General features: G+C 43.3%; 1 protein-coding gene and 1 long non-coding RNA gene across 3 annotated transcripts; one reads left to right on the top strand and one right to left on the bottom strand.

Annotated features, from left to right (window-relative positions):
• The first annotated feature begins 20,528 nt into the window (after positions 1-20,528).
• On the top strand, positions 20,529-65,671 carry RGMB (repulsive guidance molecule BMP co-receptor b). Of its 2 annotated transcripts, none has more exons than XM_072992491.2 (5): positions 20,529-20,638; positions 22,594-22,680; positions 27,921-28,222; positions 39,398-39,906; positions 60,835-65,671. In XM_072992491.2, the coding sequence occupies exons 2-5, from the start codon at positions 22,676-22,678 to the stop codon at positions 61,495-61,497; spliced, it is 1,479 nt and encodes a 492-aa protein (XP_072848592.2). In that variant the 5' UTR covers positions 20,529-20,638; positions 22,594-22,675; the 3' UTR covers positions 61,498-65,671. The 2 variants fall into 2 exon arrangements, with proteins under 2 accessions (XP_072848592.2, XP_072848593.2); XM_072992492.2 differs by lacking the exon at positions 20,529-20,638 and adding an exon at positions 20,814-20,832.
• Positions 65,672-66,916: 1,245 nt separating this feature from the next.
• LOC140704922 (uncharacterized) lies at positions 66,917-69,353 on the bottom strand. The gene is made up of 2 exons (XR_013542176.1): positions 68,920-69,353; positions 66,917-68,394 (listed from the first exon to the last, which is right to left on the bottom strand). It is a non-coding gene; the product is annotated as an uncharacterized LOC140704922 (long non-coding RNA).
• Positions 69,354-71,874: the final 2,521 nt, after the last annotated feature.

The following is a 71,874-nucleotide window of genomic DNA, read 5'->3' as shown; positions in this document are numbered from 1 at the left end:
CAATCATGGTGCTGTCTTGGCCTGTAATGGTGTTCGACAGAACAACTAGGATCCCCAACAAATGCTCCAGAGCATCTAGGAATCCATCAAATTCCATATAACTTCAGGGTAGAACAACTTAATGAGTTCCCTACCCTCTTTAAAAGAATGCTACTGAAGCTCTTCCCCCCAACACACAACACACAACACAACACACACACACACACACACACACACACACACACACACACACACACTGTGATTCCCATCCCCATGCTTGCATACACAGAGAGCAATCAGCCTTTTAAAAAGGTTCCATTTGTTCCAGTAGGAAGCTCTCACCAAGTATAACCCCCAGAAAACTCCCCCTGCAAATCACAATACCTGCATTATGGCAAGGTGGCTACTGCCATGTATATAATGTCCACTGCCTCCTCCTTGCACAGACAGGACTTGGAACAGCCATCTCCTGGTCACTAGCAATTCAGAAATGGTCCAATTTGGTTAGCAGAGATATTTCAAGAAGTTATGACTTCTGACTTAGTAGAATCTTCTTTTTTGACATCTGGTTTTAATTCCACTGATTTACACAACAAGATTCTCTGATTTCATTTGGAAAAATGCCTTAGACTGCAAGACTGCATGGAAAGAATGTTGTATTCTTGGAAATATACTGTATGATCTTATTACTCAGGGGAATTTGACACACTGCCAATGGCTCAACTCAGACAATCCTCTAAACCAGGATCTGGTGGTTCAGGGACATGCTTTGTATGCACCTATTTCCTTTTCCTTATCGCTGACCTCTTTTGTGCAGGTCCTCCTTACTTCCCTGTTTTCTTCTAATCATCATTTCCCGTGAAGTCCATTTCAAACTGTGGCTGATTTCACGTCACACACTTGTATCACAGTGTGAAGTTTGACACAAGGAATCAGTGTTGTGCTGATGATTTCTCCGATAGGAATTCTGACCGTTCTTCAATAGGAGAGAAATGATCTTCAAAATGAATATCAAAGGTAAGAAAGATGGCAACGTTTCAGCTAAAGCCCAGGGAATCATAGGGTAACTTTTCTAATTGGACTTTTTCCGATCATGAAGTCTGGCCAGCAATGTTCCCTCTAATTTTCTGGACCACTGGGCAGGGACTCCACCCCGTGTGGGGGGGGTGGGTTTCCAGCCACGACCAGAAGCAAATTGGCGGCAACACTAGCTCAGTTGCATGCTCCCCTCAAGTACAGCACTGCGTGGGCATGCAGCTTAGAGGGAACATTGGTGGCCAGCCAAAGAACCCAAAGGGTGATGAAAAAAGATCTAATAGAAAGAAAACAAAAGCAATGACACAGTCTGTTACCTTATAATGTTACAGTGAACTCAACGATGCTACCAGAAAGAATGCTAAAGGACCCTGAAGTGCAAAGGAAAAAGAAGCATATTTCATTGGGGAAACTGAGGATTTTAACATTAATAAATAGGCATGTTACTTATCTACTTGATCCTATCCATACCAAAAAAGAGCACACAGACTGGGGTCCAGCCCACCCTTATCCCCTTCACATCCAGGGAACATGAAAGGCTATGAGAGACAGAGAAAAGCAAGATAAAAGTTTTATTAACTTTGGCAGTGACACCATCACAACAACAGGGAAAGAGAAACCAAGGCTAGAGGGAAACAGGCTTTAATATCCTAAAGTGAAGCTCTGGCCTAACCACAAGAATGCAGGTATTATTCTTCATATGTGCATATGCACACTCAGTCTTACTAGTGTAACTCTTTCTTTTTAAAAAAAAAGGGAAAGAGGAAACAAATGAAGCCCAGGAAATATGCTACATGAACAGAAGTCCCTCAGGTTGCACTGCAATTAAAATAAAAAATAAAAAAAAATAAGCAGTGAATGGTTACAACCGTCTCTTGGCCTCATTTAGAGATCTTCCCTGGCACCTCAGCAATTGGACTACAGAGGAAAAATCTTCATTGAGGGCTGACGTTGTCAGTCTCTTTCTCCCTTGGCCCTGGCTCAGCATCTTCTTTACTATTGAAACTTTTGTCCCCTTTTCCTGCTCTTCATTGCAACACATCCTTTTAAATTATATATTTTAACCCTATGAAAGCCAAATTTAATATGATGGATCTGTAGGGAGTGCCGCTCCACCTCCCTGGGCCCTTTGCTTTGCCTCGTGTCACCGTGGAGGCACCCGATTTTAGCCCTGAATCCACTTATTGTTTTGACATTCAACCAACCACACTATACATCCCTAATAAAAAAATTTCTTTTAATTGTGTTATGAGCCACCTTCAGTCCTAGAATTTGGAGAAAGGTAGCATGTACGTTAGATAAATAGATAGACACTCCTTTGCACAGTCACTAACTTAACTTGTTTCTTGAGACGCTCACAAATTCTGGGACTAGAAGATGGCCCTGGCAAATCAAATAGGAAGTAAGCTTGAAGGAGGAGGGAGGAAACTCATAGGAGAAGAAGGAAGTGTGTAACAATTTATATGTACAGTAGATTGTTGTGGGGAGAGGGAAATAAATACACTTGGCGCTATCTGATTACCGTATCCTCATCACCTCTATTCAGATGATTTGTTACATGGGTTGGTGCTCTGTTTTGACAATAAAATTATTCTTTCCCAAACACTTCCAATCACTAACAAGACTTTCTTCACAAGCCATTAGTTTTTCTCCTTTAGCCACTGAAGTCTTTTAATCACATTTCCTTGTCCCCATCCCCAGATGCACATAGTTTTAAGTATTCCATTTAAATGTCCAGCCAAAACAATTTCTCATAGATCCCCTCAATAATACTGAATAATGCAACATCTTCCATTTGGTATGAAGTAGCTGAATGTTGTTCTCCAAAGACTTCACATTGGGAAATGGATTACAGGATGAGTTTGCCTTTGACTTTACAGCCAGTCTTCCAACTTGAAAGACTTGCAGGAACTCTTCCCAATTTTCCTCCTCAAGGGATAACTTAACATGCTTTCTGTTCCAAAAAGGTTCAGACACTTTTCAGATCATAAAATGTCCCTCTGCTTTAAAATCCCCATTAAGTCAAATTATTCAAAATGGAAAATCTTCAAAGAGCCTCTTCTAAGTAGTTGCCAAGGGGAATTTCAGGAAGAAAGGGGAACGTTCCCCTCCCCAACTCAGCAGAATGTTCAACAAAGGATAGCAACAGTATGTGTGACAAATTCAAAGGGAAACGTTTTAATTTTCTAGATAACCTTCACTACCTCATTGTTCCAAGCCACAATGTTAGCTGATAAGATTAAGGCTATTGCAAAATGAAAAGTGTGTTTATTGACAGTGTTATCATACATAGAAGAATCAGTCCTAATTTGCTTTGTCACCTAGATGGGAGGAAATTGACAAATAAAAATGTGCCTTGCATTGTTACAAGGTTAGTCTATAGCAGCAAAAAATAATGGGGATCCTTCTAGCAGCTGAAAAAGAATACATTTAAGCCTAAATTCAGAGTAGAAAATCTAAGCAGATTTCTCAAAGAGGTTCAAAAAGATATCTCCAAACTATATGAATACCTAGCAAAATGGCATATGCAGTACAGTGTAAATAATTGCAAAGAAATGCACCATGGGGGAAAATATATATATATATATTTATAATGTATGTATAGATACACACACACTGATGGCAGCCGAACTAGAGGTGGAATGCTAGAAACAAGGGTTGTGGTGGATAGTTTAGTGGAAATGTTGCCATAATGTGGATTAAGGGTGGAAATGGTGAATCTTATGGTAGAGATTATTAAGAAAGAGATGGGCAAAGTGGGGGGAGGGTCTGCCAAGACCACTCCCTGAGTCCTACGCCTGATGTGGCCACCTCACCCTACCTAATGATAGGACTGGTCCTGAAGAGAAGGGAGAAGATTGCATATAGCCCATAAGCTTAATGTTGCTTATTCCTACCTTAAACAAATTAATGATTTGGCTATATTTAAAACACTATATGCAGTTCTGGTTACCACATCTCCAAAGGAATATTGTACAACTTGGGAAAGTACAGAAAAACACAATCAAGGTAAGCAGCTGCTTTAAGCATTTGCTTTGTTAAGAAACACTACCATGTGTGGGGCTTTTTTTACCTTGAAGATCTATGATTTCATCAGAAAAGATACTCCCTCCACTGATGAAGATGACAGCCATTCCATGCACAGTTCCAATGCTAATTTGTCCTGGCTATCCTTCTGGTGATGAGCTTCTCCATATTTAGCTAGGCCTGTTGTCAGATGCCAAATGAACAATTTGCCATTGGGACCCTACTCAAAGTCTCACCAGTCTGATAGAACCTGCTGAGTTTACACTCTGCTGCCACAGCCTTTCAGAAACCAGGATCACCTCCATACCATGATGGGATGGAGTAGGAATTTGTAGGAATTTGTTGGGCCTTTTTTATTTTTGAAAAAATCCTTTCTTAAGATTGAGCAGTCTGTAATAACAAGATTCTAACAATCGAGTAAAGCATCATTACTAGAATAACAAATACAACAACATACCATCTTAATGGGGTTCATTCTACAGCAGGGTCCATGGTCAAGCCAAGGTCAAATAGCCACATCTTACCAGAGAGGATGTTAGTACAAATGACCATAGATACAGAGGCAAGGTCAGGCAGTATGAAGTCATAGCAGAAGCAGAACAAAGTAGATAACATGCAAGGGAAGTTCTAAAACTGCATGAAAATGCAGTCCAAGGTCAAGCATCAACAAGACCCATGACAAGAAGCATAGATTGTAAAGAATGCCTGACAAGATCCCAGCATAAATGTTTTTCAGCAGCTCACCCAGTCTGGAACTACTTTCATAGCAAAGCTGCCCTAGATCCTACCCTGAGTTAATCTATAGAGCCTTCAGCATCATTTCTCCTCTCAAAGGCAGTCCTGTCTTCAAGTGCCCTCTCCAGAAGACACTTTGCTTGATTACCTGGACTCTGGAACTGGGTCTTCTGCCTCTTTGGGAAGGATTCTGCTACCCTCTGCCCCAAGAGTCCAGAATATTGTGGAATTTGGCCCTTCATCTAAAAGAGAATGCCTCACCGTGGCAGCATAGGAAAAAGGTTCATGATTTGGATAAAGAGATTTAGACATAAAGAACGTCCCAGCTCTTGTGAAATAATAGAATTCAAGGTCATCCAGTGTTCTCAAGGATATATCCACAAGTATTCAGGACAATTCATTCAGTACATTATAAATCTATGGAATTCACTGTGATAAGCTCTGGTGATTGTGGCCACTAACTTTTATGGCTGTTAAAGAGCATTAGACAAACTCATAGAGTACAAGGCTATCAGTGGCTACTAATTATGGTGAGTGTACATGGTCTTCAGGTTTAGAGGTAATATACAGTACTGCCACAGATCTGATGTGGAAAAACTTCAGAGAAGGCTGAAGTCCTTATTTCCTGCTTCAGAGCTTATTGTCTATACTAAAAAAATGGATGCTACATTCTCAGTCCCCTTATGTTTTACCAAATCTAAGTGACTTACAAAATAAATAGACAGGTAGCTAGATAACGATTTCCTACTGTAAAATAAGTACATAAAAGGAGAAGATCTAGCATCCAAGGCCAACAGAATTTCTAGTTGGCTGAAATCATGTTGCATAACATAGTAAATCACACTAGAGTAGGCCCATTGAATCAGTGGGGTTGTGGTCACTCAACCCTTCCATAAGTTGATTCAAATTAGGTAAAGGTAAAGGTTCTCCTTTGACATTTTAGTCAGTCGTGTTTGACTCTAGGGGGTGGTGCTCATCCCTGTTTCCAAGTCGTAGAGCCAGTGTTTGCCCAAAGACAGTTTCCATTTTCACATGGCCAGCGCGACTTAGATCCGGAGTCCTGTTTACCTTCCCACCAAGATGGTACCTACAGCATTTATCTTCTCGCATTTTACATGCTTTCAAACTGCTAGGTTGGTGAGCAGCTGGGACAAAGAGATGGGAGCTTACTCCGTTGCATGGATTCGATCTTATGACTGCTGGTCTCCTGACCCTGCAGCACACAAAGGCTTCTGCGGTTTAGCCCGCAGTGCCACCACGTCCCCTTGATTCAAATTAGCTTACTTTAATTGTGACTTACTATGCTGAAGTAAGTTGCAGCAAGAGTAGGCCAACTTGAATCACTGGAACTTACAGAGGAGTTGACTCACTAAATCCTTAATGATTCAATGGGTCTATTTAGTGCAACTTATTGTGCTAAGCAATAAGATTTTAGCCATTAAGAGCTAGTTGAGTGTCTACAAAACATGGACAGAAATGTTTCTGCTGTAATAATGTAGGCATCTGGCAAAAGTAAATGAGGAAGGCTATTCTAAATTCTGAGAGCCAACATGGAAAATACCCTGTTCTTCACAGCTGTGTATCCCATCTCTGGTCATGCATGCTCCTGAACCAGGGCATCAGCAACAGAGCTTAATATTGGGGCAAGTTATTACCCAAATGTTTGTCATTTAAAGGCAAGCCAGTTTTTCCCTGCCAAAGCCCCACCTCGGTAGCAGTACTTCCTAGCTCATCTGACAAAAATCTTGTAAGAATTGTTAGACTAATTTATACACAGCATTTTGAAATAAATAATGCCTCTACTTATGTCATTACATGTCATCTTCACCAACGTCCTTGTTTAGGTAAACAAACATCTAAATGAGTCTGAAACACCTTGTTAACATGTGTAAAGTAACCTTGTTAGCAGTTCCCTTCTCAATATATTATACCACAGACTTTGATCTGAAATGACACAATAAAAAAGAGCCATGGCTTTTCCCACTATCTAAGGTTATATATACAGTACTAGGAGAGTTTATTCTTCACAATAATAAAAATAATAATCCCAAACTGATCTGACGCATCAGGATTCAGAAGAGACAAGTCTGCTCTGTTGCGCTTCTGGCCCCTTCATTATAATGTACTTTGTTCCAAGAATAGCAGGAGGTTGATAATAAAGTGCTTAGAATTTTCCAATAATCTTTGTGTTCTGAACCTGAAAAGTGCTCCATTTTCTTCCTTATCCGGTAATTTAGTGCCACAAAATTTCCGTTCTGTCTCAGCACTTAACTTGCCATTACTCTCTTTGTCTATGTACGTGTCTGTATGAGGGAGGGAGACAGCCTCTCCACGTCTCTCTCCTCTTCTCGCTTACACACACACACACACACACACACACACACACACACACACACACACACACACACACACACACACACACACACACACACACACACACACACACACGGGCACATGCAGCAAGCTTTTGATGATGTTGCAGATTATGAATTATTAATTGATTCAATACACCACGCTTGGTATTAGTGTGCATACCTGAGCCACAATATAGACACTCTGTCTTTGATTGTTTAGCTGTACCGGGGTGACAAGAAATGCTCATTAAAAAGAGAGAGAAAGGTTGGAGGGGGAGCTCCGTTGTGTTACTATGCTCGAATACCAGAACAAACATTTTTATTAATAACTCTGCTTTTATGAACCTCCCTTTATAAACACAGAAGGAAAGGTGACTGCAAATATCAGCAGACGAAAGAGTAAAAAGAAGACTTGTAAAGCCAATCCACATTGCAGAAGAAATATGGTTCAGTGATAGGATTACTGTTTGTGGAGATGTGCTTTAGATGGAACAGAAAGCACACCGTTCAAAGGAGGATAGCTCAAATGATGCCACCTTCTTCCCATCAATGATACCAGGTAGCAAAGCCCTCCCCCAAGAAATTATGTAGCTCAGTCTTGGCAAGCCAGGTAGGACTGAGAAAAGCCTGTGTTAGAAACCCTATAGAACTGCTGCTGGGAAGAATAGAAAGCAGGTGTGGAACCATTATGGAGTGGTGGCCCTTCCACGGCCCTCCGTCGGCTAGCTGACATAACAGACACGGCCTCCAATTGTATCATGATATGGTACATGATATGGAGCTTTGGTCAGAATTAGACTTACACTTTGACCCCTTTCTCTGAGTAGGGCAGTGGGTGGAGAAGTGTAATACTTCAGCTGACACTTCAAGAAGTGGCTAAGTCCAGGAAGCACTGGCTGACGCAGGAAAAGGAATTCTCAACTATCTCCACTTGACAACTGCCACTAGGCATTTCTCTTCCTGTTTTCACTGGAGACAGGGAGATTCAGGAGGAGTACAAGGATCTAGATCCTGCAAACAGACATGCAGGCAAGACGTTCCACTCAGCTGTAGGATCTTGCTTGTCATAAGCAACCTCCTGTGCTGATGGCTTATACCTGAAGTGATTTCACATATTTAGAAATCTTTGCTGCTCCAGAAAAGAGTCGATTTTCAAATCTCGGACATGAGCAACTTGTCCTAACATTATCTAAGCAGATTAAGAATATGTCACTGTTTCATTATTGATTCTTCCTGTATCAGTGCAGCAAAAGTATGGTGCAAGGTAATTGGCCCAATTATGAGTATCACAATTTTTTTTTTTTTTTTAAAAGAGCATATTCTGAACTGGGGCAAGAAATTCAATTTCAGAGTCCTGCCCACTCCTGGCCTTTCCAATTACAAAAAGCTTTTGCATTTTAAATCGTGAGGTCTTTTGCTCAACTTTAGATCTTTCTGCCAAAGGCAAACCCCAAACACCCATATCACTTGCTAACCCAAGCTGTAATAAGAAGTTACAGCTACGCTTCTGCATTTAAATCGGCCTACTGAAGATTCCCTGAACCCCAAATGCATTTAAATCCAGACACTTGAAGAAAAGAGGAAAAAGAAACTAGCAATCACTAACCAGGGTAGGGGGGATTCAAAACTGCCAATTGCCACTCTTTTTGTTAACATATTTCCAGCAGCGTGGACATAAATTGAATAGTAATCCATACTGGTAGTCTGAGGGAACACAAAATGAACCCCTCAAATATGGCAACAAACTGCTTTGCAAAAAAGAAATTGCTGTTTAAAATACATTATTCTGTGCAAAAAGACCAAGTCAAGGCTTGCATTCAGAATAAACAACAAAAGCCATCACATTTTTACGAGGTGAGAAAATCAGAATATTGGACAATTGACTTCTACTACTGCTGTTGTAATACACAAGGCAAATTTACCCTTTACCCTTCATGTAACTTTGCTGATGTCATTAAAGTTTAACCCCAGATAACCCTGCTGTTATTTGCTAAGTGCTGTCCCAAGGTCAGCCCCAGTTTCATCTGTGTAATATGAATGTTCTCTGAACTGCTGTCTCTACAAAAATCAACCACAAGAAAGATTTCAAAGGTTGTTAAAAAAAAAAAAACACCACAGAACCATGACTTGGATTTTATTGACTTCATGAGTAAATTACCAACCATTGTCTTTAGTTGTTATCCCATATTGTTCTGTATTTTTCCAAATGACTGAGTTTATGAAGAATTTCACGTTTTATGACTGAAAAGAGTTTAGGGCAGAAAGGCCCTGGAGCACTTACTCTTCAGCTGTCTCCTTATTGAAAACTATAGCAATCCGATCTTCTACGAGTCTGCAGCAGGCTGTTCCTATATCACCCTTTTATTAGTGGCACCTTCTGCTCTTTTGCTCCCCTAACTTGCTTTTATACTGCTATGAACTGAAAGCAGTATAGGTGGTTTTCCCTTATCCTATTTTATCTCCATGACAACCCAGTAAGATAAACCTGGCTAACCGAATGTCCCAAGCTCACCAGTGGAAGCCAGAACCTCAACCTCCAGAGTCTTAGGCTCAATTTTCTCACCTCTGCACCATAGTGGCCCTCCTGGCTTAGATGCTTGATGCACAAATAACACTGTTTGCTCCTTTAGCATATTTGGTTTGCTTATTTATGGTATTCATATTGTACATTTCCAATGGCCAATTTCCAGTTTCCAATGGTTCAAGTCAATTGCTTCATATTTATAAGGTGTGTTCAGATTAGGCTCCCCCCCAACACCTTCAAGCACCCTGCCTCCTTCTTCAATCAGTTGTGCCTGTTTACAGAGGGGTTCAAACAATATCATCTTTTACTTGTAACCTTCCTGTGTTTTTCCACCACTGGTTCCACTTTTTGTCTTCTTATTCTCCACCAAATGGAGGGAAGGAAAAAATATGTGCTTGTTTGCTTGCTTGCTTGTTTGTTATAAATATTTATATGCTGCCTTTCTCCTAAAAGGATCCAAGGCAGCTTACGGTATTAAAAGAAACAAAATTAAAAGCTAAAATAATAAATTAGTACAATATTTTAAAAGAATTAAACAAATATATTAATACTTCTAAATAAGAACAATATTAAATGCACGGTATTAAAAAAACAGGGCGGAATCTGTTAACAAATAAAGGATATAACAGCTATGCAGTGCAGTTTGAGGGACCATAGATCCATCTAGCTGGAAGCATCCCAACACCAATAAATATATTATGCATGCACACTGAGGCTGAGATAAAAGGTGGTCCAAGCTTCCAATACCAGTAAGCTGCTAAGGGATAAGGGAGAAAAGGGAGAGAAATTTGTTTGGTTTGCATTGCAATGCACACTTATCTCATTTCAAATTATTATCTAAGCCAAAACACAAACTGAAACTCAGTAATAATTTGAAATTTGCACTTTTCCAAAATTGCAACGGAATGCCCCAGTTCAAAGATGCGTACAAATATGTGTGTTTTGGGAGATAGTGGACACAAAAATGGGTGTGTTCACAAGAAGAATGTTTTCAAAAAGACATAATATAAGGCACGTTGCTTGAAAAAAAGGTGCATGTGAGGAAAAATTGCATGCCACTTTGCATGTATTAGGAGAAACGCTTACAGGAAGGTAGGGAAATTTCAGTGGCCAAGGCTAGGAATCTAAGTACAGTAGTGAATTGCTGCAGGTTAAGAAACTCACTGGTGAGCAGTGGAAGTGGTAAAACCACTCCTTAAATATCTCATTTACCTTGAAAGCCTAAGCTGGGTCACAGAAGTCATTTCTCACTTGACAGCATGTAACACACAAGAAATGGATGCTTGCGTTTCTTGTCACACATCATCTAACCAATGTGTAATGAGTAATATAAACTTTGACTTCATGGTATGAATTGGATTTAAGGCTAAAACAATTACTGTATCAAAGTTCAGGCGAAGCCAAACCTAAGATTAGGAAAATGAAAAGAACTGGAACTGACCAATTCAACCTTTCCAAGAATGAGATGAGATTTGAACTCAGGGCTCATATTCTAGTCCATCACAATAATTCTCTAATCTTAATTGGCTACAAAATTATCATTAACATTACTGATTACATTAAGAAGAAAATATGAGCTCAGTTAGAGGTCCACTTGCATAATGAGGCATCAATTCTAGGCTTACAAAGAAACTTTGGGGAATGGAGGAGAGACGCGATTAGGAATCGTTTGTCAACAGAGAAACCAGTTGCCCAGTGTAGCCATGGTATTGCTATCAGTGTATATGTTTCAAGGTTACTCCTGACACCCATCAATTTAAAAAGTTCTGTAAGGATCAAATTACTGTGCCAGTGCGAGAAACACAATGATGACCCAGGAGAAACATCTCCCCTATCAAATGATATAATGGACTGTTTGAGTTGAAATTAATGAAATGCTAACATTGTTGCATGAAAGAAGTATTAATATTCATTGCTTATCTGACATTCACAAACTGGATAGGAGGGAGAAACTGTCTTTTTGCACACCTTTATCAATCATCCCAGGTGTCTCTGCCAGAATAACAAATGTATGCAGCATAATTTGGAGAAGAGTTTTAAAAAAGAGAAAGTAAACATGGATGATGCTGAATAAAAGTTGCACAACATGTACTTCTTATTTCCAGGTGAATTGTCATCAAGCGGCATATGATTTGAGACTGATGCCTTAACCAAGAGAAAACTGCATTATTCCACACCTTAGTAGACAAAGTCATGATTGTTGCCTCTGCTGAGCAGCTTATATGTCAGTTCTCTTCAGGAGCCAAAGAACTGGGGAACTATAAGATGAAAGGAATGTTAGCCTTGTCTCCATTAGGCAAAATAAGACAACAGTCTCCTGCCACTGTTGAACTAAAATGTGTCCGTGACTCCAGTTTGTTTCTGTATATGGAGTGAGTCATTTTACCTTAGATAAATAAATGTCTTAAGCTGAGCTAGGTCTGTGCTCTACATTGGGGGCATCTGAACAACCCTTGTACATTTAATGCAAACTAGAGGTTAGCAAGATCTCAAGTTATCTGATTCAAAGTTATTTATTTATTTATTTATTTATTGGACTTATATACCGCCCCATAGCGCTACAAGCACTCTCCGGGCAGTTTACAATTTTAATTATACAGGCTACACATTGCCCCCCCAGCAAGCTGGGTACTCATTTTACCGACCTCGGAAGGATGGAAGGCTGAGTCAACCTTGAGCCGGCTATCTGGGATTTGAACCCCAGGTCGTGAGCACAGTTTTAGCTGCAGTACAGCATTTTAACCACTGCGCCACGAGTTGGTCCCATCTGAATACAGAGTGTTCATCCAGTTGACCAAGTAATGATCACCTCCCAGCCCCCATCCATCCATTCATGCTGCAGAAAAAAATGGATCTAGATCATAACCCTTGGATACATTTGAATGTTGAATGAGGACTTCTAATGCATTTTTCAAGCCAGCAGAGCTCTTCTTCCCATGAGGACCAGATCCACTCAGGGTGGATAGATGTACTCTAGAACACTGGTTCTTAACCTTGGGTTACTCAGGAGTTTTGGACTCCAACTCCCAGAAGCCTTCACCACCAACCGTGCTGGCTGGGGTTTCTGGGAGTTGCAGTTCAAAAACATCCGAGTAACAAAGGTTAAGAACCACTGCTCTAGAATATAGACCTCTCTTCTTTAACAACAACAACTGCTTGCATTCATGCTTAAATTCTGTACATCACCATGTGGTCTATCCAGCAATAGGTCAACTACTTCACTAATCTCATTGTCACTTTTTGTTCGCAGTTTTGATTTTGGCTTAAGATTCTAAGAGTGGCCAAGAGATGGACAGGTTGGGTTGCATCTTGCTTGACAATGTTTCTAGTTGCTTAAAACTCAAAGGAAACCCCAGCATCAGAAGAGCTGGAAATCAGACAAAAATCAGCCAAGGAACAGCTGCCAAAGCCAAGGTCCCTTGTGTTGATGATGAAGTGAAAGGGCCAATTCTGGACTGAATTACAATGTGTTTATTTCATTACCATGTTTATTTTAGTCCTAACAAGCTAAGTACTTAGACATGCTGCCTAATCTTCCTTGAGAGCAAGAAAGAACAATTGTCTCTATAACAGAGTTCTCTCTCTCTCTCTCTCTCTCTCTCTCTCTCTCTCTCTCTCTCTCTCTCTCTCTCTCTCTGCCAAACCTCAAGCAGGAGAAAGGAAGGGGAGAAAAGAGGCTAGAACTGCATTAGAAAACAGCCTCTAAGGCGGGTTTTCTGGGATTGCTTTGAACTCTTCCTCATCATTATTTTATGTGCAAGATCATTTCTAAGCTTAGGAGAGGGGAGGGAATGGGAAGAGAGGCACATACCAAAGTTGCCTTTAGGATTTTTAATCAAAGCCCAGCTCTCCTGATTGCTGCCATGAATTTTCAGGCTGGCAGATTAAAATCTGAGTTACACTTTGTTCAAAACGGTCTCTCAACTCAGTGAGCATATGGTGGTGGTGTGTCTTTTGTCACAGCCATACAGCAGAAGAAGCTTTCCAGGAAAAGAGCTTGTTGCCACGCAAATGCACACCTGAACATCTGAGAAAGAAAAAAAGAGTGAGAGAGCAGAATTAAAGGGAGAGTTCTTTAATATCTAGGTGGACCATATTTGTGATCCATCTCAGATAACAGTGATATTTCAATAAACTCATTAAAAATGTACTCTGCCCAGAAAAGCATTTTGCTACACGGTGTGTCAGCAAGCAGCAAGATCCAATTCAGTAGGGTACCAGCCTCTGGGCTACTCCTGTCATTATTTTGTGTGTTGCCTCAGGGCTGGCCCTACCAGAGGCAGAGTGAAGACGCTACCTTCAGCAGCTGGTGTTGAATGTTATGAAAGGGCATCAAACAGTTAGTTCGTTAATTTTTACTGCCAAAAGAAAAGGGAAGACGTTATGGGATTTTCTGCCTCAGCTTCCGCAAAGACTGGGGGGGGGGGGTTTCAAAGTACTGCACATTGTGAGTTTGGAACCCATGGTGCTATTTGCTGCTCTGCCACAGATAATAACATGGCTTGAGTCTGGCTTGGATCTTTTAGTAATAAGTTCAGGATGAACAAAATGGTAATGCTAGATGCCATTCACAATTAATTTAAATTTGGCCACCTTCCCTCAGGCTGTGTTGGACTACAGTATTCTTCACCTGCTGGTAAGACACCTGTAGTTTTTATTGCCTGGGGATGTTGGGAGGTGTGGCCAGATGTTGGAAGAAGTTGACCTAGACATCTTAGTTGCAGCTGCAGATGTGGTGATGGCCCTGATGTTTTGTGGCTTTTCTTTCTAAACAATTATGTTTGATGGGTCTAAACATGCAACTTCTGCATGGCAATAAATAAATAAATAAATAAATAAATAAATAAATAAATAAATAAATAAATAAATAAATAAATAAATAGGGAACCTCACTATGTTGCTGTCATACACTCTCCCCCCTCCCCCATTACTAGATTCTGGAAACAAAATGGGAATGTTTTTATTTCTAAACCTGTAATACCACCACATATTTGAGGTATGGTTGCACTGTAATAAAGTAAATCAATAGAGAATTTTGTAAATTGAGTCAATTTGCACAACCTCTTAGCGCATTTTTTGTTGCTCGAAGAGTCCACTTGTCTTCAAAGCTTGCAATTTACCAGTATCTATATTCATAAAAAGAAGATGCAAAGAAAGTGAGAGAGATGGTGGGGAGATGGTCTTTTGTGTCCCAAGCTCCTCCTTTTTGAAGGTTAGAGGTGAGCAGGTAGGGTAATGCCATCATGTTGCCCAGCAGCAGCAACAGATCCTTAGGGTTCAAAGCTGGCAAGAGGTGGGAGGGAGACTTTTTCCCGAACATCAGCATTGTGTCTCTCTTCCACTTTCTTCTGTTCCCCCCATCAATCTCAGCTTCTTTCTCTGAAAATCCTTAAGTAAATCTTTGAAAAAGCAATTTCCTCACTGGAGCTACTTCTCTGTAGTTTGTGTGACTACAGATTGAAAACTTCCAACCAGCAGCTGGAACTACAGAAAGGAACTGACTGGAAAAGTGCTATGGCACTAAACTCCACCCCTGCAACAAACTATAACCAAAATACTGTAAACCGAAAATCAAGGACAGAAAAGCATGGAAAAGCACAGATTTTGTGCCTAATTACATCTGGCAGTATTTCTGGAAAGGTGGAAGGGAGCAGGAAAAGAGGAAGACTCAATACGAGATGGACTGGCTCCCTAAAGGAAGCCACAGGCTTAAGTTTACAAGACCTGAGCAGGGCAGTTGAGGACAGGACACTGGAGATCATTCATTCATAAGGTCACTGTACGTCAGAGACAAGTTGATGAGACATAATAACATCTGGTTATATTGAAAGAACATGAATACCATCTGGGTGGTGAAAAAATATTGATAATTTCAGTGATAAAACAGGTAACATTTGCATAAGAGTTGCCGTTTGTGAAATACCCTAACATTTTCTGCCATTTTGTGATTTTCCACATCTGTTGTCTCGGTGAGTGTAATTTTGGGGGCTGGACCCATCTAGACATCTCACAATGAGAAATTATTAGAAATATTGTAGGAGTTAAAAGAAGTATACTTTCCCCCAAAGCGCCTTTTTATCAACCATCCACAAATTGAGATGTGAAGCATTTGCTTAATTCATTGTTGACAGATGATCTGCAGTGATTTGTTTCATTGTGTTGAGACAATGGAAACTGAACTAAGATTGTCAAATGTTTGTCTTTATTTCATTAGAAGATGAATATTTAAGAAGTTCCCAAGTTACAAGAGATATGTACAACTACTACCAGAGTCCTGGAAAAGTATTCCAAAGATAAACTTTAACTGTGTAGGATAAGGCAACGGCATTAAGACCTCTCTGGACAAATAGTACTTGCTGGAGTCAGTCGGAGGTTTATGTGCCCAGATGGTTGCTTTCTTTTTTTTTTTTAAATGATACTTTCTTATAGTGGCATGACAGCTGGTTTCTCACATTAGAAAACCTTTGTGACCTATAAGCAGATGAACATTTGAATCTGGAATTTCAGAACTTTGAGTATGCTTCTAAGTGTGTCTGGTAGTACAAGACATAAAATTAAAGATCATCCATTTGGACCCTGATCACAGGAGGGAAATGTTTTCTAATTCTTCTGATACTCTCCATATCTCTGTTGTATTGAATCAGGGTCATGTGGCTTATCTCCCAGGACTAAGATCCCAAGAACCTTTAACAGTGCCTGTTAATTTCCTCATATTTGAGTTGTTACATATGAGGGCGGACTCTCATGCATGGCGGGGCAGACTCGCACATGGGGGGGGTTGGAAATTATAGGTAACATTGATTGGGAAGGGGTTTCTGTTTAGGAATGTGTCCTCTGTTACACTGGCTGCTCCTGCGGAACTGCATTGCACGCAACAGACATGGGGTATCCGTTTGGCAGTACTGGTGATCATCGCCCACCCCCTGTAACATTGGCATACCAACAGTCCAATGTACCTTCCCACAGAAATTATATATATATATATATATGAGAAACTCAGATAATCTTTCCACTGGGAAAGAATTGCTGACATGGTTTCTAGGCCCAGAAACACAGCAAAAGAAACAGAGAGGTCATTTGTGTACCATGTGGCAAAAAAAAAAACTTTCAAAGACACCCAGACTGCAGATACAAAGGTCCTGAGATGTCAGCACTAAAGGAAAAGGGGTGGGGTGGGGACATTTCCAGTAAAGGTAAAGGTAAAGGTTCCCCTTGACAATTTTTGTCCAGTCGTGTCCGACTCTAGGGGGCGGCGCTCATCCCGCTCTTCAAGCCATAGAGCCAGCGTTTGTCCGAAGACAATCTTCTGTGGTCACATGGCCAGTGCGACTTAGACACGGAACGCTGTTACCTTCCCACCAGAGTGGTCCCTATTTATCTACTTGCATTTGCATGCTTTCGAACCGCTAGGTTGGCAAGGAGCTGGGACAAAGTGACGGGAGCTCACTCCGTCACGTGGATTCGATCTTACGACTGCTTGGTCTTCTGACCCTGCAGCACAGGCTTCTGCGGTTTAGCCCGCAGCGCCCACCACGTCCCTCTAAAGGAAAGGGGGTGGGGTGGGGACATTTCCAAGTACTTTTTAAAAAACTGGATTCTACCTTAGCACATACAGAATCTATTTTAAAACAAAACAAAACAAAAAAAAACCTCACGATCAAAATTTGAGGTGACTCCAGGGTGGGTGGGTGGTTGTTGGAGTGAAGGGAAGAAGGGCGGAAATACATTCCAAGGGATCAAAGTCTGGGCCAGACTAGACAATGTAGTTAATATTCCATTATTTAAAAACCTGGCTCTTTAGGCAGGCCTTCCCTCCAGTCAATTAACTGATTTACTGTTTCTTTAACTACTCCATCTTGAAAATGTATATAGAAATAATTTTGTAGGATTTTACTATGTATGTTATATCGTTCTGTTTTATTCATGTAAGCCGCCCTAGAATTTGTCTAGGGGGGGCGGGGTAAAAGTCCAATAAAAGTAAAGTAAAGTAAAGATGTGGAACTTCCTCAAATATGGAAAGAAGGTTAGAGTTAGGATCCTTTTTTATTTCTAACAGAAGCTTTCCTTAATTCACAGATTACTGCACATTGTTTTGTAATTGCTCTTCAGGAGATAGACATGGCTTCATTTGCATGTGTCATTTCCCAGTTAGTAGCTCTGAAAGATTTGTGTGCCTTGAGGGAAAACAACATAAAACAAGGAAGTCTGCAGTAACACATTTAACTTAAGAAAAGGAAGCATTCCTTCACATTTGATCAGACTCTCTCACACACGATAAGCTTCTGAGACATCGACACTGCACTCCTTAACATGTGCACTCCAAAGAAACATTGTATATTGGTTTTGGCTGAATGTTGAACAGAACTGTATCTTTGAGGTCTGGGTTGAAGTGGAATGGCCAGATTTGGTAGTGGGGCAACGTGCTTTCTCTGAGGTCTGGAGCATTTCAGATTGCTCTGGAGAGTCTACAAGGAACCAGGAAAAGACAAACAGTGCATCTTCAACAAAGTGGTAGGATCAGAAGGTCAGCTAGGTTTGCTCTTTGACAGTTCTCGATGTGCATCTGAGGCAAGAGTTTTACTGCCAGTCTCCAGTCATAGTCCTTAAGAGGAGGGATTGTGTGAGGTCACCAAAATTACATATTCAGTCACCTTATTATGCAGCTCTTCTGCATTCCTCTGCTAGCTTTTGTGAGTTCAAGCAGTAGAGTAGAAGACCTCAGACAATGTAGTAGTGTTGATTGTAGTCTAATCTGAATCATTTTTGGCCTAATCATCCTATCTTTTGTCTTGTTAATGTAATTTCAGTAGGCTTTTGCCCAATCCTTCTTTCAACTTTCTAATTTGTTTATTTGTCTGGCAAAAATCTCTTTATAGAACAGATCCATGTGTAGAAGCAAATTGTGCCAGATCTGTTTTCTTCATATGGTTCATTAAACAGAGCCATGTGATTCGATATGTAGGGTGTGTAATGTGTAGTTATCTGAATTCTGCAAGAAACTATGTATTTTATTCACAAAGCACGTATGTTACAGTCATATTATACATCTAATTTATGTTGTAAATGTGAATCACAACAAGAACGATTTTGATTGTCCATTCCATTCATGTGTGTGAGAGCAAACCATATTGAATGTTCAATCCATTATGTTTCCTCATTTCAATTCAATAGTTATTATTATATTACCACTACATGTCTTCATTAGTTTCACTTAAACAACCATGCAGTAAAGTAATAAACCATTAAAATGTAGCAGTTAGTCTTTAACTTGTCACAACATCTCTCTCTCTCTTTGTTTTTGTTTCGTTTCTTGCTAAAACGCTTGGACAGATTAACATGACTGCAACTCCAAAGACATACACATGGTACCTTTATAGCCAGAGGAAAGCAGATGGCAATGGGAATAAGCCTGCTTCCACTGTCTGAAGGGCTCTATTTCAGCCTGAATATCTGATGCAGGGAGCAGCTACAACCTGATAGATTAAGTCTCTGAAGAGCAAGACTGAGCAGTCAACTGAGCATATATCTTTTTAAAGGGAGAGAGACTTTAAAAGTGAGTAGTATTTAAGATTCCTGAACACATGTATGTTTTTTTGTCTGGGTTATTGTTTTTCCCCCACTGATATAGAAGAAATTGGAGACTGAGATGAAAGAGGAGGATAAACCTGCCAAATTTCAGACCATCAAACAATAACTCAGACAAAAAAATACATGTGTTGGTTTTCCCGTGAAAGTCATGGGAAACACTGATGCTCCAGCTTTCCAAATCAGTTCAGATTTGGGCCTGAAAGAAAACAGATGAGATCTAAATCATTTCTGACTAAATCAGGAACTGATCAAAAGAATGAAATCTGCCGCCCACAGTTCCACTCAGAATTATTATTTATGTCAATGAGAAAGCATGAAGAAAGACTGACTATCTGGAGGTTTTGGACTTCAGCTACCATAGCGTTGGATGGATGACAGGCTCTTCTGTGCGGGCTTTGATTGGATAGGTCAAAGTAGCACTGGAGACTAACTTTCTCCCTCTTGCTACTACTTTATTTTAATTTTTAAATGCCCACTGCCGATTTTTTGTGTGTGATTTCTTGATTGATTAATTACAGATTCATCCCACCCACACCCACCCCATGCCTGTAGTGGGTGTCTGTGTGCAAACCCTGATTTGACACTCTTGAACACAATCTCAAGTCATAGCCCTTGGTTTCCCATATTTTCAGGGCTTTCCCCCTTCTGATCTGGAAACGTACAAAGACATGACATAAAATCTTCAAAAACTCAGGAAGAAACCAGTTTAGGCCACTGCAAAATCAGCTTGGAGTAGGTTGGTTCTGATGTGCATGGCAAATATTTTGGACGCAAAAATCCAAAATTACACACCCCTCCTTCAGGGCCTTGACTTGGCCCTTTTGGTTTCATTGGGGCCGCCGCCACCACCACAGCAAAGTCTTGCAGGATTGTGGCCACAGTGGGTATGCAAGGGTTGCCTTTTGGTCGGGGGGGGGGGGCTGCATGTGGCTCCTGGGCCACACACTGCCAATTCTTATAGGAGCCAATTTGTGAACCAAGGAACACCGGAATTTATTACTTTCCTTTTCCTACTCTGCCTTGGGAGTGGAGTGGAGGTGGACGTTGACTTTAAAAATAATAATAATAATATAAAACCAGACCTGCTGCATTTCAACTGGAAGCCAACTGGGGAGGGGGCGGGGGGGGGGGAAAGAGAGAAATTACCAGGACACAAAAATAACTGCTTGGCGAGCGGAATTGGACGGCCCGCCGTTGGAATGGTACTAATAAAACATCTGGAGGAGAAGAGGGAAGGATGAAGAACTGGGGAGAGCGCACTTGCTTGTGAGATGGGGGGGAGGAGGGGGAGGAGGGGGCTGGTGTGAAAGCCATCCACCGGCGGAGAAAGCCCTCTTTGTATGATGGCAGAGGAAGGGAGCAGCAGGCATCGCCAGCGGATGGTCCAGAGGGGCAGGTACGTCCCGGCGCCTCGGCCCGCGGAGGGAGCGCCGCCGCCCTCTCGGGCATCGGGGCGCCTCTCCCGCGACCTCCCCCCCCCCTCGTTTGTGTCAGGGCGGCGAAGCGCGGGGCAGGGATCGCCCGGCTCGGCCCGGCTGCCGCAGTCGCCGGCAGCTCCGGCGGACAACGGGCCAGGCGAGGCGGCCGCCGGTGAGTGGCTGGGGTGCGGGAGTCACCGACGGGGAAGGGGGGAGATCGCGGTGGGTGACTTTGCCCGGACGCTGCCTTTACTTTTGGAGAAGCCGATCTCCAGCCAAGGGAGCGGATCTGGGGGGGCCCTCGCTCTCGCCACTCCGCTCCCCCCCTTCCCGTCTATTTAAACCTGGGCAAGCCCTGGAGGCGGGAACCGGCCTCGGGCACGAGCTTCACCCCTGCGCTTCCCATCCCAGGCGTGTCGGGGGGGGACACTCCGTCGAGGCGCGCCTGACAGCGCCAGCCCCGCGTCGGCTCCCTCTCCGGCGCCCGGGAAGGACGGAGGCGCCACCGGGACGCCGGTCGGAAGCGCGCCGCTGAGGTTGGGCTGAGAGCCCGCCCGGGTAACGGGTCTCCGGCGGGAGTCGGGTTCTTTCGGGGTAGCCATCCCTAATGTAAAGTTGCGCTCGGAGGCCGGGATGGCACCGAAAGCGGGCGCTCCGTCCTCGGCGGCGATGTCGGATCATGCCCAAGAAAGCGGGGGCCGCGGCGATGTTGGAGAGCGGAAGGCGCAAACCGAGCCGCCGCCTCGCCTGAGCTCACGGGGAGGGCAGGAGGGCGCCTGTCTCGCTCCCATTGCGCTCCGAAGTGAGCCCGTGTGGACGCGAAGGGCGCGCCTAAAACGGGCGGAGCGCCTCCCCTCCGGCTTTGCCTGGATTCGGCGCAACCCGATTCTCAGGTGGCCGGTATCCCACGATTTCCAAAAAGGTTTTGCTTTCTTCGAAGTAAACCGCGTTCGGGATGTTTCCAGAGCTGAGCCCCTCGCAGCCTCGGGTGCCAGGGGAGTCGTGGGAAAACGTCATCCTGACGGACACGCGGCCCCTGGGCAGCCCCGACACACGCTTGGCGGCTCGCTTTAAAGCGGGGCGATCGGGGCGGGGGGGGGGGGCGACAGCGCCTGGAAGGTGGGCGCCGGGCGCAGTTACGGGGCGCCGTGCAAGCAGCCCGGAACCGGGGCGGCCGGAGTCCGCTTTCAGAGTCGGGTGGCCCCGGGACGCGGAGCCCAGCGCCGCTCGGCCGCTGCCCGGCAGGGAAAGCCTCCCCCCCCACACCCGGGGCTCGGTTGTCCGGCAAGTGACGGGGCTGCTCGCCGTGACGCTGAAAGGCAGAGGCGCCCGGCCCGCCGCTTCCCCGTGACTGCCCCGCTCCCCATTCATTCCTCTCTCGCGCCTCGGAAGCGCCCAGGAGTCCTGTGGCACCCGCAAGGCGAACGCGGCCATTCCGGCCAAACGAACGCCTTAGGTTCGGGGATGCTGCAAAAACCTGCCGGTGCCGTTGTAGCTGTCGAGAATCAGAGCCCCTTTGTCCGTTTCAGACGAGTTTGCGCCCGTCGAGCGCCGTCGGTTTGTCCCTATACTGTATAAGCCCGCCAAGACGGGGAAGGAGCCGGCCGAGCTCTTGAGGCTGACTGGCTACGAAGAGGTTAACTGTTGCCGAGGGACGAGCGCGCTGGTTTCCGGAGATAAATGGGCAGGAAGCGAAGTGCTTCCCCTGCTCCGGCCAGCGGCTCCCAAATGCTTTTTGCACCTGCTACTCTGCATTTTTCCAGTCGGTGGCTGCCATTCCCCCTCCCCCTCCCCTTGCTTCCAGGCAGGCTGGATAAGAAACCCTCTCCCCGGGCCTCGAACACCAGAGCTTGTTTTCTTTTTCTGCCTGTCCTCCGTCCGTCTGTTCAGCCTCTGTATGTGTAAAATTGTGCTTCTTGCTGTTGCCGCTCAGATCCTAAACTCCCAAGCGTCCCATCCTGTGCGATGCAGGTCTGAGGAGCCCCAGGATCCGCGCAGCGCCGGAAGGGTTAAAGATGATGTAAGTAACGAAGTATTTCCAAGCCGGTTTATGAAGCGGTTTCTTTCGGGAGGAGGGTGCGGAGGCTTCACTGCTGACACTTCCTGGGCAGAGCGGGAAAAGGCAGGCGACAGCGGGAGTTAGAACGGGCGGCCCCTCCAATAACACAGAACACCCGCACAAGAATAAACAGAATCAACACAACTACAATATATGTATATTATGTGCGGCAGACTCCCAGGGAAACAAATTCCATAGATAATTGTTAGAAGCATAACCCCACCCCCAATACATATATACAGTATTCACATATGCATCCATACATGCATATAGAGGATTAAGGCACCCTTTCAGGTACCTTGAAGGCAGGGAGGAAAGACACCAAAACCTATCTTATGGCAAATCCACTGTACAGTATGTTCCAGTCTTCCCATGTGTTTGACACATGTCCAGCTGCTCCTTCCAAGCTTTTCCCACTCTGCCCCTGTTCCTCGATTTTTTGCTCCTATGACACCTCATTCTGGGACAGGCAGTGCCTCTCTGCTCCACATAGAGTTACTTAAAAGTAAGTCTGCTGATGTTTGGTGGGGCTTACTCCCAGGTAAGTGGGCAGAGGATAGCACAGACTGCCTGTCCTGGCCATACCCAACTCCTTGGAATCTGTTTTCTCAAATAACCGTGTGACATTCTAAGAACTTGATCCCACTTTAGTTTTAAACCTATTATTCAGTACCCTTTAAAGTTATGGAGCTGAAACTAATGGAAGTGATTTTCACTTAAACCTAGAGACAGAAGGAGTCCTTGCCATTTGATTTCCTTCAAGTCAAGGAAGCTGTTGGTGAATACAACAGGCTAATAATAGAGTGAATGTTGCCAGATGTTCATTTCCTTGTCTAGATTATTTAGAACAAGTACCATTCAATAAGTATAGTCTGTTGATGAGGTGTGAAGAGGAAACTTAAGGGGAACTGTTGTTTAGCTCTGCCTGGTTGTTGCTGTGTGCCTTTTCTTGCTTTCTCAGTGTTCTTAAAGAAACACACAAATGGTTTTTGCCCAGGCTGAAACTCTAAGCCTCATTGTATTCAATGGGATTTCACTGTATTTAACAGGACCTCACTAGTCCGTTGGCAATCAAGTCGAGAGGATTCATGTAGTATATGACTGAGTTTGAGCCAGAGCTCTTTTTCTTGGACTACAACCTCTTGACTCCTTCAGCCAGTCTTCAAGCTCTACTTTTAGCACACTAATATTTATGTTGATTATAACACTTCGCAGTGCTTTTGGCCATGTGCTGAGCACTAGGGTTAGAACAGGGACAGGGAAACTGTCTTCCTCCAGATGTGACTGAACGGATTCCCATCATGCTTGACCCGTGCTATGAGTCATGGAAGCTGAAGTCCAACAATATTTGGAGAGCCACAGATTCCTAACCAGTGGGGTAGAACACAAAAGTATCCTGTTTCAGGTCAAGAAAAGCTGAGCTAATTCTGTGGCTTCTTTGTAGTGTGCTGTTTTGTTGATTTTTTAACAGACACAATCTATTTCTATGCCTATACCTCAATACTTCAAAAATCAGACTGCTAAATTTTGGCCATGGAAGGGGATCAATCTATGAAAGTTTATTCATTCAAACCCTTTTAGGGATGGGGGGTGAATATTTAATTTATGGGTGTGATGGGGCATCAGCATTTTTAAAGCCAATTAATGTTTTCTCCCACTGGCATTTATATCATTGTAAAAGATGCAAATAGAAAGTATCAAACTCGATTTTCTCAGTCTTTACAGATGAACAATAAAGCCATTTTGTGTATGTGTGAAATGCAGCTTCTTTTAATGAAAGTCGCAACATTTCATGACCCAAATGTTTACAGTAACTCAAGAATGCCCTCTACAGCATGAGGGTTGTCATGTAACAGAGGGAGAACAAGAGAGGCTCCAATCCTGCAGGTTGTTTAACCTCAATTTCCCATTCAGTTGTGGGCTTTATAGCATATATTTATGGTAATGCATTACATGTATTGAGGGGGGAAATGCCCATATGTATGACAGACTTATCCCACCTTCTTTTATTGGCGGCTAAGTAAAAAGGGAAGGTTATTTCCAGCTTTCAAATATCTCTTACACTGAACTCTTGACCTACAGTAGATCTTGCAAAAGATGCCCTCTTCCCATCATTTACTGAGTGACTTTTAAAAGGGCTCAGTTCTCAATTCTTTAGCATTAAATAATCATTCCAAAGCAGGTGGAGTTGTCCAACAACATGTGACCTGAGTGTTGGGGAAAGCTTAGCTCTTTACAGTAAACAGAATTACTCAGGATGCATATAGACTTCACTGTTAGTAGGTTTCTGACCAGACAGCCATGTTTATATCTTGGCTAATTTGCAATCAGTGCCTATAACCGTAAGTCCTTTAGCATTCACGGGGAATGCCAAGTAAGTGGGTGTAAGATTTCAGCCCTGGGTTCACTTTGTAAAAGTTCATGCATTCAAACTATCATTTGGTGCTAACTCATGACTTGGGCAATATAATATGTAAACAGCAACTACAGACAAAACAGATGGCATGAACTGAGCCTTGTCTTATTGTCTATAACGTAATGCTCAAATAATGTCTTCAATCTTCATCAAAGTAAATCACCTATAGCAGTGGTTCTTAACCTTTGTTACTCGGATGCTTTTGAACTGCCACTCCCAGAAACCGCAGTCAGGACAGCTGGTGGTGAAGGCGTCTGGGAGTTGCAGTCCAAAACTTCTGAGTAACCCAAGGTTAAGAACCAGTGACCTATAGGATTGCAGCTCTACTTCAAATAAGGTTCCATAACCTCACTGGAACGTACTTTCAGATTGTGTGTTTATCAAGGCTGGGAGCTGCTGTCATTGAACTTAATGAGACAAATTTCAGAACAAATAGGCTTAAATTTATGCTCTACATGCAAGTATAGTTCAGACAGTCTACAACCAGGAAGTCTTTGTCACTTAAGCTACCACTGATTTCCCCTCTTACCAATTTAGTATAAATCAGACTGGGAAAGTTAATTTTGAGCTAAAATTCCCAGAACACATCCAGGCTAGGGTACTCTTGGAGTTGTAATCAAAAGTAGAATTTTTAAACTTAATCCTGAAGTAAACACATGCTCCAGTGGCTTAATCCCATTATTTGTGTGGAACACTGATTTTTCCTGGCCTTCTTTCATATCTCTTTGTAGTGACCTACCATAGCAAGATCAATTTTCTTAAAAAAAAAAAAAAAAAAAAGAGGGTACTGCAGAGGTGCTTCCCTTACAAACATCCCTTCAAACCTTTTTTTTAATGAGTTACTTTATAATTTGGGTATCCCAGTGATAATACAGCACCTCATTTTCGTTAGAAGAAAGAGGAAAGAAAGGGGTAATAAAAGCTCTGCCTGACTCCTCCAAGGAGAAGTGTATGCAAGCTGATGAAAAGGAAAGTGCATTCAAGTGTTTAAAAAAATCGGTGTAGATTAGACTTCACTCTAAGACAACTGATAAGAAAAGAGGAAGGATATGTGTATTCCACCCTCATTTTCCATAATATGATTATCGATGTCCCTGGCAGTTTAGCTATTGGTGAGAAAAAGTAGTAGTCGAAAAAAAAAAAATGAGAATCCAACGCTATTACTATGCAAACCTCAATCCCTCAGAGCCTTCCTGCTGCCAGCAAAGCGACCGTTCTACAGATGTCCAGTCATGGTTTCAGTTTAAGTCCTGTTACGGTCTAACTTTACAATATGGACTCGCAGCAAGCAAGCGGTTGTGTTTACATACACTGAACTGGAAGGTGGCTAATGACAGGTTCCTCCCAGTAATGTGGACTTTTAGTTGCTCCTTGTCATTGATTAAATGAGGGTAGCTAACATTAGGGGTGGGATATACGCTTCTAAAACTAGCCCACATTTAATAACGTCTAGAGAGGACCAATTTGAGGACGCAGCAATTCCATTTATGAGCAAAAAAAAAAAAAAAAAAAGCGCAGCTCGGTCTTAGTTGTATTTCCTTGAGCAGTGCGGGGCACCCCGTCCCCCGCTCCCATCCGCGGGGCTGGGACCGCAGCGCTATCTTTAAAGGATGCTTAAGGAATTCCTGCGTCCCTCTCGAACCCCGCGCCTCCGCACCGCCCAGCAAAGTTACAGGAAAGTCGCTCGAGGCGGACTAGGTCCTTAAAGGGAGCGCGCGCGAACTTCTCGCGGCTAATCACAGCGCCCCCAAGCTTGCCTCGGCGTTCCAGTTTGGAACGTAGGCTTCGCCAGCGTTCTAAAGCCGAACGCCTGGGCCGGGCCGGGCGCCGACGCCATTGGCCGCGGCGAGAGACAGAGGAGCTCACAGTTCCCTCACGTGATCGCCGAAACATCCGTTTGGGGGCCGTCGAGCTCGCTCGCTCGCTGACTCTCCGGTGGGAGAAGCCTTAGGCGGAGGTTTTTTTTTTGGTGGGGGAAGGTGGCACGCGGTGGCGGGTGCGGGATTGAGGATCGCAGAGCCGTCAACAGAGTGAAGGGGGGGGCTGGGCAGAGGAAGGGCGCCCTGGGTGCGGAAGAGTTTTCCCTCCCTTTCTTTTTTCCTTAGAAACCCGAACAAAATGTTAGTTCACGGTACAAGGCAAAAAAGCAAAGGGGGAAAAAAAGCAAGCAAGCAACCCAAAGCAAGCAAACCCCCGTCGGGCCCTTTTCCAGCGTTGTTTTAAAGTAACTTGGCAAACAAACCCCACCCATTGTCCGACTGTAAACACCTCCAGAATCGGCTCCAGAAATTGGTCGAGGTGGAAGGCGGCGGGGAGGAGGAGGAGGAGGAGGAGGAGGGGAGTTCCGGCCTCCTATGAGGGTTGCCTTTGTATTGTTGGACGGCCCGGTCGAGCCAATGAGAGCGTGCCGGGAGGAGTGTCGGGCAGGCGGGGGAGGAGGCGAGAGGTAGAGAGAGAGGGAGCGCCTTAGTCGCGGGTGTGCGGAGCCGAGATTGCTTCCCCTGCGAAGGGCGGCGCGGGCGACGGTGCTTGGTTGCACGGGCTCGCGGCGTCCGGAAGAAGGGAGGGACGGCCGGAGGGAGGAAGGAAGGAAGAAAGAACTCGATCGATCGATCGCCCGGGACGGATCGATCCGTAGGTTGCTGGCTCGCCGATCCGGCTTCTCGCTCAACCGCTTTGTGTCTCTTCTCTCCCGCTTCCCACCCGCTCTCCGCGATGCCGCCCCCGCCGCTCCCCGCCGTCGCCGTCGCCTCTCTTCCCGTCTGGCCTGGCGGCCTCTTTCCAGCGTGGGGTTGACTCGGAGGAGGAGGAAGAAGAAGAAGCGCGGGGGGCCGCTCGCCTGCTCATGCAGCGGCCCCGCCGTCCCGCCGCCGCCGCCGCCGCCCATCGAGTCCCGAAGAGCTGCATGGACGGGCATGGGGAGAGCGGCCCCTTCCTGCGCCGCCAGCGCCGCCGCCAGGGCTGAGGAGCCGCAGGAGCCGAGGCGCCGCGCCCGCCGCTGCTGTTGCTGCTGCTGCTGTGGTGGTTGTTCGCCGCCCGTGTCGGCCCTCGTTCTCCTCTTCAGCCTCGGGCTGCTCCTACACACAGGTACCACCCGAAGGGGCCCCCTTTCCGGGCGGGACGAGCGGGGAGAGGGGGCTCGGGGGTCGCGTTTCAGGACCGCTCCGTAAGTGGGACGGCGGAGGCGCGGCGGCAGAGAAGGAGGGAAGGGCGGGCCGCCCCGTCTGCAAGGGCCGGCGGCGGCCCTCAAGCGCAGCGGCTCACCCGTTGCATGGCGTGCGGGGGGGGGGGGCTTTCGAACGGAGAGCGGCGGGCGGGCGGGGCGAGCCTGGGCAGCCGGAGTTCGCCTCCCTCACAAGCGGGGAAGGGGCCGCAGACGTGCTTGAGGTGGGGTTTTTTTTGGGGGGGGGCGCGAAGTTCCCATGCAGAAGTTCCCACGCAGCCCACGGCGCGAGGGGAGGCGAGGCAGGGTCCCGGGGAGGGGAGATTCCTTGCGAGGAGCACCGCCACTCCCTTCCATAAAGTCCCGTTCGCGGCGCGGAGCGTTTGCTTCCAACCCAGAAGGGCTCGACTCGCGCCACCACCACCCCCCCCATTTTTTTGTTTTTATTTGAAGGAAAAGCCTGCGGGCGCTTTGCCCGTCCCGCACCAGGCAGCGTGGAAAGGCGCGGAACGAGAGGCCCCCGGTGGAGCAGCAGGCGAGTGGGGGGGGGAGCGCAGGAGTGTCGGCGGTGTGGGCGTGAGTTTGATTGGCGTGCCTCCCTCGCTGGCCCGGGTGTTTACTGAGCCAGCGCGGAGATCAGGTTTCCCCTCCTGGTCGTCGTCGTCGTCGCCTCCGCCTTCCTCTCCTCCGCCGGAGCCCTCCTCGGCTGCGGCTGGCTCGGAAGGATCAGGGGAGGGCAAGGCAAGGCAAGGCGGGGGAGAAAGTCGGGCCTCCTCGCTTCCCTCTTTTTCCATCGGCGGAGCTTCAATGCCAGTCTGTTTGCATGATTGGAATTCTTTCTTTTTTTCCCCCTTCTTTTTTTCTTTTAATTTCAATTCCCCTTCAACATGTTCTTGAACCTGTGCCCTGATGGAACTTGATAGGGCTTGCCTCTCCTTTTTGGTTAGCTTACACCATCTGTCAGCTGTGAGTAATTCATCATCATATATATGGATGTGGTTTCTTTCCCCCTCTCTATTAGCTCAGCTCTAGGGCTTATCAGGGCGACTCCCTTTTGTTTTCTTTCCCAAGGGAAATGTGGCAAAGCTCCCATCTTGGGATTCTTGTGAGTCCAAGATGGGACCAGGAGAGCAAAGCCCACTTTGGTCTTTACCTCTGAGTAGAGGTGGGTTGGAAATCGGTGATGGGAGGCGAGAAAGGTCTGCCAGCCTCCCGCCCCCCCCCGTAAAAAAAATCAGGGTTGCCAGCCTTTTCTGATAGGGCTTTCCTACCTGAAAAGCAGAAACTAAAGAAAAGCTTTTCCTGTCCATTTGTGTGTCATCTGTTGTATGTCTTTCCTTTAGATTAGTTTTGTATCCTAAAAAAATAGTTTTGCTGGAAAAAAAATTAATTCAAATGTTATAAGAAACCACTTAAATCAGTGGCACTAAGATGTAGGGGTATTTGATTTAGCACATATTTTAGTAATTTCAATCAAAGTTGCTTCCCTACCCTTACATTTCTGAAACAAAGCAGGAACCGATGTCCTGTTGGTACTTGCAACTAAGAGTAGACCCACTGAATCAATTGCTGAAGGGTAAGCCCATTTCAATAAAGTCCTTTGTGTTAACTAATACAGTATACTTGAGCTCTAGTTGGGAGCAGTAGTTGGTTGGTTGCCATAGCTTTGGTACATGAAACCAAATGGCAAGTTCTAGACATATTTCTGGAAGCTCTGGGTTTCCTTAGGAAGATAGGATACTGTATTAGGATGTTAGTAGAAGCTCACTGTTTGAGGTGGATGGCTTTCTAGAGAGCTCAGACTAGCGGGAAACTAGATGGTACTAGAGGCAAGTCATGATTGTTTACAAGACTCTGCCCTAATGTTTTAATAACAAACTTAAAGCATTTCAGATTGTATTGTACAGCTTCTGGCACAGCTTGCCTATATACCTCATCAGAATAGTGACAGCCCTCTAGCAAGACTTCTTCGGTTGCAAGGGAAAATAGTATTGGCAAACCATCTCTGAGGATACCTACTAAATATGGGATTTGGGAGCAATGTGGATAAAGATCGATGATTTACTATTTTAAATTGTAAAAAAAATGATATGTCTGCTTTAAATCATGATTTAAACATATTTCATTTAAATCAGATCCACCCTGTTGGGGTGTTATTGTATATTATCCTAACACCCCAACAGGGTGGATCTGATTTAAATGAAATTAGGACTTGTGAGATCTGGGGTCGGGTCCATTCTGAGCTACAGAATTCAGCGGGAGGACTTTTGAGATAGTCACTTTCTAGGTTCAGGGTTATAGTGAGGACTAGATTGAGGTGGGGTGAGCAAATATATATGCTGCTTTGAGCTCAGTGGAGGAAAGGCAAGATGTAAATGTAAATAATAATAATAATTTAGCTGTCCTATGGTGTGGGTTCCCTGTGATCCTTTCAATTAGGAATTATCCTTAATAGAGGAAGTGGGACTCACCAGGGTGGCTTTTGACTTTGGTGTAGGCCACCAACAGCAGAGTGGAAAGGTGCTGTTTTGATCTGTGGAAGGGTACTGGTAGGTTGGTCTTGGATAAGAAGCAGATTCTTTGGCACTTTATTGAATGTGGTTGCTTCAGTTTTAGAATTTCTGCTTTGGCTCACCAAGAAACCTTAAATCAAGGCAATGCCACCTAACATTCTAAGATCGTATCCTAAGCAAACCCAAAGCTTCCAGAAATATGTCTATCACTTGCCATTTGGTTGCATGTTGGAGCTTTGCTAGAACCTTTTAATACTGAAATATAAAAGAATTAGAGAGAATTTACCAAACAATGCTCTCGTTTAATGTGTAGCTCAGTAGGACTTGTGCAGGGGATGGGGTATAAAATCTTAAGTCTTTGGTTTCAACCCAGGAGTAAAAATAATACAGCCTGTTCATCTTGGTAGCGTAAAATGAAAAGACAATTCATAATATCCATCAGAGTCTGTTCAAATGTTAAGTTTCTTACACTGGTCAAACTAGTTAATTACAACAGCTGGGTGTAGTATGTTTGGTTAATCAGATTAAATGTTTTTAGGACTTTATTTGTACAGTACTTCGAATCATGGAATGATATCACAGGGTTTTTGGTTTTGGTTTGAAATTCTGGTTGAAACCTGTGAAAGTTATGTGGGTAGTCTGATACTTCAGAACAGATTGATTCATGTCTTGTTTTTGTAGGAAAATTTAAATCTATAATTATGGTCCAGTGTACTTCTGTTCCCATTTGCCATAGGTCCAAACTATCCCTAAAAGGTCCTATTTAAATTAGAGGTTGGAGAAGTTACTTTGTTTGACCACAACTTTCAGAATCTAGCAGCCTGGCATTTTCTAAGAATTCTGGGAGCCAAAAGAGTGAATTTTACAAACTGTCTTATGAATTCATGTGTGGCTGCTAGTCCTGGCCTTTGGCTTGAAAAGAGAAAAAATCTTTAGCCACATCTTCATTAGCTGTGGAGCAGTGGACAAATTATGGTGCATGCCAGGGGGTCTTGTGTATGCAAACACAATGGCCTGTGTCCTAACAATCTAGCCAAGTTAAGCTTCCTCCAAAGTACAGTAATCCATATTGGAACACGTTCGTATGTCAAAAAGTTCGTAAGTTGAGGCAAACTTTTCTATAGGAATGCATTGAAAACCATTTAATCCGTACCTGCTGTTTTTCATTCTTATGTCGAGGTGCTGTTCTTAAGTTCCTATGGGAACTAATGCAAAGCGGTTAATCTGTTCTCTACCACTAGGGGGAGAATTTTTTTTTAAAAAAATTATTCTTTTGACCTAAGATGAACTTAGGTCAAAAAAAGGCAGGAAAGGTTTTTTGTTTGTTTGTTTGTTTGCAAGTTGAGGCTCTGCAAGTCGAAGCAACATTTTGCAAACAGCCGTTTGTAACTCGAAACATTCGCGAATGGATTTAGGTAGTTTTCTTTGTTCTTCTCCTGCTGGAGGAGAAAGAGAAATTTTGGCTCCTCTGTCTGCACTCAGTCCAGTGTAACTTTGAATTTGGCTAGATTTCTTGATTTCTGTGAATTGAAATGGTAGGGCAATATTTAAGAGTCAATTTTTGTCTTATACACACATTAATATACCTAAGCTGTGACTTTAAGAGGCTTTTCAGCTGAAACAGGGTTATGGTTTTTAGGTAACTGTTACCATATATCCTGTTGACATAGTTAAAAAGTAACTTTACTCCTCCCCACTTCCTGCAGCTGCCTTTGCTCCCCTCCTTTTCATTCTTTTTTTGGGTGAGGTCCTCAAAGAGGCCCTTCTGAAGTGGGAGTGATTTGTTACAGGAGGTTGCAAACAAGTCATCCAAATGCTTTCTCACTTGCAGGTGGTTTGATGTATTTTTTTTATTACGCCCATAGCACTTATTTCTTCACTTGTGCAGTGGTTTGAAACTCTCATGTCTTTTCATTAACAAGAATAGTGGAAGAATTAGCATTAGCATGGCTGAAATAATGCTGTTGCTTTTGTGGTGAATTTCTGGTTGTGCTAATAGAGGGTTAGACAGGGATACACATGCTAAATTTTGAATGTGTCATATGTAATTGGTCTATTTTTCATATTTATTTAAATAGGGCACATGTGTGTCACACTTACATTTGTTGAGCTTTTAATCTGTAGGGATCTGATAATGGGCGTGTACTTAACAACCTATACTGCGTCTTCAGGTTAGTTCTTATGTTTCTGATGTTATATCTGTTACTTGGAAGGAGTTTACACTGAGTTGAATGTATTTAAATTTTGAATATATAGGTTATGTGAAAGATAGATTTACACCCAAGAAAGCCTTGTTGAACACAGGAGGCAGTGGGCATGGAATCCAAGTAAAGGCTTGGCTGTTGGTGTATTTTTCTCTTTCTCTTGTCATGGTGACCGGGTGCCTGGGGATTTATTTGAATTAAATCCCCACTCTTCTGTTACAACATCCAGACCCAGTATTTCTTATTCTCATGCCGTTTTCCCGCTTAGAGCAGCCTCATAAAGAGCCAGACTTTTCTCCAAAACAAAGATTGGGATTTTTAAGCATCCAGAAGCTGGCTGTTTCTTTGTTCTGGTGGAATGGAATGAAACAGACCAGCTTATAAATCATTATGGAGGGCATGAGGCTGAGAATATTGATCTTCTCTGTTTTTTGCCCATGAGCACTAAGAACAACACAACTTAACCCCCCCCCCCTTGTTACCTTTATTAAGGTCTTTATTCTCTTGTGCCCTTTTGTATTTAATCCGAGTTTCAAAACACCCGCCATTTCATTGTGGTGTCCATGGGAACCAGTTAATTAAAAGTGGGAGAGATGAATGGAGCTAAATAGGTGGATCAAGAGTTGCAGGATTGAGGTGAAAAGGCTGTTTTTATATGGGTATTGTCATGGTTTTCTCTCTCTCTCCCCCCACACACACACACTTTAAACACTAATGCTTCTGTTCTCAGTCATGTTCCACATTGTCTTTTGTCTTGATATTCTGTGTATAGTTCGGAAATTATTAACTAATGTAATAACAATTGAATTTTCCAGCCTGTAAGTGTACCATAACATACCCCTAAATGTATTTTCCTGGAGAAGCTGTGGCATTAATCATATTTGATATCATCCGACAGCTTTTCTAAATAAAGTTTGGAAAAGTTGCCTTTTTGGTCCGTATTTCCCAGAATCCCCCAGTCATCCTCGAAGATTCAGTGAGTGATGGTCCAAAAAGTAACTGTTACAAGTTCTGATTAAGTCAACTCAGCAAGGATGTCATTTGCTGATCTTCTTCAGCTCAGGTGGCAGCTGCAGTTCCCCAGACAACAATTTTGCTGAAAGAGAAGAAAGCATGTTGCAGTATTTCTTCCAAGATGTTTCAGTATGCTGTGGAGAATGCTTAGGCTGTTTACCTTAACATATCTCTTGCTACCAAATGAGCATATACTTCATGCAAGTAATGCAAAATCATTTAAGAGGGCTAGGGTTGTGGGGTTTTTTGTTTTTTTGGCTTGGAAATGTAATTAATGCTGTTTTGAAAAATAAGACGGCTTTGTGTGTGGAATGCTGTTTCAGGCTTTTCAGAAGTTTATCCTGGCAGGAATGCAAGAGAGCCTAAAAAGATGAGTGTTCAGGATAACTTGAGATGCCTTCGCTGGGCATTGAGCTTGTTTTTAAAAATGTGTTTAATTGTATCGCTGTATAGTGTGCCTGCACAGGGACGTGGTGACACTGCAGGTTAAACCACAGAAGCCTCTGTGCTGCAAGGTCAGAAGATCAGCAGTTTGAATCCACGCGACGGAGTGAGCTCCTGTCGCTTGTCCCACCTCCTGCCAACCTAGTAGTTCAAAAGCATGTAAAAATACAAGTAGATAAATAGGTACCACCGCGGTGGGAAGGTAACGGCATTCTGTGTTTAGTTGCGCTGGCCACATGACCACAGAAACTGTCTATGGACAAACGCTAGCTCTATGGCTTGGAAACGGGGATGTCCCTAGAGTTGGACACAACTGGACAATATGTCAAGGAGAACCTTTACCTTTACCCATAGTGCACCTGCAGCACACATGTACAGTATAATTTAATTGAATGCTTTACTGTCCGTACTGAGGAATTTCCCTATAAAACCAGTACAGTATTTGTCTTGTCTTTTATTTCTCTTCTGCTCCTTCTTCCCGTGAGTGATGAAAACTGCCCATCACTTTATCTTGTACTTTCCACTGTTGTTTTTTAAATATATTTATATAGTGTTTTTAAAACTGTCGTTTTATCTGTTGTAAGCCACTTTTGGTCTCCTCTGGGGAGAAAGGTAATAAGTAAAGTAAGTAAGTAAAAGTTTATTATACTGTACAGTACCTTCATTGGCCATCTTTAGCTTTTTTTCATACAATCAGCACAGATGAAGTTGCTGATGTCTTTAAACTGACAGATAATTATCCTGATAATTGAGTAGCTATATAAGAGCATTATAGATAACGGTTTGAAGTATGTAAGTGTGTTCTGTGCATGAAATTTGGATCAGATAATAAAGAACACTTTGTTTCTGAGGTTTCATCAGTTTGTAGCACAAAGTTTTAAGTCCTCTGAAGCAAAGTCATGCCCCTAAGGTGCATATGCAACTCTGCCACCCCCACACATTCTACTTCCTCCTCCACTCACCAACAACAATAGTTTTCAGCCCCTTTGCTTCCAGTTGTGACAGAACCCGGTGTGGGTGTGAAATTTTGTGTATGAGGGGCAGAGCCCCACCCAGCAGGGCTGAAAATCAGAGGGAATGTTTCTATGAAGCTCTTTGGGATTTTAAAACTGCACTGGAATTCAGTAAAGGCCTGGTCAGAATTGAACAGGTTTTTTCCCCTTCTTGTTAATTAATGGTAACTTCTTCATGTATCTTCCCTAGATGTAAGATGATGATGATGGTGGTGGTGGTAGTAATAATAATAATAACAACAATAATAACAATAATAATAATAAAGGACCTATTCCTCCAACTCTCTTATTGAAATAATAGGATCCAGTATTGAATTTGGAACTACACAGCATTCCAGTTATTGCTTAAGCCAGTGTTTTCTTCATTCTATTCAAAATAGCCCAGGTTCTTGAAGATTCTTCTCTCCCAACCGTCCATTTATGTTAGTTTGTCTTCAAAAGCTGTGCTTGTGGAGCTGCTGCACTGGACTGGAGGAGCCAGAACTCTTCCTGGACTTTGGTTATTGCGAGAGTTTGGTAGTGATGCTGGCCCTCAGACTCTTGAAATAAATATTTTGAAGAAACACTTTTTTGGTCTCTCATGGTTAAATTCTGTTGGTAGGATGAGCTAGAATGCATTAATTTAATTCGTGGGACTCATATAACAAGTCCTATTCATTCGGCAGGTATGATGTAACTAGAACTATCAAACTTCACTCTCTAGGTTTAAGACGGGGATAGGCAGCTTCCAGAGTTGGGGAACGCCATTAGATTTCCCTCAACTCACAGAAGGCTGTGCCCCTGTCAAAATTCAGTTGCAGTCAAGTTCAGGTGAACACTGCCAAATTTCCTCTTAAAATTTGGTGGCAGCTGGAGTGAGGCTGTGGAGCAAAATGGAGCTTCAGCCCTGCAAACAGTGTGAGTAAAGCTGCTTCTTCCTTCCTGAAAGGGAAAGGCATGGGAAGGTGCCTTATACAGTGGTGCCTCGCTTAACGGCAATAATCCGTTCCAGGAAAATCGCTGTTAAGCGAAAACGTCGTAAAGCGAAAATAAAAAAACAATTGAAACTCATTGAAAATCATTCAGTGCATTCCAGTGGGCTAAAAACTCACCGTCCAGAGAAGATCCTCCATACGGTGGCCATTTTTGTTGCCTGTATAGCGAGGAATCCGTTCCTAAACACAGTGGGGAGCCATTTTAATTACCCGGTGGCCATTTTGAAACCGCCGGTCAGCTGTTAAAAAAACATCATTTTTCCGAAGAATCAGTTCCCGAAGCAGGGAACCAATCATCGCAAAGCGAAAAGACCCTATTTAGACCATCATTTTACGATCGCAAAAACGATCACAAAAACGTCGCCGTGAAGCAGATTTGTCGTAATGTGTGGTAATCGTAAAGCGGGGCACGACTGTACAGAGTCTTAAGTTATAGGCATGTGGTGTTTTGTACTTTCAGGCTGCAATTCCCAGAATTCTTTAGGGATTCCCCAGGCAGAATTCTGGAAGATGCAGGGCAGAAATATAAAGCACCATCACTGCGTTCTCCATCCTGTTTCTACTTTCCAAAATAAGGAAGCTGTGGTGGTGCAACTTGGGAATCATAAGTCTTCCTGAGGGTCCTTGTTCTTTGAGAAGTGCCCTCTATAGAGCCTAATATGCAGAGAAACTATGACTCCCAACACATTTCATGTCCGGGAGGGCCTGCCCCATTGGTTGGTCCCATGGCTACGTGGGCTGGTAATTGATCAGTGGGGCCAGGTCCTCCTGGGCACAGAGGATATTGGGAGTCATAGTCTCACTGCCCATTGGCCCTATAGAGAGGGCCTCCCAAAGAGATACAGTTCCCAGGTAATACTTGTATGTTTTTGAAAGTGGAAGCAGTCCACAGAAAGTAGCGATGGAGGTAGGTTTGTGGCTTTCTATTTCTAAGCTGCATCTCCCACAATTCTGCTTGGAGAATTTATTGGGAATTCTGAGCATTTCTGCCCCAAAATGTGAAAGCTTACATGTACATCTAATACAGTGTTATGGACATTGTGAGTGACTCTGCAGGGTTTCAGGCAGGAATTTTCCCCAGAATCTTCTGCATTCAAAGCCCTTAGTTCTGTCGCTGAGTCACACCCCCTCCTTAGAAGGACAGCAGGAAAATGTATTATTTTGCATTTCTGAGAATTCTGTAACTACTTCCTCATGGGGAGACTAGGGAGTAAGAATAAACAATGTTTCTGAGGACTAGTTAAGAAATGCTGTATGCACTTGTGGCTTCTTACAAATTTCTTAGAAATATTTGTTGTTGTAATTCTTTTACAGTTTAGTTAATTGTAAAGGTGCGTCATCTCCCTTTATAATCTTGGCCCTGAAGAAAGTGTGGAAATTTTTTGAAATACTTTGTTTTTTAAAATGTAAATGAAGGTTCTGTGAGGAGTGCCTTCCTCTGCTGGCTTTGTTTTCTTTCCCCTCTCTAGCAGTAGGGACTGAGCAGTGATTCTTCGTGATTAAAGAAAAGCACCTCTTCTAAACTAGTGTTGTGTCATTATCAGGGCATATCTGCTTAACTCTTCTCTAGCTTGGTTGGCTTTTCGTAGAGGAACAGAGCCAGAATATTAGCTGACTCCTCTTCAAATATGCTGTGGCCAACTTCCTGTATATGTGCTTTACAGAAGTGTGTAACCACCAGGGAGCCTTGGCCAGTCACTAGCTCCCTTGTCGTTTGGCCATATGCTGCATGCAAAAGTCTGATGTGTGAAGTAGTCCTCAAGCTCAAGCTGGAATGGCTCCTTATAGCCTTTTCCAACCAGATGTTTTGGACTTGCAAGTCCTAGCCAGCGTAGCATGGCTGATAGTCAGGAATCTAGGGCGTTTTAGTCCAAGCCATCTGGAAGCCTGTCCTGTTGTGTTGATTTTATTATGGCCCTGCATGAGTGTGTGGTTTCAGCTGAATTTCCTTAAGAACTCTGTATGGAGAGCTCTGTATGGGGGAGGAGGGAGTTCTTTTACTGGCAGTGCTTAGCCAGCCTTCTTTCCAGAAGCCAGGCGGTCATGACGTAGTATGAAGCTGGTACTGTCTGGTTTTGTTTTGTTTTTACAAAAATGAATTGAGTTGTAAAGTTACCACCTGCCTTCTGTGCCCCCTCCCCGTCTCCCCCTTAGGCTACTAGGAATAACTGCAGTGTGTGGTTTCTGTCCTTAACAAACATTAAGTGTAGTTTTAAATAATTGTGGGAGGCTGGGTTGAAGCCCCATCTTTCTGTAAAGAAACCAAATACTTGGGTTTCGGCCAGGAAGGAAATCAAACAGAGTCTGGGGCCTGCGTTTTTCTTTTCTGCCAGAAAGTGCCTGTGCGCACCCTGTACAGTACTTTGTTCGTTCATCAAGTGTGTGCGCAGTTGTATGTGTATTCTGTGTTGCCATTATTACTGCACTTCCTCTAAAATTCTATGATGTAAAATGTTCTAGGTGGCATTTTAAGTGAGCTTCTTCCATTCAGTAGAACGTCAAAGTCATACCAATGTAAGAACGTGGGATCCTGGAACATGCTCAAGCATTACCATGGGGGGGGGGAGGTTGGAAGCAAATCGCTCTTACAGGTGGTGAGCAAATTGTTCTAGTCAAGCAAGCACAAGATCAAGTTCCAAATCACTTTGTAACCTCAATGCTAGCTAACAGCTGAGTGAAGTAGTTTGTTGATCTTTGATTGAGGTTGGAGTCACATGCACCATTATTTAGGAATAAGCCCTATTGAAATCAATGACACATTTCTGAATAAGATGGACAGGAAAGTGCTGAACATGTTCAGCCTGCCTTAGAGGAATAGAAATGGAACACCTTATATTTGAGTCAGGTATATCCTGTGGGTTGCCTTAAAGGGTTGAGATCTCTTCCCTTGGAAGACTTGACAAATATCAATCTCTCTTCTTTTGTGTTTCTGTTTAGGTGATTGTCAGCTGCAAACTCCATGCCGCATCCAGAAGTGTACTACGGACTTTGTATCACTAACTTCTCATCTCAGCCCTGCCATTGATGGCTTTGATTTGGAGTTCTGCAAAGCCCTGCGTGCCTACTCTGCCTGCACCACCCGCAATTCCAAAGCTTGCCGTGGAAATCTGGTGTACCATTCTGCTGTTTTGGGCATCAGTGATCTCATGAGCCAGAGGAACTGCTCCAAGGATGGCCCAACATCCTCAACGAACCCTGAAGTGACCCACGACCCATGTAATTACAGTGGGCTACAGGGAACCAGAGAGCAGCGTGGAGGAGAACAGATACCTCCTACTTACCTTTTCTGTGGCTTGTTTGGAGACCCCCACCTAAGGACCTTTAAGGATCACTTTCAGACATGCAAAGTGGAGGGGGCCTGGCCTCTCATAGACAACAACTACTTGTCAGTGCAAGTGACAAATGTGCCTGTGGTCGCAGGATCCAGTGCTACTGCAACGAATAAGGTATGTAGGGTTCCTCTGTATACCCATGCTTTCTCTCGTTCCCCTTTCCAAAGGGAAGAGAGAGTGGAATTCCAGAGGTGCAAAAGTATTGTTAATCTTAAAATAAGGAAGAATTGTATCATGGTTAAATCCATTAATTGTTCTAAAGTCTTTTAATAAGAGGTAGGCCGAAAATAGGTGTTCCTCTACTTTTGGGCCATTAATCAATTTCTGATGGACCAGCTCATGCATGCTAATTGAAGGGGTTCTTGTGAAGAGCGCTTTGGAACATAGACTTATCCAGATGAACAAAGTACTTCATGTTCTTACGAGAGAGAGTGGCCATATTCAAGGATGTACAAGAAATTAATTGTGCACTCACTGAACATGTACTGTTGCATTACAAATCTAAAACCAGGTTGGACCATGGGCATTCTAGAAGTTTTTCACTTAAAGACAAGTGCTGACATCAGCCCAGTAGAGGGTTAGCTGACTCTTTCACCCATCTATTGTCTTCACTTCTGAGAGCAGTGCCTCAGTCTAAGAATCCAAGAGCCAGTGTGGTGTAGAGCGGTGGTCCCCAACCTTTTCTGAACCGCAGTTGGGGGGTGGGTCCTTGCATGGGGGCAGGGCACCCCCACACTCACTGGGGGGGCGGAACATGCTTATGGGGGGATGTGGCATGCTCACGCACATGAATGGGTGAGCAGGGTGCTCTTGCAGGGAGTGTGGCGTGCTCGCATGCATGAGGGGAGGGGTGCACTCGCAGGTGAGCAGGGCACACTTGCGTGGGGGGCACACTCACGGGTGGGCAGGGTGTACTCCCATGCACGTGGGCGGGGCACACTCACATGCATGCACAGGTGGGCGTGGCGCATTCACGGGTGAGGGGCTCTTGTGGGCGGGTGGGACACCTGGGCGGGCGGTCTGTGCGTGCGTGTGGGCATGGAGGGGGAGTGCAGGGGGGGTGGGAGATCTGTCTCCACGTCCTGGTCCTGCGTAGGCCACGGACTGGGGGTTGGGTACCCCTGGTGTAGAGGTTAGAAAGTTGGACTAACCAAGGGACAGGGATGGCCATGGGCCAGTCCCTATCTCTTAGTCTCACCTGATTCATCAAGTTATTTTGAGGATACAGATGGAGACGATGTCCTCAGAGAATATGTGGGTGTCAAAGAACAAGAAGAAAACAATAAGAATAAGAACAGCCTATGTCATTTAGTCTAGGTCTTTATTATCGCGCAGTGGGGCATAATTGGAAATTAAGGACATCTGTTCAAAAACCAGCCAACAATATCCTGACCTCTTTTGATCCCAGTGAAGAACCTGTGCCTTAATTCAAAGAATGGGCAGCCTGTTTCCATCTAGATGTTTAGCTCTCATCAGCCCCAACCACACCATTCTAGCTGCAATCTTCAATCTCAACAGCTTTAGAGAGGCACACTTTCCCCCATGAAATAGATGGGTTCTAAAATAACATGCTGGACTCCTGTCAGGTAACTTTGATAAGAAGTTGGTGTTCAGCTTTTGTACTCTAAAGTACATGCTTTTTAATATTGATTCAAATTGGGGATAACTCTGAACCAGGTTGTGGTAGACCTTGTGCTAATAATCATATTACTCCTGCATAGATCAGACCCACTGGAATAGATGAAACTTGTTAGTCATAAAAGTCCAGTTGTTTTCAGTGGTTCTGTTCTTCCCAAGATTAACACTGGCTTTAGCTGGGACCATTGCAGCATTTAAGGTGTATATGTGTAACATTTTTGGTGTACACATGGGAATGTACATTCACTGGAAAATTCAGGTTTTCCAAAGGATATACCTATGAGGTGTAGTCTTCAAGACATTGGCTGCAGCTCCATAATGTCGGTTTTACTGTTGTGTTGAAATGACCTCCCATTTTTAAAAAGATGTCCGTTCTGTGTAGAACAACATTCGCTCTTCACATTATAATTGTGTATTGGAAATTTGGTGTTTTGGAGGACTTGGGAGGAAGAAATAGACACGTCACCCACCCACCTCTTTAAATAAAAACATAGCCTTCTGTGAGAGAGTGTTTGCTATCCATAAATCAATTTTACGATGTTACTCTTAGATGCTTTGTTCTGGCATTTCAGCAGGACGCTTCTCTGGTGAATTGTTAGAAAAGTTTGAGTAAGTAAGCTGTCAGATGCTGAGGCAAATTCTCCTTTGAGCGGTGGTTTCTCTTGTCAGAGCTTATGTAGTTTTGAAGTTGTATTTCATCCTCCCCATGATCCATAATCCTGGGAAAAGTGCTGTTCAAGTCTTTTACAACAGCAGCACAACAAGAAAGTAGGATCTTTGATGATAGGAGATAATTGATCCAAACTGTCTTTCTGTATCCACTGGGAGGTTGAAATGGGCAGAAGCAACTAATGGTGTGTGTTTGTATGTGTCTGTGTACGTTTTCACTATAGAATGGTTGAAAGGTTTCTTGGCCCTGATGATTGTATTGGAAGCTTAGCAGACCTTGAGGTTTTGCTTCCACTGCCAGGCAATTAAGCTTTTATCAGAACACCTTTGTGGGAGTTCATGTACCATCCCTGCTATCATGTCTGCTGTGTACGAGGTGCATTTGAAAGCCCTAATGCATTGTTTGCAGCCTTTAATTTCTGTGCTTAAACTTTCTCTTTTTAAAGCTGTGGGATGGAAAACTCTCTTCCCTTGGCTTTTTTCTTCACATCTGTGGAAGCTTCTGCTTTCAGGGAGGCTTTGAACCCAGCTATCATAAGTACAAAGGGTTTTTTAAATTTTGAAGCTGTAAAACCTGAGTTTTTGTAATCATACTGATTTCTCTCTTGATTTCCTTTCTTACCTCCTCCACCACCGTAAAAACTAGCATGTGAAATCTTTTTCTCTCCTGGCCAGGAGTCTGCTGGTGTCTGTGTAAGGTCTGTGTAACTTGCCACAACTGATTGTGGCTAATATATAAGGTCACAGAGTGTGTCTTAAGTCGCCTACTTTGTCATATACCCATTTGTGCAACTAAGATGCATGACATATCTCATCCATTAGCAGCAGTTAGCTGCACCATGTTATTCAAATATTACATGAACACAAACAAGATTTCAGCCATTTTTTAATCTGGACCAGACAGTCCTCAGAATGAAACCTGGACAATTTTCTCTGTATAGATTTCTCACAAGGGAGAATAGAATTGAACTAAATGGTTTGATTGGAAGGGAAGGTCACACTTCGGTTTAGTGCCATCAGTGTAATAAAAGCAGCAGGATCTTACCAGAGTTGCTTCTGGGATAGTAAGTGGTAACATGCTTTTAGTGTTGTCCAGGGAGACACTATATATAGCTGCTATAATCTGTCCACCGAGGAAAATAAGACTTTAACTGAGTAGAACTTCTCAGTAGACCTGAATGGAATTGTGTTGTACATTTCTGTCTTGCTATATAGCTTCAGAGATAGTGTGTTACTGTTGTAAATGTCTAGTAAAACAATAATATATATACGTAATATAGTACTGTGGACTAAAATGAACTTGTTTGCCCCACGTTGTGCACGTTCTGTGAGCTTGGAGAAAATATGCAAAAATAGTAATTCAAGCTGTCATCTAGGAATATGAGGCATATTAAAAAGAGGAGTTATCCACCCTATTAGAATATAGTTTTGAGGGTTTTTTTTAAAAAAAGTGAAAAATATAAACCAAAATCCAAATTATAGTTTGGGGAGCTTGCTGGCTGTGCTATGCTGATGAAAATTTGCATATCCCTTTGACTGAAGTAATTCATTATTTTGCCTGGACTATTTTCTAGAGTTGTCCAGGTGCATTTCTTTCTCTGGTACATAGCAAACTCTTGATAGTGCAAAATCGTCTGAGTGTCAGTGTGCTCTGTACTATGGCTGTTTCTTGTATTGACAGTGAAGATAGCCACACTACTAAAGACTTTTTTCGGGGTTTTCCTGATACAGAGTACTCAGAAGTGGTTTATCATTTCCTCCTTCTGGTTGTATCTTGGGACTGTGTATGTTGCCCAAGGCCATTCAGGCTGACTCTACATGCAAGAGGTTCACTAGGGAATCAAACTCCCAACCTCTGGCTCTGCAGTCACCTAAACCACTGAGCTGTCCTGCCATCTGTGTAAGAACATACAAATGTGTTCCAAGTCCGACCTTTGATCTTCTAGCTTAATATTGTTAAATTGATTGCCAGACGTTTTTTAGCGTTTGCAGACATGTTTGGAGGCGCCAGAGATTGAACCAAGAGGGGTTTCTGAATATGACACATGTTTTCTGCCACTGAGCAATAATCCTTGCAAAGTTCAAACATTGGTGGAAACTATGGTTAATCAGACTAAATAACTGTTCAATTGTATATATTGAGGAAGCAGTTTGATGGGCAGGGATGCTATTTGCATGGATCTTGCAAATGGCTATCCAGATTAAGCCACTTTAAGACACAGAAGTTGTTCTGCAGAGCAAAGAAGAAAATCGTCATATGAAGAAAAGCAAACAGAACTTTTCTCTGCTTATAGACCACCCAGTTAGGTCAGATGAGGCCAGCTGTAGGGGAAGACAAGTTGGGTTGTTTTTTACTTATTTATTAGTTGTACTGTGTTCCAGTTGTTGAAAAAAGTGGTAGAAGATTGCAGAATTTCATAGTTTTAGTTGCATTAGATTATCTAATGCCTTCTTTCAGAAGGAGGTATAGTGTAGCACAGTCTCTATAAAAACAAACAAAAATAATTAACAACCTCACCTGCCAGTAAAGTTGTCTTTTGTATTGCTTTTTCATGAATAGTTCCTCACAGCAGTAACATAAACCTTCCCCCCCCCCCCCAAAGTAACTAAATCTAGCCAGTTTGAGTTAAATTGAACGTCAATCTTATGTTGGAATCAGTGAGACGCAACTTAGTTGTAACTGACAATCCCATTCATTTCAGTGGATCCACTTTAAGAATAACATTGATATTAGTCCCTTGTATTCTAGATCAGGGGTCCCCAACCCCTGGTCCACGACCTGGTGCTAGTCTGTGGGCTTGCCAGAACTGGGCTGTGGAGACGGATCTCTGCCCTCCCGCACACTGGGGGTACCCCCGCCCCCCTCGCACATAGAGTCCACCCACCTCAGCCGCTCTGCAGTCCCAAAAAGGTTGGGTACTGCTGTAGATGGCAGAAATACTTCATAAAAACTTATTCAGTTTTTGTTACAAAACTGGCATTCTGAGAATCAGAACTTGGAAAGCTGTTGTTAAAATCAGTTCATTTTCTTTGCAGCATACTTGATTGGTATTGTTCATTGGAAAGTAGCTAATAATAATAGTAACCTTAGAACTGCAGAGCTAGAAAGGACCCTGTGGATCATTGAATCCAGACCCTTTTGAGGAGACACCAAGGGGGAATCAAACTCTTCAGCCAAATGCCTCAAGGACTGTGCTATCCAGTATTTCCCATTGCCTTTATCATTGGTTTCACTTTGGGCTGCGGGGTGGGGGGGGCACCAACTTAAGGGAAGTAAATGGCATAAAACTTTGAAAAGATCTTCCAAATGCCTAAAAAGGCCCTTTAAAGTATTTTTAAAAGGAAATTGTAAGGAATTTTGCGGACAGTGTTTCTTATGTAATGTGTTGTTTCTTATGCATTGCATCTACTGACCTATTGCTTCTTCCGAATACTTAGTGATCCAGATATTACTGAGCTGACATTTCTAAGCAGGATCTGCTTTAGTTTTAGTCCTGTATGTTTTTTTTAAAAAAAATCTTGATGGGCTTATTTTAGTGGTTTAAATGTTTCTTGTATCCAAATTTTCAAAAGCATGGTGCTCTCCAGGTTTTGTTGGTTGAAACAAATGTTTTGAATGATACTAGAAGATGTTATTTTTGTTCCTTTGAACTTTGAAAATTTGGGATTGGAGTATGTATAATAGTGTGGATGACCTTAATTGGAAAAATGCACAGACTTAAGCTGCTAGTTCCAAGCTGAAGCCTCTGGTTTTATATGGAGAGTTAGATAAGAGAAAACTGGTTCTATAGACAGTTGGCTGTCTGTGTTAGGCATGTCAGAGCCTAATACATGTTAAAGCTAAATCACGTTGAATTCACTGGTACTGTACTTAACTTCAGGTAGGTATATCATGGGGCTGTAGTCCTAACAAGCCACCCTGATGGAATGTTGACTTTAGCGAACATATAGCAAGCATTGACATGCATTGTGCACTAGACTTGGCAGCGTTCTCACCAAGCAACAGGCTGGCCTTGCTGATTAGCGCTGCCTTGAATGCAGGGAACCTTTTCTCTCTTTTTTTAATTGCTGTTATCCTTAGCTAGTGCAAATACAACAGCGTCTTTGAGGCTTAAAAGTCCACAAGCAGAGCTTGGGAATCACATGCTACAAATAAATAACTGTTATTTGTAATACATTGTTTTTCAGGATAAGGGGAAAATACTACTTTGGAAAGTAACACAACTACGGACATCATCAAGGGGTCTGATATTGGTACTAAATGTTAGGTCATTTGGGGAGATTTGGGGTCCTTGAGGGGTATTTGTTATATTTTAAGTGTTTGAAAAATAGGGGTATCACTGGCCATACGTTACTGACTAGTAAAATTACTGTACACTTGTATACAATATGCAACAATGTACTTTTTTTAAAAAAAGAATAATAAACCTAGCATGTTAGCTTTCCATTAATGTTTTCAAGCACTGCCTGTACTGTATTGCATGCTGCTCTTGGCTCCCCCATCTCTCTCATCACCAGTTTTTAGGGCCTACAGCAGCCCCTGCATATTCTGGGAAGGCCACAGGGGTGGGAAGAAGCTCTGATCAACTGTCCTTGAATTAGAGGTGGATCTTGGGGCAAGTTAAAATGCTAGGATAAATGCATTAGTTGCTTTTTTGAGGACCCTAACTGGTAGCCTAGCACAAAGTACTGGGTTATCAAGCAGCCATATCCTTGAAACCCAAGGAGTATGTATCTCTTTTTGTGATAGCTTCCTAGAAATCACATTTCCCTGGAATTTATACTTCTGTGCAACTTGGAACAGAATTCTGGCCAATATCTGAAATTTTTGTTGTGTTTGTGCATAAACAGAATTTGGATATGTTTATGGGTTGATTGTTCATATTCAGTGAACAAGGGTATGTAAGGCAACAAGGGACAGGCTGTAAGCTTGCAGGATCCACTCTGTGTTTTGTGTTTATTTGGTTTTACTATACAAGACCCCTGAGACCTGTCAACCAGAGCCAGTTGCAAAAGGCATACACAGAGAATGAAAAAATTTCAAGCCAGAAATTTCATTTGTGTACCAAAGCAGAGCACAGTTTCCTTCCATTCCTAATATCCCCGGCTCCAGCTGCTTCCTTCATTTCAGCAGTATTATTTAGATTATTTGCAGGAAGGTGTCACTTTGTTGGTGGTGTTAAACAGGTAGAGACCCTGATGATACTGCAAATATAACCTGAAATCTGCCAGCCAGTTCTGGTCTGCCCACCTTGATGTGACCAAGCAGGCCACAAGCCTGGCTTTAGAGCAGTCTGTTGGGCATATGTCAGTTGTGGCTGCCTTGTTTACACTTGCTATGGGAGCAGAGTTTCAGAATTACCATTTGAAAATTACTGGGTGAGGAATTGGGAGTGTTTGTGTGTGTGTTTGTGTATACACGCACATATATGTACATATATACACATGATGTATATATATACAAACACATGTACTGTATATAAATACTTTATATAGATATGTATGAATGTGTACATATGCACACATATAAGCACAACACTATGTGTACATGTGCCCTAAGTTTATAGTAACATATAATTTGGGATGGATAAAGAACAAACAATAGCAGTTGGTGGTTAGGAGGTCTGTATATAGCTCTTTTTTTCAGTAATCAGGTGATCTTTTAAAAAATAAGCTATTTAGAGGCTGGTTAGTTAACACTGATTTTTGAAAGATAACTGGAAGACTAGAGTTGTGGCTGAAAGATTTAAAAATCAGAGCTGAGAAAGCTCTGAGTTTTAAGAGATGTCTACAAAGAGAATTGCTGATTAGAGCTGGAAGATGTGTTGTGAGGTTATGGCAAAGTTTCAAGCTGGCGGAATTTTGTCCAGAGGGAACTTCAGTCTTACCCTTTGAAACATCTGAGTCAACCCAGAAGCCTTGAAGCAAAGGAAGACTGCCATCTAGTATCTCCTATTGCTTGGCAGTCATAGGCTGTGAGGACTTGGTGGATGTACCCTGAGCAAAAAAGCTATTATGAGCTTAATTAGCTGTGGAAGTCTCTCTGGCATATTAGGCACTTGTAAACAAGTATATGTAGTCTACAAACTACATTTAAGTAATCTTGTATTTACATTTTAAAAGCAGCACTAACTAGAATTCACTTGACAAATTACACTGGTATAAAGGCAACTGGTGTAAATTTTAGCAGTGGATTGCCTCAAGTGAACAACTCAAGATAGGCATTTGCTGTTGTGCGGGAAGTCACGCAACTTGTATGACAGCAAACATCTGTGCTGCCTTCTTCAGTTGTGTCAATTCACAGTTATAATGCCAGTGGACATAACAAGACTCTGGATGCTATACAGTGGTGCCTCGCATAGCGACGTTAATCGGTGCAGCAAAAATAGCTGCAAAGCGATTTTGTCGCTATGTGATTTTGATAAGCCCATAGGAATTTATTTATTTATTTATTTAATTTATATCCCGCCTATCTAGTCGTGGTGGACTTCTCTAGGCAGCCAACAACAGAGATAAAATACAATAACATAAAACAGCATAATTACAACAACAATTAAAAATAGGGAAACAATAAAGGAGAGAAGAAAATCAAAAGTAATCTGGAGAGAAGGCCTGCCGAAACATCCAAGTCTTTAATAGGTTCTTAAAGGTGCCCAGCGAGGGAGCTCCGCGAATGCCAGGAGGTAAGTTATTCCAAAGGCGAGGAGCCACCGCTGAGAAGGCCCTATTTCTTGTTTTCTCTTTTCGGGCCTCCCTCGGCGTTAAGCTCCTCAGCCTCACCTCCTGGCTCGCCCGTGTGACCCGGGTAGAACTTGGTGGGAGTAGGCGTTCCGCCAGGTATCGAGGCCCTAAACCCCTTCAGTGCATTCCTATGGGCTTAAAACTGACCTTTAAGCGAAGATCCTCCATACGGCGGCCATTTTTGCTGCCTGGTAAGCGAGGAATCCATCCCTAAACACAGCGGGCGGCCATTTTTTTACCCGATGGCCGTTTTGGAACCGCCGATCAGCTGGGGGAAAATCATTGCTTTGTGATAATCGGTAAGCGAAACAGGGTACCGATCATCGCAAAGCGAATTTTCCCCATTTAAAACATTGCAATGCGATCGCAAAAGTTTGTCTGTATGCAATTTCGTCGTTAAACAGAGCGCCCGTTAAGCGAGGCACCACTGTATTATGTTTCCTTATGTAAATGATTCCCCTGAAGAGCATCGTAATATTTGCAAATCTTGTAAACATTTTTTTCTAGTGGTTATATTAATTCCACATTTATGCTGTAGGGACCAAGCTGCTGAGTTTCTATAATAACCTTATTGGTGGAAGCTACAACAGCTTTTAGGGTAGTAGGGTGTAGATCCCTTTACATTAGGAGCCCTTTGAGGCAACAAGACAGAGTGCTGTTTCTCCTTCGGTCAGTAAGAGAAGTAGAAGAAGGGAAAACATAGCATTTCATGCCATCCATTCAGTAGCAAGGATTGCAGTATCCATTTCAGTGACAGCACAGCCCTTGAGGGGAAAGGGCATGGAAAAGGTGTTCAGGGCTAAAATAAATACAGTATTCCCTGGTTGTGGGGTTTGTCTGGAAATTAAACAACATGGCAGAGAGTTCTGTAGAACCAAATGGCAAGGTTTGTAAGAAGAAAGTGCAGTGGGATAACCACATTGTTTTGTCATATTCCTAAAGAGTGACATTTCGAAGCTACTTCATTGCTGGGGTGGGCCCTACCTCTGTTGATGACACGACTGAGCAGAACTGTGAATCCAGACTCCTCAAAGTCCGTCCTTCAGCAAGACTCTGAATGAACTGCCTGATGACTGATCCGTGGCTCTAACCTGGAATCTGAATGGGTGACAAAGGGCAAAAAGGGATTGATTGCATTTTCTTAATTAATTTGCTGGGACAACATTGCAAGTTTGGTTTCAATACTGCCTCCATTTGCTTTGCACTTTTTCAATGGCTTTCGCCTCCTTGTTTTGTACACTTGGAGCAATGTGCCAGAAAGATTGTTGCTGGCTTTGGTTACTGATGAGACAGAGCTGATGGGATATTTTTCTCTTCACATTTTGCCTACTTTCCCCCCTTCTCAATGACTTTGACTTTCTTATCTTAGGATGGCTTTAATAAATCAAGTTTCCCTTCGTATTCCTGTGCTCTTTTCTGAAAGATTTTGATTTGTTTATCTTAGTTTTTTTTATTATTATTATTTTATTAAGCTCAGTTAAGTAGCATCTCTGGCTTCTGCCTTCTAAAATGGAGTTGAAATACAGATGTTTTTTCAAACTGACTATTATAAAATGCAGAGAGTTGAGAATTCTGAGAATATGCCTTCTCTCTCGATTCACGTTGTCTGTTCATCAGTCTGGGTGACTACAACGCTTTGAATAAGATGTATAGATATGCCAGCTAGACAGACTTGTTCCTGGATTGGCTTTTCCTTGTCATGTCAGTTGTAGTTACAAAAGAAATCTTGCGACAGAGATACACATCATGCACCAGTGATATACATCATGCACTGGAGTGGGGAGTTGCCTTTTGTTTCAATCTCTAGTGAAAGATTTAGCATGGGTGTCGGTGCAATTATTCCTCCTTTTGTCATTCCTGTTTGGCTGTTTTATACAATGGCAGGCTAAGAATAAATTATGTCAGTGCCTCAGCCAGCCTTCCTGCCATCTCCCTGCCTTTTTATAAATATGTTGCTCTGCTAATCCTGACACAAGTTCAGAGTGTGAAGTATTTTTTTTCAAGTCGAAACAGAAGCAATCTCCCTGACAGTCGCTGTCCTGAGTTCTTTTCCCTGATGCTGCTTTGGAGAATTTGGGGGAAAGCCTTGATCTCTTCTGAGGGAACTTCGAAAAATGAAACCTGGGGGAGTGTTGATTGATCTACTTGCCTTCCTCTTTTTCTCCCAGCAGCCTTACCTCTGGGAAAGTGGTGCAAGAGAAGTTTTACTGGTGATGGGAGAAATGTCTTTGATCTCATCCTTAAAATCTTGATAGGCCTGAATGTGCTGAGGAGCATCATTTTCTGAGTTTGTGTGGGATTTTGCTTTCCTCTGCCACCCAGATTAATGAACTTGAATCATGACGGAAATAACCACCAAAGCCTGTTGGGATAATCAGGCAATGGTATGTTTTGAAAGCCTTGCGATCTAGAAACGTGTGGCTTTTAATGAAAACTGGATTTTTCGAGATGCTGTATTTATGCTGCATCATCCAGTTTTGCCTGAGTGGTGCTGTACAAACATACATGGAACATCCTTTTCTTCAGCTCCGGCAGTAGCTCTACAGTTGGAATACTGTGCATCCATCAATCTAGGCAGTGTCCAAAATACAAGATGATGGATGTGTATGTATTGAAACTGTATTGCTCTTGTGAATGGGTTAGTAGTTGGCATTCAGCCTCGCCCATCTGCAAATCATCCAAAGATCTGATGCCAGTAGATTCTGGTGTTCCTTCTGGTCTTGAGGCCATCTTTAAACTTGTGCATTAAGTGCAGGATTCAGGTGTTTGTTTTGTAGGGTGTTTCTGGATAGCTGGGATTTCTAGCAAATATACTGTACAGTGCTGATGAACTGAGAGGATCAAGTGGAAAGGAAAGATTAAAAATGAATAAGGAGAGCCAAAGTAGTTTGGAAGGAGAGTTGGCAGGGTGGGGGAGGGGACAAAGTGCTTAACAAAGGCATTGATGTTTTAAATGCATGGCAATATTTTCTATAAATAATAAATGCTGCGGTATAGAACAAATGTGCCAGAGTAAGTTATTGCACTTTATGGATTAGGTCAAAGAGAAGCAAAGAAACAGTGCTGATGGTGTTTGGAGGTTCTGCGACTTCAAGAAATAAATGGATGAACATTGCGCCGAGGCGGTGGGGTGAGCAAAGGTGGTATATTGAATGTCTTTTCTTCCAAGAAATCTTTAAGGGGCAGTAATTGACACAGCAGCCCCAGTGTGAAATTAGGTGGGGTTCTCCCTGAGGGAAACCTACCCTGAGCTCTCACAGAGGGATGTGCAAAACTGTTTCCTTCCTCCTTCCCTCCCTCTTAGTTGTCATGTTCTTCATTTTTCTAAATCAAGGATTACTCCAATTTAATAATTTACCTGATTAATACTTTACCTAATTTGTGCAACTTTTTGCTACTAATTAAAGAAAATGTATGGATACTATCCCAGTTATGTACATTTTAGCTATGTACAGTTTGTAATGTGTACGTAACTTTGCATATGCTTTGTTTCAGTGAAATAGCCTCGGCCCATGACGCAGCCTCGTGGTGCAGTGGTTAAACTGCAGTACTGCAGTCAAGACACTGCTGACAACCTGAATTCAATCCTGACAGGCTTAGATCGAAGGCTCAAGGCTGACTCAGCCTCCCTTCCTTCTGGGGTTGGAAATTGAATACCCAGCTTGCTGAGGTGGGGGCAGTGTGCAGCCTGCATAATTGAATTTTAAACTGCCCAGAGAGTGCTTGAAACACTATGAGGTGGTATATAAGCACCACAGTTCCCTTTGCTTTTTGAAATGGCCTATAAGCTTCACAAATTCATGAATTCTCAAGGTGAATTATATTATTCTTGCAATGAGCCTCAACCAATATGGAAAGTCCCCTTCTGTCAAAACTGAAGCCAACAAAACGTTTACTTCCATATTCTGATATTATTTCCCAGGAAGAACACCATGTTTTAAAAGGAACACAGATTACTGTGAAGCAGTGAGGTTATAAAAGTGCAGGTGTCCATCATCATGACAATCCCTACCCTCAGCCCCCCCCCCGAGAGAATTCAGAAACACAGACTGTTGGATAACTCATGAACAAATGAGGAACAGGTATTTTTCAAAATCAATAGCTATTAATTGCCTGCTTGACCAAACCACCCTCAGATGCCTTGTATTCCAATAAGGAGAACCTGTAACAATACATTAAGTTGGGGGTAAGGGTGGGGAGTTCTCTCCTAAATGCTGTGGTGATGGTGCCTAAGGGAAATTAAAGCAAGGGGGTGGGGGCAAAAAAGGTCATTCAGTCCCTGCTACTCAAAGTTCTGGGGCTTTGACCCTTTGAGCCATGGCTCCCTCATGCTGTTGCTGTTAGCACAGTCCTTTTCACAGAAGTAAGTTGTTGCCTGTTATTAGCAAGGCACCCTGTTAACAGCACAAGGCAGTCTGCAAGTCACTGATTGCAAGTTAACTGGTGGCAATTCCCTGCCATTAACGCCGGCATAAATAATTATGTTAGCAAACACCTTGTTTCCCCAAAATTAAGACAGGGTCTTATATTAATTTTTGCTGCAAAATGTATTAGGGCTTATTTTCAGGGGATTTTTTTTTTCATGTACAACAATCGACATTTATTCAAATACAGTCATGTCATCATCTTCTGGTTGCTGCACAATGGTGGAGGGCAGGGTTTCACTTAACTAGGGCTTATTTTTGGGGTAGGGCTTATATTACGAACAACCTGAAAAATCATAGTAGGGCTTATTTTCAGGTTAGATCTTATTTTTGGGAAAACAGGGTATCCTCCCTCCCCCAACTCCTTCTGCTTCTAGATTTCTGACATTGAAGACAGTAAGAGAGAAGTGAAGTGCTTGCATAATTGAGGGTGGAAATAAATTAGAATTTATACTGTGTTATTCTTTATAAAGGTAGGCGAGAGAGAGATTTTAACTTTGGCTCACACAATGCTTCCAGTTTTTTTTTTTTTTTAAAGAAACCCACAAAGCTACTTTATGTCACACAGTCCTTGGAGCGTTCATTGCAATTAGTTGGCATTGTGTGGTGTATTGAAAGAGACTGAAGAGTCAGTTGCTCTAACCTGGCACCTTTCATATGTGGTGCAACTACAGCCTCCTGACAAGAGAGTCAAGGGAGTTGTAACTCAACAGTTACAGAAGCTGGAAAACGTTTCTGAGGAGAATTACAGTGGACCCTCTACTTACAGAATTAATCCGTATTGGAATGGTGGCTGCAGGTCAAAAAGTCTGTGGGTCGAGTCTCCATTGACCTACAATGCATTGAAAACCGATTCATCCCGTAACCTGCCGTTTTTGTTCCATTTTGGGGTTTTTTCTGGTCTGTAGGTCGATTCTCCGGCTGCCAGTCGAACCTAAATTTTGCAGCCAGAGAAATCTGTAACTCGAAAAGTCTGTAAGTCGAGCCGTCTGTAAGTCGAGGGTCCACTGTAGCAGAGTTTGTGGCAAGAGGAAGGCAAACGGTACGTGGTGGCCTTCAAGCTTACAGTTGTACAAAGCTCTGAGGATACTGCTTTGTGTCTTATTTGGGCTTTATTGTCATGCTTCATTTGTATTCCTTTTGTGTGTTAGAATCCAAGAGACCGCTAATAGCACTGTCATCTTGTCCATGCGATACCCCAAAACCAAATACAAGGTGGAGCTTGTGGGATTGCCTGTCCCTCAGACACCCTCTTTCATTTTTCAGTCAACGATGAAGCCATTCCCAAAGAGGCCGTGTGACGGATTCTAAATGATGCTGAAGGCTACCTGAAATATTTGCAGGTTCTCTCTCCATCTTACTGGCTGTTTGCATGCCACCCATTTTGGGTTTGAATCTTCCTTCTAAAACTTAGAGACAGACCCGCCTGCCTCCAGAGGTGGGTGGGAGTAAGTGTTGGAAATGGCAACACAAAAAAGTGCTGCTCTCTGAGACTGGTGGGAATACTTAATCAGGCAGATGTTTGCCGTTCATCATGGCTGGTGTCAAGTTTGTGGCCCTTACACAGGGCTGATGACTGTGGGTAGTGGGGGAAGAAGGGAGGGAAGAGTTCTGTGTCTCACTAGGAGTTGTTCAGCAGATTTTTCACTTGAATGTTGAGCAAACTTACATGGAATTCCTGTTTCAGTGGGGCTGAATAACTTTCCCTTGCTGAGCAGCAGTAGTGAGACCCCAGAATGGATCTAGCGTCCATCTTGCTTTGTAGCCACTAAATATATGTTTCCGGTCCTGGAGAAAGCATTTGGTGTTGAGATCCCACCCTCCCTTTCTATGCTTGTCTCTTCTTCTTTTGAGAGCATTTTCAAGAGAACCATTGGCAATGCAACATTGTGAAGCAATTTCCAGAATATAGTCCCTCAGGGTCTCCAAATTGAGCCTAACATGATTAATACTGACGAGGAACCGTGGGTTACTCTGGTGGAGCAGAGAGAGCCAAATTCTTGTTTAAATCCACACAAGGCAAAAGTAGACTTCCGCCTCAAAGCCCTGCAGTCCCAGCTGTGGTCCACGGCTATGCATTTAACAGATTGCTCTCGACTGCAGCTGCTCTCCAGTTAGAAGTGGAAGTGATTTAAACTGAAGAAACTGTCGGAAAATTCCAGCTAGACAGCACCACTGGGAACATGTGGAGCTAAAATAATGAGGAGACTGTTGGGGGGTGTTGAATGGTGGGGGCAGGAGGAATGTAGGTTGTAACAAGGGCCAAGGTAGGTTGTAACAAGGGCCAAGGGATGTTAAAAGTCTCTTCATCTCATCTTCTGCACGTGTTCATTCTTGTGATAGAGCTGCGGAAGCAAATGTTCATCCTTGATGCAAGGAACATTTGGGACTCTTCCTTTTTTAAATTTCTGCCTTCTCCAAACTGCCTTCTCCAAAGGTTTCAAGACATTTTAGAAGTTAATAGGTACTTTAAGTAAAGTATCTTGTGGCAGAGCCCAGAAAAAGCCATGTTCTTGCGCTATGCCACTCAGAATCCTCACCATGCCCATTTGTTCAGGCTTGGTGGGAGGTTCTGGGAGTTTTGGTCCAGAAGGTTCCTGCTTTGCAGGAGTTTGACTCTAGCTTCCTGGCTCTGCAGTTCTATGCTTTTATGGAAGGGCAACTTTCCCAAGCTCTGTCTTATTCCCATCACCTTGTTTCCGATAGTACAATTGTAGTGATTTAAAAAGAAATGAAGTGTTCCTATGAGGTAGCTTTGAAAGAATATAATGGTGGGAAGGTTCATGCAGTATGAAAAGATAACCCTGTTTATGTTGTGATTTGCTTGCTGTTTGCTCTTGTCACTGCATTTATGCACAACATGCCTCTCTGCTTCTTCATGTTCTATGAATAAAACCTTCTGGAACACAAATTATTACAGCAGGTTTCCTAACATCGTACGTTCTGGATGTTTTGCATAACAGGTCTCTTAATCTTTGCCCACACTACAAAGTGGCTGGAGCTGGTGGGAGATGTAGTGTAGCATTGCCAGAAGGCTGCAGGTTGAGCAAGGCTGTGTTATAATCATCTAGGGCAAGTGTGTGCACGGGAAAGTTTTTCCCAAGGCAATCCTGGCTTTTTCTTCCACAAGGCAGTCAGCTTTTTCTGGCAAAGTGGGTCCAAACAAACACCTTTTAAACAAAGCACCTGGAGCTAAGCATGCATAACTGAGGCTGTTCAGTCCAGGACGTGGAATGGCCTTGTAATATACCCGTGGGAGGCAACAAGAGACTAAGAGCTTTTTCAAAAATGGAGTTTATGGAGGGAAAAAATGAGAAAGCAATAAAATGGTTAACTGTGCGGGTCACCAGCAAAAGAGGGAAGTGAGTGAGTAAGTGATGGCGCAGAGAATGCCCTGGCTGGTGGCTTTTGACTTTGCAAGAGGAGAGAGAGAGAGAGAGGAGAATGTACTAGGAGATGAAAAATGAGAAAAGAGAAGGAAGCAGGGGGAGAAGGAGATATGGTATGCCTGGAATCTAGTATTTGGGTGTGATTCAGGAATATTTATTTATTTATTTATTTATTTATTTATTTATTTATTTATTTATTTAAAACATTTATAGCCCACCCTACATCACAAGATGTAAGGCATACATTAACTTGGAGTTCAGCAAGCATGCGAAATAATGGGGAAAGTCAAACTAGAGGACATTAGGTGGTCCTTATAAAGAACAAATTCTAAGTCTGAGGGAGAAAGGTAGGCATCTAGAAAACTGAGTGAGTGGGAGGAGGATAATGCAGGTCTGACATCTGAAGATAGTGACAGTCTTCAGGAACTTTTAGAACAGTGGATTCATCCTGAAAGGGTAGTTGTGAGATTTGTCCAAAAAGAAGACATTTGTCTTGTGCTCATTCATGAAGGAGTGACTCGTACTGTGGTGAGAGGATATATGGCAGGGGTGAGCAATTAATTTCTGTAGGGGGACACATGAAAAATCTGAACTGTGTTCAGGGGCCGAACCAACTTTACTGAAAAATGAAATGAAACAGTGATGTTATGATTGTTTTTATTTTAAACTTGCTAATCTTCACAAATACTAAAAAGATTTTTTGTGGTATGTTAAAGATAAACAACTGATCAACTTCAGATAAAAAGCTATAAATGGTTTTAATGTTCAACTTGTTCAGTAAGAGAAATCCAGTCTGTCTTGGACTTGAACAAGTGCTTGAACACCGGACTGGAGCAGGCCAGATAGGAGTGGCTTGTGGGCCGTATGTGGCCTTCGGACTGCACTTTGCCCAGGTCTGATGTATGGAGACACTCCGGATCAGTAATAAACCATGGGCTTTTGATGTAGAAAATCCCAGATTTAGTCTTTAGGAAGACTCAGGAAGATATCCTGTCTGCAACTCTCCACTTAGGGTTGATCACTGCTCTAACTCAAGTTCTGTTCAGTTTTATTATCCAGAATTGCCAACGTAATGGAGGTAAGTGGGAGATTAGTCGTACCTACTCCCTTTTTGTTTTTCATGTGCAAGGAGTAAATGAGACTGAACAGAAGAATTTTCTGCTGGTGTGTTGACTCTGCACATGATCAAGAACCTTGTAAAATCTGGGTTCTTGCTTATCTTAAAGGCCTACACATGATCAGGAACCTTGCGTTCTTCAGACATGTCACTGCTTGTGTGAGCAAAGTGACAAGGAAAGGTTGGCCTCCTGACAACAAACTGGAATTCCCATGCATCTCAGTTGGGTTGCAAAGCAAGAAAATGCTGATGTATGCCAACTTAATCACCTTGGAAAATAAGGCAAGCAAAAAGTGAAGAGAGAGAGAATGATAGAGCATCACATCAGGCTATACTTGGCCATTGATCAAATTACCAAATTAGGACTCTAAAATTTTCTCCTTACAACAGCAAGACTGTACTTCCAGCAAATCAACTATACAGTATCTACAACTGTCCATCACTGAAGGTAGTTTAGCAGTCTGAGAAGTACCTGCCATCTCATTCCACCATTTCTTGTCATACAGATCAACTCTGGAGAGGTATAAGTATTCCTACAGTGTGTTTCAATGCAGCACATGGTTAACCAGGGATCATACTGCTAACACCATTTTCAGAAAAATGCTGGTGGATTTCCATTTTGGGAATTAGGATTTGGATTTGGCTGCCTTAGTTACAGTTGAGTTTCAAGGCCACTGTTATTTGGCCAATAAGATTGTCATCTGGTGAACAGATTGGCTTTTGCTAATGAAATCTAACAGCTGTTGTGACCCCTTCCTCATGTTTACTTCATATGCAGTAATATATTTTTAACAATCACTCTGTAGAGTATTATGGAATAAATCTCAATTTTGAATATATCTTCTTTAGTGCTCAGTCAGTTGGTTGGCAATTAGACTAGAAAGTGCAAGCATGGTTGCTCAGATCTGCTCTGACTTGGATGCTGTAGTTATTTCAGGTCCTGTGAATGTAACTATGGCCCTGCTTGCCTTGTGTGAATGCATGAGTTTCAGTTTCTGCAGCCTGATGATGTGGTCAGGACCTTTGGGGAGGTGAAGGCTACCACTTGTCTGCTGGATTCTTACCCTTCCTGGCTCATAAAAGCTGCCAGAAAGTGACTGGTCTATTGGGTAGGAGGAGTGTTGGAACTTGCAACAGGGTAGGATCCCCGCATGCTTAAAGGGGGCAATAGTAAGATCATTGTTTAAAAACAATGTCTTTGGACCCCACAATATTGAATAACTAACAACCAGCATCCAATATCCCATTCTTGGGAAAGGTGCTAGAGTAGGTTGTGGCCTCTCAGCTCTAGAGGTTTATGGATGAAACAGATTATCTACGTCCATTTCAATCTGGCTTCAAGACTGATTATGGGACAGAGATTGTTTTGGTCGCCTTAGTGGATGACCTACGCTGGGAACTGGATAGGGGATCTGTGTCCCTGTTGGTTTTGCTGGACCTCTCAATGGCTTTTGTTACTATCGACCATAGTATCCTCCTGATCCAGCTCTCTGGAGTGGGACTCGGGGACCTTGTTTTATGGTGGCTCCAGTCCTTCCTGGAGGAAAGAACTCCGACGGTGGGGCTGGGAGATTCCTGTTTGACACCCTGGCTGCTGGCCTTTGGGGTCCCATATAACATCTACATGAAACTGCAGGGAGAGATTATCCAGAGTTTTGGGGTTTGGTGCCACCAGTATGTGGCTGGCTCGGCTCAGTGTTTTTTTTATATCAGTAATGGACTGGATGAGGGTGAATAAGTTGAATTGCTCATGGTCAGTCAAAAGGCAGATCAGAGAATAGGGATGCATCCTGTACTGCATGGGATTACACTCCCACTTTAAAAACACAGGTGTGCAGTTTGGGGATGCTCCTGGATTCATCCCAGAGCCTGGATGCCCAGATCTCAGCGGTGGCCAGGAATGCATTTGTACAGTTGAAACTAGTGTGCCTGCTATGTCCGTCTCTTGAGAGATCTGATCTGGCAATTACGACACACGCTCTAGTCACTTCCTGACTGGTTACACTCTATGTGGGACTGCCAATGGAAAAGTGTCAGGAAACTCTAGGGGCTCCAAAATGCAGTAGCCAGACTGCTGACTGGAGCTGGTTACAGGGATCACATCATGACCCACCAACCCTGTTACAGCAGCTCCACTGGCTGCCAATCTGTTTCCAGGCTCAATTCAAAGTACTGGTTTTAACCTATAAAGCCCTAAATGGCCTGGGTCCAAGCTTTCTCAAAGACCATATCTCCCACTGTGAGCCAGCTCGGTTGTTAAAATCATTAGGAGAGGCCCTTCTTTCAGTCTCACTACCTTCCCAGGTGTGTCTGATGGAGACACAGGAGAGAGCCTTCTCTGTTGCTGCTCCCAGATGTTGGAAATCCCTGCCTGTCACAGGAAGCCAGACTGGCCCCATCTTTGCTGTCCTTCCGCAAGCAAGCAAAGACCTTTTTCTTCAGGCAAGCCTTCCCTCAGTAACTAAAACTGTATGTGATTTTTAGAGGGATTGTTATTGCATGGCATTTTCTTTTTAATGTTTGTATACATATTGTTCCTACCTTTAATATTGCCTTTTAATGATGTAAGACGCCTCTTTATACTTATTGTTCTTAGCCTTAAATGTTGTTTTTTAATTAGGTTAGACAATGTTGTCTACTCCTTGTTTTGAAACTTCAGATATTGTCTTTCAGTGTAGTAAGCCACCTTGTGTCCTTTCCAAGGAGAAAGGTGGGGTAAAGATACTTCAAATAAATATGAATAAATAAATCTTGCACTCCTCTCTGTAGTAGGAAGTAAAACTCTTGTTTGCCTTCTTGTGAAAGGGGGAAAGGTGATTGCTCAATCATTCAGGGATGACATTTTGTGACACTTTAAGAACACATGGTATAAGAAGGTAATTGTTAGATCTGTTTCATATGATTCCTTGCTGTATAAGGTTGTGTGTTAAAAATTGCATAACATTAGCTGGTAGTAGCATCTCCAACGATCTCAAGTTTATACCATCTCTGTAGTTAATAAGCCCCTTGTCGACCTGAACTGTTCCTCCTCTAACCCTGTTCTTTTTGTCTTTCCTATCTCCAGATAACCATTATCTTTAAATCTTACCAAGACTGTACAGATCAGAAGGTGTATCAGGCAGTGACTGATGACTTGCCAGCCGCTTTTGTTGACGGCACGACGAGCGGTGGAGATGGCGACACCAAAAGCCTCCGTATTGTGGAGAGAGTGAGTGGCAAATATGTGGAAATGCACGCCCGCTACATTGGGACCACTGTGTTCGTGCGCCAGCTTGGCCGTTACTTAACGCTAGCCATCCGCATGCCAGAGGAGCTAGCCATGATTTACGAAGAGAGCCAGGATCTACAGCTGTGCGTGAATGGATGCCCCTCAAGTGAACGGATTGATGACAGTGGGCATCTGCCTTTGCCAGTGTTGGGGCAGCTCCTTCCCCCTGGTGCTTCAGGTCAGACCAAGTCGGTCTACACACTGGAGAGTGCTACTACCAAATGCCACGAGAATATGCTGTTGAAGGACATCTATTTTTACTCTTGTGTGTTTGATTTGCTCACCACTGGAGATGCCAATTTCACTGCCGCTGCCCATAGTGCCTTGCAGGATGTTGAGGCACTGCACCCTAGGAAGGAGCGATGGCACATCTTCCCCAACGGAGGGAGTGTTGCCTTGGAGAATGAGTTGTGTCTTACTCTTGGACTTGTATGCTTGATGGTTGTTGTGTTTTTGTAGGGTATTGGGGTGGGATTTGAGAACAAAGGTTTTAAAATATATATTGTCATAATATATTGAGTAAAGAGTATATATGTATATACCATGTATATGAAGGGTTTTTTGTTTTTTTTTGTTTTTGATTCTGGGACACCCAGCAGATTGTACATATGTATTACCTCTTTTTTTTCATGTAAGTTGTGGATGTAATATTCCTTTTTGATTGTAATAATTCTTTGCTTTGCAGTTGGTGAAATGTTTTATAATGTCCTTTCATCAGGACCCAATAGAAAGCACTTTATTTTTTATATATTAAATATTTATGTGTACCAAGGTAATATGTACAGCTTATATACACTCGTACATATACCATACCCAGTGCTCCCTCTATTACCTAGCTTAACTCACATATTTACCATTTCCCTTCCCCACTGCTGCCACCCCCCACCCCCAGTTCTTTTGGCTAATTCAAAGGCAATGCAAGAAACTGGCTTAGAATGTAAGCACAGATCTGGAAAGAGTTGATTCTTCCTTTTTGACCACCAGATGTAGATAGCTACTGGTCCCTCGTTGGATGATAGCGCTGATCATACCTCACTAGTAGTTGCATTGCCTAAGGCTGATAGGATTTGCAGCCCAGCACCACGTGGAAGGTTGTGATTTGCCCACCCCTGCTTTGAACCCTGGGCCAGTAATCTGTTTCCTAGGAACAGAGACGTCATTTGCCATTGACCGGGATAATTAGAGTATTCAAAAGTGTGTCTTACAGGATTTCCTCTGATGCTGAGAATATTTGCTTCCTGCTTTTAAGGACTGCTTTTTATATGGTTAGTTTGTGCTTGGGCTATGATGCGCAAGTACAAAATTACACATTGTATATTGATTTTTCATTAAGGGCGCACACATATAGAAAATATCTCTTTTTCCCTTTCCAGATGTTTCCAAGTGAGGCCCAAAACTTTTCCCAAAAAACCCTCTGGGCGTTTTTGGGATTCTGCTCTTTAAATATGTATTGATATATGGATGTCTTCAAGTTGTTTGTGTACCCTATGATCGTGGTAGGTGCTTACTTGGTTAAGTTCCCTCTTCTGCTGCTCCCCTGGTTAGAAACTTCCTGTCTTCCTAAACTATATTTGGAGTTTGGAAATCAGCTTCCCCAAAGAGGAGAAGGAACTTAGGAGCTCTCCCTACAGCCCTGGGGGAAAGTTACTGTGACAGTGTAGATAAATGTTAGGAGAAGAGATGGTGACTCTGGCTGTGCTAGGTGTATCTGAGGAAGCAGGACATCTGCTGTAGAACAAGGGTAGACAACATAAGAGTCTTCCATGTGTTGTTGGGCAGCAGCAGCTGCTCCCATCTTCCCCCACCTCTGACTAGGCTGGCTGCTTCTGGAGGGCCAGAGGTCGCCCCTTTTAGAGAAGTCCAGGGTTGGTTGGTCCCCATGCTCATGTTACTTTTTAGTACAGTCCTCTTTGACAGCATCTTTGGGAGCCCGTTAGTCTGTTGAAATGCATATACAAAGCAAATTTTATGGCCTCCTTTGGAAACTGACTGTTCTGTCGTAGCATAAGCTTCTAGGAGCTAGCGCCTGCTTCATCTGTGTGCAGCATGTGACCTAGGAAAGCTGGTGGCAGATGACCCTTTTCCTTTTCTTCAGTGTCGCATCTGCACTGGTTCTGTGCTTAATTTGTAATCCTCCTCCCTGAGACATTTGCTACTTTTAGCATCCTAAAGTCTGTAGCAAGTACATTGGTGCCTTGCTTAGCGACGTTAATCCGTTCTGGGAAAAACGTCACTAAGCGATTTTTAAAAGCCCATAGAAACACATTGAAACCCCTCCAATGTGTTCCTATGGGCTTAAAACTTACCTTTCAGCGAAAATCCTCCATAGTGCCGCCATTTTCGCTGCCTCTTAAGCGAGGCAAAACAGCGGGTGGCCATTTTGTTTTTCTGGCAGCCTTTTTGAAACCGCCGATCAGCTGTTAAAAAAGGGTCGCTTTGCCATGATCGCTTCCCCGCAATCATCGCAAAGCAAATTTTTCCCATAGGGACCATCGCTAAGCGATCGCTTTTGCGATGGCAAAAAGTCCATTGCTAAGCGATTTCATCGCTCAACGGAGCGATCGTTAAGCGAGGCACCATTGTACCTGTGTGATTCATTGCCCACCTCTTTTTGAAAACAGCCTTATTCAACTGAGTCATCATCTGTCATTCACATGTAATTACAACAAGGTCAGTAAGGTTAGACATTATAGGGTTGTGGTTCAGGCCTTCTCTTCCTAATGAAGAGTGCAGAGAGGATTACTCTTTAAGGCACAGGTCTGGAGACGTGTGCTCATCCCAACTGCTTTTGGACTCCATGCCCTTCTTCTTAAATTCTGGCTTAAGGCTGTGATGATCTGCCACTAGCCAGGAAACATAAGAACATACTTTTTTGTGACAGTCTGGGGTGGGTAACTTTTGGCCCTTCAGATGTTAGATGGCAGCTTGTTCTTTCTCCTCGTGGCTTGCGCAGGTGAGAGCAGGTAAGAGTTCCTGACCAATAAGGAGAGTCAGAAGTTGCCCACACCTAGACTGTTACTGTTGACCTGACAAGTGTTCAGTCTGAGGCAGAGGTCTCTCCCAGCCTTTTCTGAATTGGGGAGGCTAGGAGTTGGCACTGGGCCCTTCCTCACACAAAGCATATGCTTCTTGTGAAACCTTGGCTTCTTCCACATAGGGTTTTAGGTAAGATGGCTAGATGAAAAAGAAGACTGGATTCCTGTACCTTTAGTAGAAGAGGAAATTACAGTAGAGGCTGTTTTTAATACAAGTTACAGCTGCTGAAAAAATTTCTCCTCTCCACTGATGTTCAAGGCACAGGAACACCGTGTTCTTTTTCGTTTGGTCCCTTTAGGTTCCAGAATCCTGCCCATAACCAACTTATAACATGCTTAGGTTGATGCCACAAATCCCTTAGTCTGCAAGGCGTCCTGCTTGCAGACCAACATGGGCTGTATGGAGGTGTAACCTGGCTTAGTGGAAGCTAGTGAAATATGGTTAAAAGAACGAGCTTGAACTGGTTGGTTTTGAACTAAGCCCCTTTCACCCTCAATTGGCAGAACAGTATTGGTTTGTATTTCAGGATACTGAAATAAAACCAAGGACGTTTCTCATGATAATAGTTTGCTGGTGAATATGATGATTGGAATACTGAAGGAGCTGGAGAAAATCAACCCCTTTAACTACTAAATGGGAAATATCTCAGAACGGGTGAACTTCCTGGCCTTTGGGTGAAGTCAGAATTGTGCCAGGGCTCAAGGATCCTGGGCTGAACTTGCTGTTTAGCCCTGTTTTCCCATTATTCAATCCATGCAATCTTTATCTGTCATTTCTTATGTCATTCCTGTATTTTAACTGTATTCCTGTATTTTAACTGCCATTACTTGATAGGGCAACATAGAAATTGAAGCAAAAATGTATCCCTAGCCCCCTAGTTTGGGGAGAAACAGGATGGTCTTTAGAATAGTTGGATTTTTACCCCTTTCTGTGTGCCAAGTGGAACGGTATTTGTGGAAGATGTCTGGTAGACAAATCTAGAATTGTAGCTGCCGTGTGAGCCCATTGTAACCATTGTAAACAACAGCTGCGTGCTAGCTAATTTCCTGTGTTCTCAACGCTCCATGAATATATATGTACACTAATATCATGAAGTCCAGAGATAAGTAATATTTCAGAAATGTTAGTACTTGGAGTGTAGATATCCTTTTTTTCTTTTTCTTTCTTTCTTCCTTCCTTTTTTTTTAATTATTTTCACAGCCCTGTCGTGGGATTTCTTGAGAAAATGTTATTTGCACATGTTGGCTCTTGAAGTCCACCACAGCCAAGACAGCTTTAGTTAATGCCAAACATATGGATAGTTTGAAGCTAGTGAGTGGTCTCGAGGGAGAACTTAAGCTTAGAGGGAACACTGGTTTTTCACAGACACTCCAAATGGCTGTCTCTTTTAGAAGGCTTCAAACTTACTTTTATGATTTGGGGGACCCCCCCATATGCCCCCTCCCTTTTTCTGGAAAAGCTGTTTAGATGTGGTTCATGGATATACTAATAAGTATATGTTTGTGTAAAAAAGAGAAAGGAAAAAAGTGACCGTGCAGTGTATAAATATTTTAAATTATTATGTTAGGAGAATAAAGTTGCATACCATGCTGTGGAATGTTTGCAGTGTGATGTTACTGACCCCTTGCGGATGTTTGTATATGACAGTTTTATTTCTAGTTAGCTGGTTACAGTTCTATCACAGGTTTTTATATCTCCATCACAGTTTTCTTCCTGTACGCTCAACGTGATGTATTTTGTCAATCCTCACAACAATGTGAAGTAATTCATGCTGTTCAAAATTATTTATGACACAAAGCCCCTGAGGTCGTAGGAACATTGTGGTTTTGACCGTCTCCACCCTAAGCATGGGACCAGCTGTTTGGGCCAGCACATAAAGAGGTTCCTCAAGATATTTGATGGTTCAGCTTGGCAAGTTGTGCTTCTGCTTTGTAAGGGTGACATTGTAGTCACAATAGCTTTGCTCTGAGGAAAATTCTTTTGATTTACTGCTATCTCATCTTTCCCTGTCAGACCCATGGGGAAAGAAAAAGAAAAACTGACAGGAATTTTGATGTTTTGTTTCAAAACAAAAGAAAAGCTTAGAAGTAAAGTAAGTTGGGAGTTAAGACTGTGCCTCCTGGCAGAAGAGCCGTCCTGTGTCGTCTCGGGAACCTACACAAGTCCTAGAGTGCCACCAGAAGAAGGGAATGGTAGGCAAGGATCACTATTAGTTGGAATTGGCTTGACAACACATAATTATTATGGGATGAGAGCAAAAGAAAAGCTCCCAACAATTTCCTCTGTTCTGAGCAAGGCAGAGAAAGAAATGACCCAGTCTGGTTCTCACATATCTAGAGTATCTCTTTGCTGCTGGATCAAAAACATTTACTATATTTCATTTAGTAGGGAAATGGGATTTGTCCAAGGTTTTATAGATTACATGAGTTTCTTTCTGAGTAAGCTGTAGCTTTTCTCTCATAATCACATAATGAGCAAAATCTGGATGCTTAGTATAGTAAATCACACTAGAGTAGGTTCATTGAATCAATGGGGATCTCATGAACCAACTATTTTGTTAAGTTCAGCCCTTCTGATCAACTCCCAATGTGTGATGTTTTTACAAATCAGGTGAGTAGGATTAGAATTCCACATACAACCAGAATACGTCCCATGAGCATTAAAGCACAATAACAAGTAATTATGAGCTGTTGTGGGTCTCCCCCCCCCCCCCATGAGTAGCCTGGCCAGAAATCCAACCTCTTTCCTAGACTTCCTGAAAGGTGGTCAACCAGTCAATGAACACTCAACACTATCTGTCTAAGAAGTGTACATGGGGAAGTAGGGCAGGACAAATTGGAGAGAAAGTGAAGAATTTTTTAATAGGAGGCATGAAGGTGTTGTGAATAAACACAACATAGATACATAGCAGGGGAGTGATTAGTCCTGCCTGATTAGTCAAAGGGGAAGCAGCAGGACTTATTTAGCTCTCTTAGGGAGACGCTACACTGGCATTTAGCTCTCTGCTCAGTCTCCTGTGGGGCCAGGCTAGTTAACTCCTTTTGCCCACACCTACTTATACCTTTCTGTCAGACTCTACTATTCTTTAGGTACAGGTTTTGGGTTCAATTCCAGCTTGTGTGTGTGTGTGTGAGAGAGAGAGAGAGAGAGATCACTGGAGTAGAACAAGAGTGGATGGATGGCTGTCCTTTTAGAGAGGCTGCCCGAAAGGCTTTGAATTTTTTTTTTTTAAGTACAGGAAAAGCATCACCGATTCACTGACATGGTTAGCAACCATTAAAAACAAATGGGACACCTTTTGTCTCCCTTCCTCTCCAAAGGAAGATTTTAAGGGAAGTTTCCATTTCTCAGCAGAAGATTTAAAAAATAAATCCAAATGTCATTTCTTCTTTGCCCTCCAAAGGAGAGCTCAGAGGAAGTTTCCAGTTAAGCAGCTTCTCCAGAGAGACAGATTTAAGAATCTTGAGAAATTTTTCACATTAAAAGGAAATACCTTTCTTTTTGAAGTTTGAGAAGAGGTAACCGTTAGTCTCTGCTAGCATATCAAGCAAAAACAAAAATTAAGAAAGAAGCCAAAAACATTGCAGCACCTTCAAGACTAACTGCTACAGTTTAATGTGAGCTTTTGTGGACAAGGCCACTTCCTCAGATGTATGAGTGGGACTACATAGTGGTTTTTTTCCTTTTGTTTTTGCTTGACATTTCCTTTTAAAGTGAAAGAAGGTCATTCTAAACAGGGTCCTTTCAGGTGTGGTGTGGTTTCCTGACCCCCAAACCACAAGTCCTTGCATGGGGAGGCAAGGGTCACACCAGACACCTCTATCTGACCTTAAGTGAACCTAGTTAATACCAATCCTCATCTCTCCAATTTGGCCGCCTAACCAAACCCTTAGATACAATCCTGCTGCTATTGTTTCATTGTTTAGTTGTGTGTGACTCCTCATGACCCCATGGACCAGAGCACACCAGGCCCTCCCTGTCTTCCACTGCCTCCCGGAGTTGGGTCATATTCATGTTGGTCGCTTCAATGACACTGTCCAACAATCTCATCCTCTGTCATCCCCTTCTCTTGCCTTCACACATTCCTAACATCAGGGTCTTTTCCAGGGAGTCTTCTCATGAGATGGCCAAAGTATTGGAGCCTCAGCTTCAGGATCTGTCCTTCCAGTGAGCACTCAGGGTTGATTTTCTTTAGAATGGATAGGTTTGTTCTTGCAGTCCAGGGGATTCTCAAGAGTCTCCTCCAGCATAACAATTCAAAATCATCAATTCTTCGGCAGTCAGCTTTCTTTACGGTCCAGCTCTCACTTCCATACATCACTACAGGAAAAACCATAGCTTTGACTATGCAGACTTTTGTTGGCAAGGCAGTCCTCAAAGAGTAGTAACTCCAGCTGCTGCTTATTGCATTCCAGATGAGGACTGAAAAAGATCTTGCCCAAATCATGAATTCACATTACCATGAAAATTATCTCAATAATTTAGTGATGCTGTTCTAGTTAAAATTGCCTTTTTACATTGGGATGACCAAAACCCAAAGTTCTCAAAATGTCCTTGTTAATAACTATTTAAAGGCCTTTTTAGCATGCAAAATGCTTTGTTGTCCTCCCATTCACCTTGACAAGACCCAGGTCATCCTTGCTCCTGTTTTACAAATGTGACCTAAAAGGGCTTAAAACTATAAAGTGAGTTCATAGTTAAAAAGACACCCTGCTACAGCCCTTCTGTAGAATCTTTCTACAGCCCATGTCTATACATTTTATGCTAGAACACTGCCTTTCAAAATTAGAAAGCAAAATACTTTGAGCATCCCTATTTATGGCAGGATACCGACAGGTTACCTACCTGTAACTGCAGTTCTTCGAGTGGGCCTCTGTGATTCACACTATAGGTATTCCGCGCATTTGCGGAGCCTCGTCGGAATATTCCACAGCTTCTGCGGTAGCAAAGGAAAATAAATTAGCATAGACCCCTCCCTCCCTGGTATATGTACCTTGGCCCCAAGGCACTCCCTTCAGTTAGGTCAACTGCCACATAAAGAAAAGGGTGTGACAGTGGGGAGGCTGGGTTCGGATGTGTGAATCACAGAGGTCCACTCGAAAATCTACAATTACAGGTAGGTAATCTGTCGTTCTTCTTTGTAGCCTCTGTGAATCACACTATGGGTGACTAAAAAGCTACCATACCCAGAGGAGGGTGTCACGCTAAGGTAGATGATAACACAGCATGCCCATTAGAATGTCCAATCTGTAGTGATTGACAAGCATGGATGGCTGCGACCATGTGGGACGTCCGGTATGGGGGACACCACGAAGAAGCATTGTAGATGTCGCCAACACCCTAGAATGAGGGCAGAGGCTCTGGGCGCTGGAACTCGAGTAAGCTGATAAGCAAGCTAAATAGTAGACACAACCCAGTTAGATATTCTCTGTGTGGTAACTTGAAGACCCTTGGCAGGAAGTTGGTAGCTGACAAAAAGTCTAGCTGAGCATCTGAAGGATTGAGTGTGGGCTATGTAAAAGTCAGAGCCTGTCTTACATCCAGATTATGGAGGATCCTTTGTTGATGAGTAGAAGGAGACAGAAAAAAATGAAGAACCAAAGGTTGGGTTAGGTGGAACTGGGAGACAACCTTGGGTAGAAAAGAAATATCTACACAAAGCTTAACGTTATCTGGGTAAAACTCGAGATAAGGGTAGTCAGACCGTAAGGCCACAAGTTCACTAGGACACCGAGCTGATGTGATGGCCACAGGAAATATCATTTTGAAGGTAAGTAACCTGAGGTCAGTTGATGCCAGGGGCTCAAACGGGGTTCTTGTAAGTTGTTGAAGGACCAGTGTCAGTGAACATTGAGGTGGTGGAAGGTGGACATCTGTGGTACAGGTGTGATAGCCCCTTGAGGAAACATTACAGAATGGGCTGTACCTTTTATCTGACTCAGTATAGAATTATCAATATTCTAGATCAGCCATTCTCAGCTTTTTTTGGTCAGGTCCCTTTTAGAAGCTCTTCTTGGGTTCCAGGTTCCTCTGTCAAACAAGGATACAACACAAACAGTTATATTTCAGAAACCTCTCACATTTTTCAGTCTGTGGCCCTCATTCAAAGGTGCCAGGGGCCCCCAGGGAGCCATATAGCCCCCACTGAGAAAGGCTCCTAAATTAGTGGTTCCCAATCTTGTTTAACCCAGGTGTTCTTGAACTGCAACTCCCAGAAGCCTTCACCACCAGCCAGGGTATCTGGGAGTTGCAGTCCAAGAACACCTAGGTTAAACAAGGTTGAGAACCACTGCACTACACTTTCTCTGAAACATCATTACAGAATGCAGAACATAAAAGAGGTTACCTACCTGTAACTCTGGTTCTTCGAACAGTCCTCTGAATTCACACTCATGGGTATTCTGCGGCTGAGCAGGAAAAGTCGGAGGCTTCTATAGCTTTAAGAGCTCTGTGCCGAGGGACCTCCCAAGGAGATTACATCACCACCCTGGCACAGAGCACGCCAGTTCTGAAGAACTGACGCCGCTGTGTGTACCAACCACAGATAGTCGGGACGTACAGCGGGGAGGCGGGTGGGTAGTGTGAATTCACAGAGGACTGTTCGAAGAACCAGAGTTACAGTTAGGTAACCTCTTCTTCACGTCCTCTGTGAATCACACTCATGGGTGACTAGCAAGCTGACTTACCTGGAGGTGGGCATCACGACAGGACAGAACCCAGAACAGCTCTACCGACAGCAGCCTCTGCTTTAGCTCGAACGTCAAGACAATAGTGGACCGCAAAGGTGAAGGGTGTAGACCAAGTTGCAGCTTTGCAGACATCAGCAAGGTCGACACCACGGAGAAATGCCAATGACGAGGCCATGGCTCTGGTAGAGTGGGCTCTGATAGTAGCAGATAGAGGCTTGCGAGCGTTCTCATAAGCAAGCTTGACAGTAGACACCACCCATCTGGAGAAGGTCTGAGCAGACACTGGAGCACCCATGGAACTCTCCAGAAATGATACAAACAGTCGTGGAGATTTACGAAAGGACGCTGTGCGGGAAATGTAGTACGCCAAAACCCGCTTGACGTCAAGAGAGTGGAGGGCCTTCTCGATGTTAGTTGTAGGATTCGGGAAGAATGTGGGCAGGACTATCAGTTGGTTCAGATGGAAGGAAGTCACAACCTTCGGGAGAAAGGAGACATCTGGAAAAAGGGTGACCTTGTCTGGATGAAATTGTATGAAAGGCTGGTCTGCCCATAGGGCCGTAAGCTCACTCACCCTTCTAGCCGAAGTGACCACCAGAAGGAAAGCCATCTTGAAAGTGAGTAACCGCAGGGACGCAGTAGCCAGCGGTTCAAAGGGAGGAGACATCAACTTATGCAGAACAAGTTGAAGTGACCACTGGGAGTGGGCAGCCTGTAAGCTGGACGCATGTTGCGAAGACCCTTAAGGAATCTCTTCAATACTGGGTGCTGAAACAGCCGTGCTGCATCTGAGAGGGGAGGCTGATATGCAACAATTGCAGAGATGTAGACTTTCAGAGTGGAATGAGATAAGCCACGGTGAAAGAGAACAAGGAGATATTGCAGTAGTGTGTCAAGAGTGGTAGGGCATGAAGGCACACTGTGATCTGCTGCAAAGTCACAGAAGGATTTCCATTTCCGAGCATAGGTAGTGAGAGTAGTGGGTTGGCGAGCCTGGTTCAACACATACTCTATCGAAGGTCCAGTCTCCAGGCCGTAAGATGAAGAGATTCCAGGTCTGGATGGAAGGTCCTGCCCTCGTGGAGGGATAGTAGGTGTGGAAGACTGGGGA

The sequence above is a fragment of the Pogona vitticeps genome, chromosome 2, assembly GCF_051106095.1.
Source record: "Pogona vitticeps strain Pit_001003342236 chromosome 2, PviZW2.1, whole genome shotgun sequence".
NCBI lineage: Eukaryota > Metazoa > Chordata > Lepidosauria > Squamata > Agamidae > Pogona > Pogona vitticeps.
The sequence above is the reverse complement of the archived record's forward strand: the minus strand, read 5'-3'. Positions and strand labels throughout refer to the sequence as shown.

Coding starts and splice junctions, on each gene's coding strand:
- RGMB (XM_072992491.2), top strand. Junction 28,223..39,397: donor CGGGCTGCTCCTACACACAG/GTACCACCCGAA, acceptor GTTTCTGTTTAG/GTGATTGTCAGCTGCAAACT. Junction 39,907..60,834: donor GTGCTACTGCAACGAATAAG/GTATGTAGGGTT, acceptor TCCTATCTCCAG/ATAACCATTATCTTTAAATC.